Raw genomic sequence first — 72,089 nt, 5'->3', positions numbered from 1 at the left:
CCCTATTATAAATTTGGATGTAGACCTATTTGTATTTTGAGTGGCCAAGTTGAAGCGTACAAAAATTATTCGGCTTACCATCTTTTTTTTTAAGGTTGAGCTTGTTCAATCATATTGAAGCTAATGTTATGCTATCCTTTTCTTATTCAAAGAAAAGCGATGACTTTGTTTTAGCTATCGGCCCATATAAAAGAGATCAGCCACTTGATAATATTTTAAGTTCTATATAAAGACTATTAAAAATGTTTACACAATCAAGTCGCTTACAAGTACCCATTTATAATGGACATTAATTATTAGAAAAATAGGTAAACATAATTGAAGAAGATAATGGCTTTGAGGCATGAAGAGTTGACTTTCCTTAAAGAGATATTGCCCATATACATATTGGGGAAAATACAAGTAATTTCCTTCAGGATACAATAATGCCCGTGTTATACGTACTTGCGGATTTTTCTATATGCTACTTCAAGAATGTCCTTAAATTTATAGAATTTGAGAGATGACTTTCAGAATAGTCATGTCCTTTCACGAATAGATGTGCTTATTCAATTCAAGACCTCTAACAATTTACAAAATATTTAACAACCCCCCACTACTTTGTAATAGTTCATACAATATTATGCATACCTGAGTGTATCTCATAATAAATTTGAACTTTCCATTAGTGTAAATACTTTAAAGTTTTGACAAAGTTATCGGTATCTTTAAAGAGTTGAGCCACAACTGATGCAACCACTCTAAGCTATTTATATATGTAATGAAGCTACGAAAAGAGTAGCTAATAATTGAATATGAAATGAAAAGTTAGGCATGTGTGTCTGCGCCTATATAAAGATATCTTTTCAATTTGTCATGAAAATAATTTATGTTGATCTTGCAAGATTTATTAATTAGACGAAATGGCGTACAAATAAATTGTGTGGGAATAAGGCTAAAACCCTTAAATGAAACACAAGTAATGGGAACCCAACTTCAAGTTAGTATATGCTCTAACAAAATAAGTTCAACGGGTAATAACAAGTTACTTTATGTTGCTAAAGCACGAGTCTCCCTTTTTAGAGCTTTGATTCCAATATTATCTTCTTCAATTATATTTACCTATTTTTCTAACAATCTTAAAGAGATATTGCTCGTATATATATTGGGGAAAATACAAGCAATTCCCTTTAGGATACAACAAAGTCCCTGTTATACCTGCAGATTTTTCTATATGTTATTTCAAGAATGTCCTTAAATTTATAGAATTTGAGAGATGACTTTTCATAATAGTCATGTCGTTTTACGAAGATGTGTCTATTCAATTCAAGACTGCTTATATTTACAAACCGTCTAACATTAACTTGTGGCTTGATAAAAATATAATTAAGATATTATAATAGGTTATATTGCAGTGTAAAGAGTACTTACACTATAGTTATATATCTTAAATCCAAATCCTCCAACCCAAAATCTAAACACCATTGACCATCGATAAACATAGAAAGGGAAAATCATAAACTCTCATATATATATACTACTCATAACTCTATTCACTTTTATTTGTTCACAATAGATTTTGCGTTTCCTTTAAAAGTAATAAATAAAGTGCATATTTTATCACAATGCGATGAATTGATGTATAGTCTTAATGGACTTGGGAAATGATTTCGAGAATGAGTAGTTAATATTAAGGGTTAAACATGGGAAAAATAGTTTTTCTCTTGACATACGAAAGCAGACAAATAAAAGTGAAAATTTATTTTTAGTATAGTGGACAAGTAAAAGTGAACAGATGGAGTAATAATTAAGCACGATTAATAACTTTCGGCGTTTATTTGCATGATTGCTTCAAATGTTATTATAGACCTTGTAATGTATAGTAAAGTATCAAGAAGAAGCCACTAATTTAAGTTGAAGAATGAGTTGGGATACTTTAGAGTTTTTGGTGTTGTAAAGGCATGCCTACAAAGTATTTAATTGTAATTAAATATTGATTTGAGTCTAATTAGAGTGAACCCATCACATTATCTAAGATCATTTTGAGCTAAGCTTTACCTTCTATTAACTTACGAAAGAAATGTTTTTAAATCTCTAAAAGCAAAGTTTCCATGTTCTTGCTTGTTGATGATTATGTAAGTTTAAACCTTTTTTTAATGCTTGCTTTGGAATGTATAAAAATATGATCTTCAAGTTCTGAAGTGATGAGTGTATTGTTTTGGTGCGTTAAGCCATAATTATGTTCTATCCCAAGCTTGAAAATTTAATTTAAACCTTCATCAAATGGTAGCTATGATCGGGTTACGAGCAACTATATAAAGGGTTGCTAAATTTTCATAACAAGGCACAAGAGTTTCGTAGTTATAGCCGGGTTATGAATAACCATACAAAAGGTTACTAATCGGCACAGGTATGTGTAGAAAAAGTTACAGTGGACTGGAACTATAAAGATAAAGAAAGGAAAAAATGTACTTAATTATGAAATATTTAGTGAGTGTTTGCTTATAAACCGCGATATTATTTTATATGATGAGTTTTATGAATTATTTTCTTTCACCTTTATGTTATTAGATAATGCTTTCTCTAAAGTAAAAAATACGCTTTATGTCTATTTTTGAAAATATTCTCATAATATGTATATTTTTTAGGAGTAATTACGTGACATAACAAACATACAGTGGGTATTGACATTTAGTAGCTATAGTTTAACTTAATTACTTCTCATAGCAAACATTTGTATATTAATGACATTTAGTAACTATATATATATATATATATATATATATACACACAAAATAGAATACCCATCAAACTATTCACTTCCAACCCAACCTTCCCATCTCTCTCCACCTCTTCTCCCCACTGCTCCGCCGCCGGCCACCACCGATCGCCGGAGCTCCGGCAAAATGACGTGCCCCTTCACCACCGTCACTGTCAGCCCCTTCCCCTTTTCCCTTTCTTTCTCCGGCGGAAATTTTTCCGATGCCGGAGACGGAGAAAAAAAACCATCACAGCCAACCTCGCCAGATACGCCATCTCCGGCGAACCACAAAAAAAAATTGAAATCAGATCTGCACGGAAATACTTTGCTGCAATGTTAACAAACAAGATCCCTAGTTTTTGCTGCAATGTTAGATCTGCAATGTTAGATCTGCAAATTGAAATCAGATCTGCACGTAACCTCAGTTCATTTAGGTTGTAACAATGATTTCATAAGATTCATTTTGTGTCATTCATTTAGATTGTATTCATTTTTTTATAGTGTATTTATTAATTTTTTGTGTATCTATGTTTTTATGTATTCAGTTTTTACTCGTTGTATTCATCAATATAGCGAGCTCGTTTATGAATATAGATAATTATTTCATGAATACAGTGAAAAAATAGCTACAAATGAATACAGTTGAGTTTCACGAATATAGCAGAAAAAAATTGTATACAGCGGAAAAAAACGAATACAACAATTATTGGTGTATATGTATTCAATTTTTACTCGTTGTATTCATGAATACAACAAGTCAATTTATGAATACAGATAGTTATTTTATGAATACAGTTGGAAAAAAAAATATTGTATTCATGAATACAGCTAAAAAAAAAAAATTGAATACACATGTGGGAGCTAAGTTGATTTGCTACAGAACGTAAATATTGAAACAGTAGCTATGGAGCTTATTTAACCCCCAAATATTTGCTATTTATGTAAAATGCCCTATTTTTTAAAACATCCCATTTAAAGTTTCGTTCCAACTTTAATGAGGGGAATATTGATACTCATTGAGGACCGCTAGTGGTGTACTGACTTTTTAATTTGGTGACCTGACCTATTCCAGTACAGGCGTAGGTTTCATAGCAGCACAGGCTACAGGCTAGGTTGCCCCTTATTTCAGTATTACTTGGTGAGCTGCCCTCCTAAATGTGGAGTTTTCCTCTTTTTCATTAGGACGATAGTATTCACTTTTTTCATTTAATTAATTTGGAAGTAACCAAGGAACCCGTTGTCCTGTGAAATTCACTTAGTATTCTAGTAAAATTTATAAACATATCATAAGTTGGGTTATGATCAATCACATTACTTGGCATTTTCTCAGTATTTCTTTAGTTATTTAAAGATTGTTGATTTTGATTATTTAGTAGTCGTTTGAATAAAGCTTGAAGAATAAAAGATTAAGTTGTCCCTTTTACAAGTACGTAGAGTATGTGACATAATACTATATGTTAGAACAGTCAAGCTGGTTCGTCCAATCAAGTTAGGAAATCGGGTGTCGGCCACATCTTGATTAAAAATCTGAGCGGACAAAAGACATTGCATACGTTAACAAATTTTGCTTTTCCAACTCGTCAAAATAATTAATCATAACATTACATCATTCTAAGGCATAGCTCGAGCATAAATCATATGTTCAATAAGGTAGTCCTTTCGACAAGATGTTTAAATAAAAGCTTTTGATGTATTTAAAGAGTCATCAATGTATTCTACTAGATTGAGATTTCATTATCTCCATTTTTGTCACTACATATAAAAGCAACACAATGAGGATTATGGGGGATGTGCAATTAACAACCATAAAATAGAAGAAATGCGGAAGAAATGAAAGTTGGTGTTTGAGAATTGAGAGAAAGAATCAAAACCTTTTTCATTGATCTCAGAAAATAAAATAACAAAAGTTGATAAATGAAATCGGGCCCTCCTATTTATACCTACCCGAAACTAAAGACTAATTGGACCTAATCTGTCTTAAACTGAATCAGCCCAAAAACACATTGTGTACAATTGAAGAAATATACATTATATACAAAAATATACAAGTAAACAAGTTAACCTATACCACTATCTAACTTGTCAATTCTAACACCCCCTCAAGTTGGAGGGTGAAAGAACCCCTAACTTGCCAAGATGGAAATACTGAGCAGCACTAGGCAAACTCTTGGCGAGAACATCAGCAAGCTAGGTAGCAGTTGAAGTATGATGCAAAGTGACCAAACCATCAGTAAGCTTCCCATAAACAAAATGGCAATCCAACTCGATGTGCTTAGTACGCTCATGAAACACCAGATTCTTGGCAATGTGAATGACAGCTTGATTGTCACAAAAAAAAATGGAATAGAGGTGGACACTGGAAAACCAAAATCACCAAGAAGTCTGGTAAGCCAAACAATTTCAGCCACAACTTTACTTAAGGACATGTATTCAACTTCAGCTGAAGAAAGAGAAACCACGGGCTGCTTCTTGGACTTCCAACCAACCAAGCTACCACCAAGAAGGACACAAAAACTAGTTACAAACTTTCTACTGTCAAGGCAAGAAGCCCAATCGCTGTCACAAAACACCCCCAGGGACATATCAGGAGAGTTGTTGAGAAAAAGACCATAATCAGAAGTGTCCTTCAAGTACCTTAATAAGTGCAAAGCAGCTTTCATATGAGGAGCACAAGGTTGTTGCATAAATTGACTTAAGTGTTACACAGCAAATGACAGGTCAGGCCTAGTGTGAGCCAAAAAATTAAGCTTCCTAATTAGACTTTTGTATAATTCACGCGTAGGCAGTGAATCACCAACACCAACCTGAAGTTTGATATGCAACTCAAGTGGACAAAGGACAGGAGAATAAACATCACTATGGAATTGTTTGAGCATATCATGAACAAATTTTCTTTGATGCAGAAGAACACCAGTAGGAGTATACAAAACTTCAATACCAAGGAAATAGTTAAGCAACCCCAATTCCTTGATTTTAAACTGCTCATGAAGAAACTGTTTTAGAGCAGAAATCTCAGCAGAATCACTCCCAGTAAGGACTATATCATCTACATTGACAGCTAGGATGACTGAGGATTGAACAAAAAGTAATCATTGAAAGAATGTGTGTAGCCCCTAGTTTGCAAGGCTTGGAAGAGTTTAGCATACCACTGTCTGGATGTTTGTCTCAATCTATGAAGAGATTTCTGCAACTTGCAAACCAAAGGAGTAGAAGAAACATACAAGCCAGGAGGCAATTTCATAAATACCTCATCCAAGTCATGCAAAAAAAAATATTATTCACATCTAATTGGTAAAAAGGCCACTGTTGTTTAATGGAAACAACAATGAGAGTTTTAATAGTGGACAGTTTTACAATAGGTGAGTTTCATGAAATCTATGCCCTCAACTTGAGTGTCACCCCTAACCACCAATCTAGCCTTATATCTTTCAATTGAACCATCAACCTTATACTTGACTTTATAAACCCATTTACAACCTATATGCTTCTTACCACTAGGCAATTCAACAATATCCTAAGTGTCTTTGGCCTCTAAAGCCTCAAATTCTTTTCTCATGACATCTTGCCACTCAGGGATAAGTGCTGCTTGGGAATAAGAGCATGGTTCAAACATATATTGCTGACAAAGACTAGAAGGATCAAAATTGGAGCTAGGAAGGGCAGTGGAGGTGTTGCAAATGAAGTCTTGGAGGTAAGCAGGTTGTTTGTGGAGTCTAGAAGAAGTTCTGACATTGGTGGAAGGAGGAGCAGGTGGAGAGGTAGCAAGAGAATCTGCAGGTGAAGCAACATGTGGAGAAGGAGGAGGAGAATAATAAGAAGAGGGTACATGAGAATGAGGAACAACAGTGGGAGGAATAGGAAAAGAGGATAGAGGTGAACTCGGACAAAGAGAGGGTTATCAAAACAAGATGAGAAAGGGAAAGGACAAGGTAAGTGGGAACTAGTAGAGGAAGTCGGGAATGGGAATATATGCTCATGAAAGACAACATCCCTGGAAATGAAACAAGATTGAGTATCCATATTATACAACTTGAACCCCTTTTTTGGCAAAAAGGTAACCAACAAACACACAAAGGAGGCTTTGAGTTGGAACTTGTCTCTATGAACCTTAGGAATAGTAGAATAGCACAAGCAATCAAAAGATTTTAAATGAGCATAGGTAGGTGGAGTGGAATACAGAAGTTCATAAGGATTTTTATTGTGAAGTAAAGGAGAGGGAAATCTATTCACTAAGTAAGTAGCAGTCAGAATGCAATCACCCTAAAACCTAACTGGGAGATTAAACTGGAAAGCAGGGCCCTGGCAGTATCAAGAAAGTGTCTGTACTTCCTTTACACAACTCCATTTTGTTGTGGAATTTGTGGACAAGAAGTCTGAGAGGTAATGCTATGATCAGAAAAAAAAAAATTAGAACTAGATAGACTTGATCCTAGTTCTAATGCATTATCACTTCTTACAGTTTGGACTTTGGCATGGAATTAGGTATCAACCATGGAAACAAAAGCTTAGAGAAGAGAGAAAGAATTTCTCTTAGCATCTAACAAATGTGTCCAGGTTTCCCTAGTGAACTCATCAATAATTGTGAGAAAGAACTTGGATCCATCATAAGTAGAAGTATGGTATGGACCCCAAGTGTCAATGTGAATAAGTTGGAAAGGGGCAGTGCTCTTAATGGAACTCTCATGAAATGGCAGCCTAGATTTCTTAGTTAGTGGACAAATAGGACAATCTAACAACTGCTTTGAAGATAAATAGGTGCTAAGGTGAGGAAGGGGTTTCAATCTTTGAAAAAAGCATATGTCCAAGTTTGTAGTGCCAAGCAACATCATTCTTATTCAAACAAGTAGGAGTATGTACAGATGTAGGTACAATAATAGAAGCATCAGATGAAATTACAGGAATAAAAACATCAGGTGAAGGAAAAACAGGAGGAATAGGTGGAAAAGTAATAGAAGCATTACAATTAGAAGAAGAAGCATAATGCAAAACATCAGGGTATTGACAAAGCTTGTATAGCCAATTGTCTGCTCTACCAAGAACCACTGGCTTCTTCAAAGAAGGGTCCTGTAGAGTACAAACAGTGTTGATGAAACCTCTGACATATCTTTAGCAACAAGCTTAGAGACAAAAATGAGATTGTGTTGAAAACTAGGAATGTAAGGTACATTGTGCAGTATCAGATCAGAGAATAAAGTATAAGAACCAATATTAGTGACCCTGACTTTATATCCGGTGGGAAGTGTGGCAAGGTACGGGATAGGAAGGTTTGTAAATTGAAAAGTAAAGATATGTTAGAGGTCATGTGGTCAGAAACCCCAGAGTCTATGATTCCAATGGTATTAGCTATTCTAGTAAGCATACAAGTTCTGAGCCCAAGCGTATTATTAAACATCTTACCAGCAAAGTGAGCAGAGGCCATGAGACTAGTAGTAGATGAAGAGGCAGAAATGTTTGTTTGTTGTAACAACATCATTAGTTGAGAATGTTGATCCTTGGTGAGACCAGGAAGAGGAACATACTGACTAGCAACACCAGGAACATCAGCAGAAAACCGAGCAGAAGTAGAATCAAGCGCAACATGAGCAGCAAATTTCCTTGGAGTTGAACCAGGATCCTTGGAAAACTTGGAGTTAGGAGGAAACCCATGAAGCCTGTAACACTTGTCAATGCTATGTCTAGGCTTTTTGCAGTACTTACAGATAAGGGAGGATTTCTAAGCATCAAAAGCAACTCTGGACGAGTAATTCTGCCTAGAAGTACTAGGAGGTGCATTATTTGAAGTGGAAGCCCCAACATTGAAAGAAATAGATCTAGAAGAGAATTGAGAAGTACAAGATATTTGTCTCTACTTCTCATTAGCCAGGGGAATGCTATAGACAGTGCTAACAGTGGGAAGAGGCTTCATCATTAAGATATTACTTCTAACTTAGAGATAAGTATCATTAAGGCCCATTAAGAATTGATACACCTTTTGTTCATCCTCACACTTCTTGTCACCCTCACACTTGCAATGAGTTATAGAAAGGGAACTAATTTCATCCCAAAGTTTTTTAATTTTGTTAAAGTAATATGCAATGTCTAAGGGCCCTTGAGAGATGTGAGCTAGCTCTTTTTGAGTTCAAAAATCCTAGCACTATCTGCCATGCCATCCTTCTCTTCTAGTTCACCCTAGATATCCTTGGCTAACTCAAAATACTCTATACTACGAGTAATATCTTTGCTAAGGGAATTGGCTAACCAAGATACCACCACATCATTGCATCTTTGTCACTGTCTTGCCAATGGTGAAGTTTCAGGGGGTCTATCACATATGCCCTTAATGAAATCCAGCTTATTTTGAATAGACAAGGCTATAAGTATGTGTCTCCTCCAACTACCATAACCAGTGCAATCGAAAGGCACAGGAACTAGAGAGGGCCCCAAAGTATCAGATGGATGCATATATAGGGAATGACAAAGATATGTGTAATCGTCAAGTTGAAATGCAGTATGAGACACATGCATATTCGAATCAGGCAAAGTAGATTCACTTGTGGTTGAATTAGGCATAGCAGATTTAGGACCTGTTGTTATTGCACAAAAACGATCAAGTAAAAAATCAACCACGAATTTCACGAAAATATAGGAATAGTCCAGCAATCAACAGGAAATCAGTGAAAGCAGAGGAAATGGAACGAAATTACCAAATGATTGAAGTTCCCAGAACACAACAATGCCTTCGAGCACTTCGAGCCTCAAAATCGAGCACGAACAAGCAAACCCTAGCCTCAATTGAGCAAATTGTTAAATGCGAACACCAATTCTCATTGCAACACTTGATTGTAAGTCGAACAACGCCAAGAAAATGTGAAAATCAACAACATGATCCAAGGAAACTCTAGAAAGGGAGAAAATCGCAAAAAAAAAAAAAATGAAAAAACTGGTTGAGAACAACACCGATCTAAAAACTACACTTATATCTCACAAAATATACGCTCTGATACCATGTTAACAACCATAAAATCAAAGAAATACGGAAGAAATGAAAGTCAGTGTTTGAGAATTGAGAGAGAATCAAAACCATTTTCATTGATCTCAGAAAATAAAATGACAAAAGTTGATAAATGAAATTGGGCCTTCCTATTTATACCTACTTGGAACTAAAGACTCATTGGCCCTAATCTGACTTAAACTAAATCAGCCTAAAAACACAAATGTGTACAATTGAATAAATAAACATCATATACAAAAATATACAAGTAAACAAGTTAACCTATACCACTATTTAACTGGTCAATTCTAACAGGATCGTCACCCATGGCAAGCTAACTGGATCGACAAACAATTAATAGTGTCATGAGCTAACAATTTGCACACACATAGCAATATCTTTCAGCTTATACTTGTATCGCAAGCATATTTTCTACAATAATGTTTATACATCTTTATACGTTGTTATACAATATTTATACACCTATACACTATAAACAATGTATCTACTTTTTTTTATAAAAGTATATAGTAGTGTATCAAAATGTACTTTGTATAAAAGTATATAAAAATGTATAAACGTGTATAACAACAATCACACTAAATTTCTCACAAAAATTAGATTCAAAATTCAAATCTACGTCTTCAAGCTTGTTCAATAACAGTGGGTTACCTTTCAAATATGGTTGAAAATTTTACTTGTCATAGCTATCTCTAAGACTTATTTAAGAATAATAACTATCTTTTATTTTATTTATTTTTCCTAGCTAAAATATTTTCTTAAATTACACATCATAACTAGTGTCATGTATTTCACAAGTTCCTCTTTTAAATTGATTTTCTCTCACCTACCAAATCTATCTTCTCCCTCGCCCCTCTTTTTCTCCCTCTCTGTTCCCTCTCCCACCCCAGATCTCGTTTCCCCTTACCCCTCCTTCCCTCCTCCATCTCCACCACAACGCCGTCGTCAGCACCAAAAACAGCGGTACCCCTAGATCTCGTTTCCCCTTACTCCTCCCTCCCTCCTCTATCTCCACTACCAACTTCGCCGTCAGCACCAAAAATAGTGGATGAAGCAAGAAAAGGGTACAAACCTAGAATCAATTGAAGAAAAAGTAAGAAAAGTGTAAAAAAACAAAAAATAAGGATGATTGAAGAGGTCTCAATTAGGGGTTTTGCCCATCTGCATCTCTATTGTATACCTCTCTATACCCCCTTTACGTTTTCTTTTGTGCCTAGAGAAGGGGAAAAGAAGACATTAATTAGTCTTTATATTGCTTTCCCCGTCGACAACCTTTGCCTTGAAAAGTTTGTTGTGTTGTCAACTTTCAACTCTTAGTCCAATTTGATGCTCAATTCATGAATTCATTGTCAAATTCGTAGCTTTTAAAAGGATTTGAATGTATTCATCTTTTTTCGGTGTAAATACAGTGATATTTATATATTTCGCTTGTATTTTTATAGAGTGTATTTTTTTTTATATTTGCTTGTATTTCAAAGAAGAAAATGTGTATTTGAATAATCAAATACACCCGAATATAGTGTATTTTTTAAAGAATTTGAATGTATTCATCTTTTTTTTGTGTAAATATAATGGTATTTTGTATTTCGCTTATATTTTTGTGAATAGAGTGTATTTTTTTGTATTCGCTTTTATTTCTGTATTTTATCGGTGATCCGACTGCTGTTATTGTATTCTTCCTTTTTAAATACAGTGTATTTTTTATTTTCGCCGGAGTTATGACCATATTTGGCTGTATTCTTCATTTTCGTCATTTTTTTAGTGTAAATACATTCAAATACAGTCGAACACATTCAACTGATGTGACATCAGGCGGCGACTTTACTGATCTGAACTCGAATACATTTAAATACAGCCAAAACAAAAAGATTATCAGTATATAAATATAACTCCTTCGTGTATTTAAAGGATTTACTCCACTCTGTTTTTATGATACATGTATTTCGATGTATTTAAAACATGAAAATACAGCTGAAACTCCTTCGTGTATTTAAAGAATTTACTCCATTCTGTTTTTATGATACATGTATTTCGCTATATTTAAAAATATGAAAATACATCTGAAATCACATAAAAGGTAGCTACAGTTTGTAAATTGCAAACATATAGCTATATATTGTTAGGAGTTTATAAAAGGTAGCTATTTATATAAGTTTCCCAATATGATTTTCACTGTCCAAGTCTTACCAAATCATACTTTAACCATAGTTTGAGCTCCAAACACAATTAATCGAGTTTATCAACGAACAATCAAGAAACAACTAGGTTGAGAAAGAAAAATAGGGAAGCAACTTATCTTTCTACAGTACAGATCAATTCAGGTAAGAGCCGAAAAACATAGGGTAAAAATCTCTCTTGTTTTTGTGCATTATTTTGTTTTGAATTGCGTGGATTAATTATCCCAAGCCACTAAAGAAGTGGCGATAGGCCCCCAAAAAATTCGAGACCTCAATTCAAGTTCAATATTACATGCAAGTCAATTTTTTTGAAGCCAAGCCATGTGCTGTTTTGGAATAGCTTCTCGTTAAGTATTTCATCACTTTCCCTTGACTGGAATATGTGTGATCAAGTCAATCTATTAAAAAATAAATTAATTATAGTAATAAAATAACTACTTTGCATTTTAAGAGGTTATAAGAATAAACTTTAAATGAAATCTATAAATGTTAATCTACTAAATGGATTTATAGCACCTTTTAACTTTGACTTGAAGCAAACTATTCTATTAATTCAGCCGAAGAGGAAATCTCAAATAATAGTAGATAACAGCATCACCATTTGATGACCAAAGAAATGAATTATAATTTTCCAATTATAACTATGTTCTCTTTTACTTGTTCAATATATTAAAAACAAAATTACCCTTTTACTTATTCATTTTAACAATTAAGAAAATTAATTTTTTTTTTTCAATTTTACCCTTATCATTAAGTAATTACTTGTAATCTTACGGGAGTACTAGTATTTAATTTTAGATTTTCAAAGCATATTAAATAAAGATAATTTAGTATAATAAATATTTAATTAATGCTTTATTAAGGGGCATGGAAAATGCAAATTGAACAAGTAAAATGGAACGGGATGAGTAATAAACCTCTTAATTAAGGCAAGAGTTCAACTTAGAGCCTGTTTGGATGGGCTTAAAAAAAGCAGCTTATAAGCCAAAAAAAAAAAAGTTGGGGTAGGTCAACTTATTTTTTTGGCTTATAAGCTGTTTTAGATAAGCTAAGCCAAAGAGGCCCAATTATTTTTTGGGCTTATTTTAAGCACAAAATGGCTTCAAGTTGGTCAGCCAAACACTCAAAAAAACTGAAAACAGCTTATAAGCCAATCCAAACGGGCTCTTAGTCAAGGCTCCAAATTTTAAACAATGAATTCTAAATGAATCATAAAATCAAATGAAGTAGAAAATCCTAAATTAGGAAAGACTCTCATAGCTTGTTTGGCCAAGCTTCTAAAATTAGCTTATTTTGAAAAGTGTTTTTCTTAGAAGTGCTTCTAAAAAAAAAAAAAGTAATTTTAGCGAAAAACAGTTTGTGTTTGGCCAATTAATTTAAAAAACACTTTTGAGAAGTTAGTTTAGTTCAATGTCCTAATTTAGACAATATTTTAATCATTGTGCTTCTAATCTAGACTAAGAACAAAATCAAATAAAATGGAACATCCAGAAAGGAGAACTTTTCAATGACCAAATACAATGACTACCAATAGATACAAGCAAATTTAAACTCATTATCAAAATTCTTTTAAAGTTAATTAATTGTTATATTTAGGCAAGACTCTGTATATTAATTTAAGCATTTAAATCTGTGCGAGTCAACCTAAATGAATAAAATGGGACCTAGATGATCAGATGTACGTCATAATAATTCTGGTAAAACTCCAAATGAAATTAAAGCTACTAATTAATTAAGATAATACTCTCTTAATTACGGTACCTCCCTAATGGTCTAATTTCGACCAACACAATTGCATAGATAAAAATCTAAAACAAGATATTTTATTTTTATTTTAAAAAAAAAAAAAAAACATTAGAGTGTAATTGATAGTTTCGTGGATAAACCCGGATAAAACACTAGAGTCGATTTTCCTACATCATATTATTTGTTGGTCAAAATAAGCAATGTAATACAGTATTATATAAATTTTAATTTGAGCCAACAGTGCAAGAAATAACATAAACGAAAATAAAATAAGAAAATTGACGATTACTCAATGAAAGAATGCAACAAAAAATCTTCATTTAATTCTTGATCTACTTAAGTTATTGTTGTAATCTTGAGGCTAAGCCAAACAATAATGAGTAACAAAGTACTCAAAGTTAATTCAGCGTGTATAAATACATTGTCTTTGCCAAAGCTTTTTCAATACACTCAAGATATCTTTTTTTCTTCTTTCTTTCCTCCTCATTTTAAGCAATGGCCAGTAACCCTAAAATGCTAAGCAAGAAATTGCTTCTTTCTTTCCTCCTCATTTTCATGGTGTTGGCACCTCAACTGGCTAGGGCCACGATCACATGTGACACAGTATATGACGACCTAAAACCGTGCCTTCCTTATGTGTTGTTTGGTGGGATTTGTCCTACAGAATGTTGCAGCGGGCTTAAATCTCTTGTTGCTAGCTGTACCACCACCCCGGACCGCCAGGGGGCATGCTCGTGCATCAAGAAGCTTGCCTCGGCTGCAACCGATGATCAAGTCAGTCGTGCGGCTGGTATCCCTCACAAATGTAGTGTTAATGTTCCTTTTAAGATTAGTCGCGATGTTGACTGCTCAAAGGTGAATTGAAGAAAGGAGATTGATATATGAAAAAAAATGACTTAATTGGTGGTTATATATAAAGCATATTAGTTATATAAAAATGAAAAAGTAAGTGTTTTCTTGTTTATGTGTTATAAGTTTTTAATAATTTATCTGACGGGATCAACTCAAATTTATTATGTTGTGAAAAGAAAAGGGAACCCCTATAATTCTATCTATCATCTATGAGAACCTTTATAATTTTCAAACCCCATCTAAAGTAAAAATTATTAGTTCAATAAATTGTAACATGAAAATTATTGAACCGAATTACTCTTCGACATGAGGATGGCATCTGTTACAGGTAGAGCTGCTTATCGGGCAGATAATTACGCTTAACGGTTCGACTTATATCAATTATTGACTTTTAAATGTACTAATTCTCTAGCCAACCTAAAAGATATCGGTTGGTTTGGTATGGGGTTAGCAATTATCGGGCAGTTATCGGCCAATGTATCGGGTAAATCTGAGAGACAATGAAAATTAGAATCACAAGATGTAGTTCCTACAATGAAAATTAAAATCACAAGATGTAGTTCCTACAGAAAAGTTCTCTAAACTTCTGCGGAGCGAATTAGTTATCACCCAACTTATGCCGAATAACTTCATTTCTACAGAACTTATGTCAGACAAGGCAAAAGTTCTCTAAACTAATGCCTTGCGATTTTTTTTTTCCAACTCTATTGGGGATCGAACCCAGAATCTGGTTTCGTAGACCAATGCCTTGTCATAAATAAGGGTACTTTGGCCAATTTTCGTTAAATGAGAAGCAAGGGAAAAATATAAAGACCAATGCGTTTGAAGGGCAATCCACGCAAAAAAAAAAAAATGCATTACCAATGCATTAAAAGTAGGGCCTTCATCTGCTACCATTAAATCGAGGGGTAATTTCAGTAATAGAAATAATAGTGGGATATTTTTGGACCAAAAGATGGACGAAGGTAATTTTAGATCATTTACAAAACGATAAGAATAATTTTGACCCTTTTCTGAATAACATAAACTACATAAAATTGACTGCAAAAAGATGCACATCTATTTATCACATAACAATATTTATTTGCTTGTCTATCTAAAGAATGTTTATTTTATATTTGTTGTTAACTTCATTTTCAAATTAAAAAATAATTCTTATGTAATTATACTAGTAAAACTAATTAAGTATGACACATGGAATTATATTGTAATTAAGTTATGACAAAAAAACAAGTATATATAATTATTATATGTATAATTATTCAGGTATGTAATTATTACCCTAATAATTACACCAAATTCAATTACAAGGTACCATTTCAAACAAACTGTAAAGTAGTTACACTTGTAAGGAGAGAAGTTTCTCTTATTTACATAGTGTGTTTGGTATTACGGAAAATAAAAATAAGTGATTTTCTTACTTATTTTTTTTTGTGTTTAATACGCAAATTGAAAAATGTCATTTTAAGAGCATTTGCATATATTCAAAGCAAAAAACTGCTAGGGTAGGTGGGAGTGGGGGTAAGAATGGGCTAGACGGGATGGGTTGGGGATGAGTTGGTGTGTTTTTTATTAATCCACAAAATGTTTTTCTCAAACTTTTATGGAAATATTCTTTTTCTATTTTAAGGAAAACATTTTTCATAAAAAATATTTAGTACAACCAAATAAGACAAAATAAAAAAATATTTTTGTCTGTACCAAACACACCTATAATTTATACTTGAATGTAGGAGTCCTCCTAGATGTAGGGTAGTTAATTATCCAACCGATTCATCCCCACTAGTTCATTGGTTGATTAGTACTAGTTTGATGATTAGGAATGGAGGTTAGGTTTAGGTCTCTCTTTTGTAGGTATCTTCATATTTGAGCCACGTGCTGTGATACTGTGGCTACAAAATAATTTTTTGGCCACAAAATTTTGAATTTGTGGTTTGCGTTTTCATTTTAACTTCCTGGTTACACTATTAGTTACAATTTTGAATTCTCCTTGCCACATCAGCGCTTAGGGTGGTAATTATTTCGTTTTTTTTTTAAAGTTTAGGGAGATAATAGGACTACTGAAAAGGTAAGGTGTGTCGTAGCAATTTCGGCCAAAGTTCAAGAGGATGACAGTGCCTTATCCCTAAAAATAAATGAGACTTAAATTGTGGCTAGGTTGATGGTGATGACGATGGTTGATTGTGGTAATTGGCAGTAGCAATGGTTGTGGCTAAGGATGGTGGTTGTGTATGTGCTGACTGATAGTTGATAATCATGGGTGGCGGCGGTGGAAGTTAGCGGTTAAAGTGGATGGAATAGTGGTGAAATGACAGAAATCTTTGAATTGTTAACATCTTAATGATATTAAAAGTTTGTTATATATCTTAATCATTCTAATCTATTCAGACTCATTAAGTGATAGTATAACAACAGCAACAACGATCAAACACACATAATGATCGAGATCTGAATAATTAAGATTTTGACCTAAAAATAAAAACACTTAATAACTGAGATGATAGTGTATTGCATTAAATTATAAGATACACTATCATACAAATTTAATTTGAGCCACTGTAAAAGAAAGGAAAAGGTTACAAATAGTCAGCTGGCCTAAATTATTGACAACCGGATGGCCTAGGAAGCTTAAAAGACATCTTTTAGCTTTTTTAAATAATTTCATTTCGTAGCCTTTTTTCAACCAATTTCAGTATATGTATAAAACATGCATCATTGTTGTATAGAAAATGTATCATGTGTATAGAAATTGTATCATTGTTGTATAGAATATGTATCCTACAATATATGTTTAGAAAATGTACCATTGTTGTATAATTTGTGTTTAATAAATGTATAATCAATGTATACTTATTAATTATACACATATTATACATATTTTGGGACGTTTTTCAATGCTCCATATGAATTTTTTTCGTCGCATATTTGTTTCCTTTTTATGGCAAGTTTAGTCGCCACAAAATGTATACTTCTTATGGCGACTCCCTAGAGTCATCACAAAAGACCTTTAGCAACAGCAGTACATCAGGCAACTTTTTGATCTTTTTTCGCGACTTTAGTCGCCACAAAAAAATCTGATCTCTTATTGTAATTAGACTACTGAGTTTGCGCTTAGCAATAATTTGGACTGAAAGGCCTATTCGTGACATTAAGCCCAAACATGGGCCATTAAAAGTTGGAGAGACCATACAGAGTCCTTTTCCCTAAAAGAAATAACACGTATAAATGAAAAAGAAAGTCAATGAAGAAAATAAAAAAAATTGCGCAGATTGCCCTTCTTTTGGGGTGGTCTTTAAATGTTGCCTCTCATATTTGTGGTCTTTAAGTTTTGGCCTTCACTTGAAAAATGGCCTTATACCTGAGGTTCCGGGTTCGAACCCCCGCTCAGGCATAAATTAAAAAAAAATGCAAGACAAGGCTTAAGTCACGTGTATGCCAAACCCGACATACACTTGTTAAGGAATAACCAAAGTTATGCCAGACCCGGCATACTTATGCCTTATGAGCAGACTTTTAGTTAAGCCTTAACTAAAAGTCTGCCCATAAGGCATAACTTTTCCTTAAGACATAGACTTTTCCTTATAAGGCAAACTTTTAGCTAGTTAGGCCTTAAGGAAAAGTTCCGCCTTATGGGGCACACTTTTAGTTATGCCTTATGGGGTAGACTTTTAGTTAAGGCATAACTAAAAGTATGCTCCTAAGGCGGAACTTTTCCTTAAGGCATAAACTTTGCCTTATAAGGCGGAACATATAGTTATGTCGGGTCCGTCATAACTTTAGTTATTCCTTAAGAAGTGTATGTCGGGTCCGGCATACACGCGACCCAAGCCTTGCTTTGCGATTTTTTTTTTTAATTTATGCCTGAGCGGGGATTCGAACCCAGAATCTCATGATTTCTACGCAAAGCTCAGGATTGCAACTCTAAGGGCAAAAATTAAAGACCAACATTTTGAGGGGCAAAAACTAAAGACCATCCCAAAGGAAGGGCAATTTTGCGGATTGCCCAGGAAAGTACTCAAAGTTCAGCTTATATATAAATACATTCTCTTGCCAAAGCTCCTTCACTACATTCAAGATTTCTTTGATGACTCAACTAATAATCCCTACAATGGACACACACATATTATACATGTTTTGGGATGTTTTCAAACCTCCATATGAATTTTTTTCGTCGCATATTTGTTTCCTTTTTGTGGCAAATTTAGTCGCCAAAAAATGTATACTTCTTGTGGCAACTCCCTGTAGTCATCACAAAAAACCTTTAGCAACAGCAGTACATGCAGCGACCTTTACAAGTAACTTTTTGATCTTTTGTCGCGACTTTAGTTGGGCAATTCACAGAATTGCCCTTCTTTTGGGGTGATCTTTAAATTTTGGCCCTCAAATTGCTGGCCTTTAAGTTTTGCCCTTCGCATATAACCCATGGGTTCCGAGTTTGAACCCCCGCTCAGTCAAAAGTTTTTAAAAAAAATCACAAGGCAGAGTTTGAATTTCGCTCTGCCGGAGGGGCAGACTTTACCTTGAGGCATATATTTTATTTTATTTACTTTTCAAGGAAAACTTTTAGTTATGCCGTAAGGAAAAGTTCCGTCTTATGGGGCATACTTTTAGTTATGCCTTAACTAAAAGCGTGCCCCATAAGACATAACTAAAAGTATATCTCACAAGGCGGAACTTTTCCTTAAGGCATAACTAAAAGTTTGCCTTATAAGGCAAAGTCTATGCCTTAAGGAAAAGTTCTGTCTTATGGGGCATACTTTTAGTTATGTCTTAAGAAAAAGTTCCGTCTTATGGGGCATACTTTTAGTTATGCCTTAACTAAAAGCGTGCCCCATAAGACATAACTAAAAGTATGCCTCATAAGGCGAAACTTTTCCTTAAGTCATAACTAAAAGTTTGCCTTATAAGGCAAAGTCTATGCCTTAAGGAAAAGTTCTGTCTTATGGGGCGTACTTTTTGTTATGCCTTAACTAAAAGTCTGCCCCATCAGGCATAACTAAACTATGCCTTAAGAAAAAATTCGGTCTTATGAGACAGACTTTTAGTTATGCCGGATCCAGCATAACTTTAGTTTTTCCTTAAGGAATGTATGCCGGATCCGGCATACACGCCCCCCAACCTTGCCTTGCAAAATTATTTTTTTATTTTATGCCTGAGTGGGGGTTCGAACCCGGAACCTCAAGTATTCGCCCACCTTTTCAAGCGAAGGGCAAAACTTAAAGACCACAAATATTAAGGGTAAAATTTAAAGACCACAAATACGAGAGGCAAAATTTAAAGACCACCCCAAAAGAAGGGCAATCTACACAAAAAAATGACTTTAGTTGCCACAAAAAAAAAAAAAAAAAAATCTGATTTCTTGTAGTGGTTGGACTGTTGGGTTAGCGTTTGGCAATAATTTGGACCAAAAGCCCAATTCGTGACATTAAGCCCAAACATGGGCCATTAAAATTTGGAGAGACCATACAGAGTCTTTTTCCCTAAAAGAAATAGCACGTTCAAATGAAAAGAAAACAAGAAAATTTAAGAAAAGTCAATGAAGAAAATATTCAAAGTTCAGCTTATATATAAATACATTCTCTTGCCATAAAGCTCCTTCACTACAATGGACAGTGACTCTACAATGCCAATTAGCAAGAAATTACTTCTTTCTTTCCTCCTCATTTGCATGGTGGTGGCACCGCCACTGGCTAAGGCAGCAACGATCACATGCAACATGGTTTACGCTAACATGAAATCGTGCCTTGGTTACGTGTTGCTCGGTGGAAGTATAACGACAGAATGTTGCAGTGGGGTTAAATCTAGTATGGCTAGGGCAACGACAACAAAGAACAAGTCAACCGTACCGCTAGTATCCACAAGCAATGTGGTGCCCACGTTCCTTTCAAAATTAGAAAGGATGTTGACTGTTCAAAGGTGATTTGAAGAAAAGAGGTTGATATATGAAGAAAAAAAAAGGTGACTTATTAGGTCACTCCTTATATAAAAACCAAAATAATGTTTTCCTTGTTATGGTTTATGTTCAAATAAAGTATATTTGAGGGAATCACCTCAAATAAATTATGCTATGTAGTTTAATATTATCCTTATGAAGAATAAAAGGGAACTTCTATAGTCGTATCTATGAGAACTTTTACATTTTTTAAACTCCGTCTAAGATAAAAAAAAAAAACAAAGAAAAAATTGGTCCAATGTGTAACATGGCAACTAGTGAACCGAAGAATTCTTCGACGCATATCCTTATTAATCGTCGAATCATACACCATATGACTTTTCTCTTTAGTATAAATGATTATCTTGGCAAGTTCTGCAAAGTAGTGGTTAAGACGAATTATGTTATATGGGGCGAAGTGTCGGCCAGTCAAATACTCTCATGTTCAGCTAATGAAGATGGCAGAAATGAGGATGTGGCGGTGGATGTGTGGGCATATAAGGAGAGATAGAATTAGAAATGAAGATATCTGAGATAAAGTGGGAGTGACCTCAGTGGAGGACAAGATGAGGAAGCGAGGTTGAGATGGTTCGGGCATGTGAATAGAAAATGCACAGATGTCCCAGTGCGAAGGTGTAAGAGCTTGGCTATGGATGGCTTTAGGAGAGGTAGAAGTAGTCTGAAAAAATACTGGGGAGAGGTGATTAGACAGGACAAGTGCAATTGCTGCTTACCGAGGACATGACCTTAGATAGGAGATAGTGGAGGCCACAAATTAGGATAAAAGGTTAATAGATAGTAGAGCGCTGTCTCGCCTTTCCTTCCTTACTAGTGAGCGTAGTATTTCTTATCCATTGATTTCTCTTACTATCAACCGTCTATTGCCATTCGCTTAGCGTACTGTTTTGTATTTTCCTTTTTGACCTGCTTTGTTTTTGCTTTCTCCTGAATAAAGTATCTATCGAAAACAATCTCCCTACCTCCCAAGATAGGGGTAAGGTTTACCCAGTCGCCTGACTTAAACCTATTTTGGTAATCAAACCCAAAAGATTATGTTTGCTTTACATGAGAAAAACAAAAGCTTTTAGAGTGTGTCTTAAGCATGCAATAAGATTTCTACTGTCAATGAAAAGTTAAATTTTATGTCATTCTTTTCTAAACGGACTAATATGGTGCCACATAAAATTTGTATGGAGGGAGTATATTAGCGCTACCCGCAGTCCCTAAAAGTAGCATATTGCTTACCAATTGATGTCTCACTGGTTCTTTTATATATATATATATATATATATATATTACATAGGGGTAGGAAAAGGGGTAATGGGAGAGGGATTACAAGGTGGGATTCGAACCCTCACAAACCTTAAGCTCATTTGTTCTATGAATTCAAAAAGGTCATAATAGGAGAAAGACGATAATGAACCTCAAATAGATATGGGAAACACTGTTGAAATATATCATTAACCCACATGACCAGAGTTATGACCTTTTAAGGTTTCCAACATAAAAGCATAAATTTGGAGATGAACACCTCCACCCAGGCAGAGTCCCTATATGGACTTTCATTAATAGTACCTCAAAAAGAAAAAGTACAAGTAAAGAGGATAAAACCTTACCTACGAATCTAGTTGCAGCAATAAATCAGGCCAAGAATGCAAAATCAACATTGGGCAATGTACTCTAGCCAGTAGCTAGCGAAGGATTCGCTTCTCAATAGGACATTACATGAACCTCTATTACAATAGTTCGACCATGAAAACATCACTTCTCCTCAAAAAGGTCCACGAGCAGCATCTATACAAAGGTCAAGCACTTATACGCGCGTATCAAGCATTTGTGCCCGGATCACTGATCACACCTAGGAAATCATCCTTTATCGTACCAATACAGAACTGAAATAGTACATGGGAAACCAACATGTTAGAGAGATAACAAAGAATCGATGTGATGCAAGTAAATAAAAAATCTTCGAGATCTTATTTTTGCTTGAAACTATCTTCGGGGCCTGTGCTTGTATATCCTTGATAAAAAAGTTGCAGTCCCTTTCTTGATACACCCTTTTGGTCATTTCCCAATCACAAAGTGTTGCCACTTTATGTCCCAATTTTGTCCACCCACCCCAAACCTATGTTGCTCGGATATGGGTGAGGGTATTCGACACACGTGCTGACCTAGAAGTCGAATTCATCATCACATAAATCTTAGAATTTGGGGACGATCGACACTGCTTTTTTTGTTGAAAAGATAACTTCTATTTTTAAGCAACAATGCAATTAGCTCCATTTCTATATAATTAAGTTAAATGACTAATTATTATTATGTAACTATGACTTGATTATTTAATTTTTAAATAATCAAATATTCACGGTTTCTAGTTACTACTCGACTTAATTGGCGAGTGTGGGATATGGCTTGACTTTTTGAGGATCCGATACCAATGCGGAGGCAGTTTCAGAGGATCCGAGCAACATAGCCTCCACCAAAGGAGGAGGGAGAAGGAAGAAAGAGACTGACTACCATAATAGTAGACAAAAGTAACATTCCCTCGTATCTCAAATTCACCAAGATATTCCCTCTTCTCCACCCTTCCCCGCTTCAGGTCCTTCTCCTGTCACATTAGTTTTATCATAGCCACTTAATGTTCCTTAATAGAAAAACCCCCATTTGATCCCAAAGAAAGAAAACATGGATTCACTGACTAACAATATCTACTCGTTGAAATCAAAAGTGGGAAATCAGCTTTTGTCACCTAATGTGGGCAAACTTTGTACATAGTGAGTAAGACTGTTATCAAAATTTCAGGGCAACAGGTTTTTAGGATATTTCACAAAAATAAAAGGAGAGCTGTTGACATACAATTTCTGTGGCATCAACACGTGTTCCAATAATCTTCAATCTAACTTCACTTTCCTTCTGAATCTTAACCTGCAAAAGACGAACAAATCAAACTACTGAATTACATCTACAAGCTAAAAACAATTCAAAAGGACGAGGTAAAGTAAGCAAAACAAATAAACGTTACATACCGAGCCATCTGAAGTTGTATAATTTGGCACATCCCCTGACTGGAACTCCATGTCATCTGGTATCAACTGTTGGAAATCCAAGGTGGTCAAACACAAACAGATGTGAGAGAATGGCCTGTATAAGCTTCTACATGCATCAAATAGTGTGCATAGTAGCACAGTCTGGGAGTTCTTAAACTTCTCACTTGGATATTTTGGTCTAGGAACCAAAGAGTTCTGCAATTTTTTGTTCGGTGAACAGATTCAACTGACCTCATCAGGTTCAACCACATTATAAAACAGTGGAGTAACTTGCATATTAGTGAATTATTTTCTTTGTTCACAGCCTCAAGTCAGAGAAAAAGTGAGATCAGATGCACTGGAGAGAAACTCAATGGCTTGGAACATGGAATCACAGAACGCAAAGGCCTGATGGATTAGCAATGCTTTTCTTTAATTGCTTAGATATTCTTAGCAAGAGCATGAAATATTTTAACTTTGAACAAGGGAGCTTCGTCAAGATTTGATTTTTGAGTGGCACTTATGCATTATCTCTAATAAAAGGAGCTTACAGTCAAAGAGTTCAGTACAAGTAATCTGGTTGGCTTTAAAATTTTATCTGGTCGGTGGATTTACAAGATAATTCCAAGGTGCCATAACTTAAAAAGAGGCTCTTGATCAGACAGTGTCTGTCATGCCTGGCTGCATAAGTAGCTAGGGACCAAGGAGAGGTTATCGTTTTGGGGCCAGAATTCATAAGGAACCTTGAAGACTAGGACATAGATGAGCAACATTAGTTACTAATCACTTTAAGGAAATATCAGACTTTAAAACAACAAATCTAGCGGGCGGCATTTACAAAAATAATAGTGCCATAATTTCTACTGGAATTTTTTTTATTAGATCGTCTTCCTGAAAACCTGTCCACTATAACTAATTAGAGGGCAAGACATTAATCTTATCTTCTTTCGAGAATGAAAGAGGGCAAGACATTAATCTTTGGGACCTAAATTTCACAAGGAATCCTTAGGGCTAGAAGGTTATCTGTATCAGTAATGACTAAGCATCCTAATTTGAGGAAATACCAAGGACTTTTAGAACAATTAGACTAGTTGGTGCAGTGCCCGAACTTCTACCAAAAAACGGTTCGTCATCAGACCGTCTCTCGCATGCCTGCTTGTATTAATAGCGACAAGCCAAAGAACAGTAATCTTTTGGGACCCAAATTTTACGACCTATAAGATTAGGAGGTAGACGTGTGGCAAGAACTACTGGCTTTAAAAAAAATAGAGCTTGGACTTAACTCAATGCTAAACCTAGCTTATGAAGCCAAGATTGTCCAAGATCATAAAAAGAGACTATAGCCTTGTACCCTCAAACCAATGTAGGATTAAAACGCCCCTTGACAACCAAGGCTGGACATATGGACGTGACAAAGATTTAATCCTATCAATCTGCTCAGCATGAGGTGGGTGATATCTAAGATAGAGGGGCAAGTTATCCAAGAAGTAAATGCAAAAAGATAAAAAGGGTGAAACAATCTTTTCGCATAGTAGTTGTTCATATTGTTTACTTTTTATATGGCATATGGATTTCACCATCGTTCCAATAAACTGATTTTCTTATCTGGAAAAAAAGAAATACTAAAATAGAGACAGACTGGATTGAAATTAATTAGAAAGCTGGCATCCTCAATTTTGTCATCTACTATCCAATAGTATCATGCAACACTTGACTGCATAAGATCTACTTTCTTTTCTTTGTTGGTTCGTAAACTCAGTATGAAGTATGAATGTATTCTATGACTATAACTATCCCCACTAGAGGCTCACATTTCCCACTTTCTTTCTTTATAACTATGGCGTCCAGGCCAGCTTATGCACACCCCGACTATTTCATCAGGTACCTGCTATCTTCCACTAGTAGAGTTATCGGGTAACTCTTCCCACTAAAGCATAGGCAGATGAGAAGAAATCACTCAGTGTTTCTTGCAGATTTTTGGTCTCTACAGGGATTTGAACTCTGGTCTCAAAGGCCTGTATCCACTTCATTGACCGTTAGACCATACCCTTATCCTCTGTCAGGATTCCCACCACCACTACTGACTACACACATACTGCTCTTAAATAATCTAGGCATCACTGAAGTTCACTTAAGGTGACAAACTCAATATAGTTCAATTCTAAAAATGTCTAACATGAGTACCATGAACAATTTGATCCTAAGCATAACTCTTAAGAACTATTTATTATTAGGCAGATAAACTACCCACCTTTGAATTCTGGATTCCTCCTTCATTCTTTTATTGGAATTAACACATTAGAAAACAGAATAACTAGTTGGATTATCAGGGTTCTTATAGTAATGAACCTCGGATTTTGCATCACCAAAGGGGTTTCCAAAATCAAAGCAAAATAAACACAAAAAGAAAATGTAGAGACGTTTATCAAGATTGAACAAAAACAACTTTGAAGAATCAATAATTTAACTTTCTAAAAGAAGCTGATATTCATGCTTTTTGCAATAGAAAAACATTCAAAATGAATTGCAATTTTTTACCAGTACATTTCATTATCATATTAATTTCCCATGTTTCAAATTGACTCGTGCAAACATACATAGAGCTGGGTATGAGCTTGTAATATGCCACACTAAGAAAATATAAAGCAGGTATGCGAATGAACAACATTATGTTGGTCTAAATATTAAAATATGGAGATCAAACTCACATGATTTGAAACAAAAATCTGCACAGGCCCTGCTTCAGCAAAAAATCCCATCTGCAACATTCCACACAGGTGAAATATCTATAGATAGAGGGGGGAAAATAACTAACTTCAAACCCGTCAATCAATCAATCAACTACACCTCAATCCGGAGGAGTCTGCTATATATATGAATCTTCTATGTCCATTCTGGTAAATTAGGCCCACTGCATTCCTAACTGATAGTAATTAATTTATCTTGTAAACCAAATTAGGGGTTCTCTAACAAGATTAACATCAATGCAATGAAAATTCTTGCCTTGGGAAATGTCCCATATGCAATATTCCATGATCATAAAATATCCATTGGTCAATAAATCATTCAACGACCTCAGTCCCAAACTAGTTAGAGTCGGATAAATTATTGTCTGCATCCATCTCGCACTATTCCACCCCAATCCCCTTTTCTCTCTCTACATTAAACCCCTTATAAAGGATACCTCTTTCCATTTTTTTCTACTAAAAAATCCATCCTTACATAGTTAAAAAAAAAAAAAAAAAAGAAGACCCTCCTTTACCCCATAAAAATGACATTCATTTCTCTTTATTTGCAATGTCTTTTTTTAAACTAGAGATTTACATACATTAAATGCGTTTATATACATAAGAGGACTTGTTTTGAGGGTGAGAGTGTATTAAAGACACGAGCTCTTTAAGGTCTTCCAATGGCACCATAATTACATTCATTTCTCTGATTCAGCATTGACATAATTGTCTGCATCCATTTCGCAATATTCTCAAGCCAGCTTATTGGCTATAGATAAATCATGACCAACTTTAATGCAATTTTATTTTACCTTGCAAAAGTCCCATGTGCAATATTTCACAATGATAAAAGTATCTATAGGTCAACCTATCGTCTATCACTCATAAAATGTCTATATGCCTATCAATCAAATCGAAATCTCAATCCCAAACTAGTCGAAATCGACTATTTAATTCATCAACATAAGATCCGCTCTATTCGAGCCCATTTACTCCGAGCTATTTATTACTCCCTCTATTTCAATTTGTTTGTTTTACTTTCCTTTTTAGTCTGTTCCAAAAAGAATGTCTCTTTCCTAATTTGACAACTTTTTAATTCCAACACCCCACATGGAATGTTTAAGACCACAAGATTAAAGGGCTTTTGGTACATTATACTGTACATATCTTTAGTTTAACACCACAAAATTCAAAAGTCTTCGTGCCCAGTCAAACTAAGACACAAGGGCTTTAGTACATTATGCTGTACATATCTTTAGTTTAACACCACAAAATTCAAAAGTCTTCGTGCCCAGTCAAACTAAGACACAAAAATTGAAACGGGGGGAATATGAGTTACATGAATCATAACCAGTTTTAATGCAATGAAAAATTTCTTACCTTGTTAACCATGGTAACAACAGCTTCCAAAATCTCACCTTTGAAAGGTCGAAACACAACACATTGGTACTTCACTGGAAAAGTAACAAAACCTGTTCCATCACGAATTAAACCTTTTCCAACGCTTTCAATCCCAGTAATGGCCACTATGAAACCGTGTCGACCACTGAAGAACCACAAAATCTTAAACACATCAATACTAAACGAAATTTAACATTAAAGCAAGAAGGAAATTGAGAAATTCAATATACTAGAAGATACTGGAATAAAGAGAGATTAAAAATATTGAAACTCTACCATTGCGCCAATGCTCATCCTCCCACAATAAAAGCACATACTAGTCTTTACCACACAAAGAAGATAAACACCAAGAAATTAATACCCATTACTAGTCTAGTTTGAAACCTATAAAATAAAAGATGCCACAATTGACTACTCAATGTTACCAAACAAATTTCAGAAGTCTACCTTTCGGTGCACACATAAATTGGACGGACGGACGGAGTAATTCATTTGTCCAGATCAATTTTTAACATGAATATTGTTTAGAGCAATCTTAAACAACAATTAAATGAAATTTAACATTAAAGCAAGATAAAAAATGAGAAACTTGATGTGAATTAGGGTTAAAAGGAAACCTGCAAGTGCCTTCGACATCTTTCATGAGTTTGGAGACAAGTTTATCACGTAGGTCACGACCGAAGTGGCGTGGATGAAGTTGCATGTTTCTCTCCAATACTATGTGGAAAAACATGCTTTTGCTTTAGAATGTCTGGGAATATAGAAGCGGAAGGAAGTGTAGCGGCCGGGTTATGTTTGAACCCTGTCAAGAATTGGCACAAGTAGCGTATTTAAAGGGGCCATTTGCACTTTTGCGGGGCATTTAATTATTGGTGATAGTTTTAGTTTTAAAATTGGAGGGAGGTGATTCAAGTTTTAATTATTGAGTAGAGATGACTAAATTTGATTAGTGATTAAAGGACTTTGAGCTTGCCCAATAGTTTCATTTTTGATACTTTGGCCCTCTGTTTTATTTTTAATACTTTGTTCTCAAGTTTTATTTTTAACACTTTGACCCTAAACTTTACTTTTAACATTTTGCCCCAAAGTTTTATTTTTAACACTTTGACTCAACCACTATAAACCCTAAAATACAAAAATCGGGAAAAAATAAATCCTCTTCAGCGCCGTTTCCTCCATTTTTGTTCTTCTCATCTGTTCTTCGTGTTGTTTTCTTCTTCTTCTTCTTCTTCTTCTTGGTCTGCCCCTACTTTCTTCTTCTTCTTCTTCTTGTTCATCCACCATTGCTCAAGAAAAAAAAATCATCCGATTTTACAATTTTTTGATTGAATGTCATTGGTGTAGCACTGCATTACTTCATAAGTGTTTTCGGGTCCATTGGTAAGTTAGACAATATTGTTTCTTTCAATTGTTCATCTGGGTATAGTTGCCTTATTTGCTGATTTTCCCAGATTCGTAGTTACAGCAGTATAGTTGTTGCAACAAGTTCTAAAGCTGTTGTGTAAGAGCTTCTGAACTTTTTGCATCAGCTGTTGTAGTCCTAGTGTTTCTGCAAGAGTTGTTGATAAATTATGAAGTTGTTGCAACAGATTTACTAATCTATTACAACAATTATAAAAAATGTGAATAAATAATTTACAACAGTTGTTGTACATTATGCAATAACTGTGAAATATGTTGGAGAGCTCCCACTCTTTCCAACAACTGAGTTACTTGTTGCAACAAGTATGATACTTGCTGCATCAATTACAGCAGCTATTGGGCATATTTTACAGTTGTTGGATGAAACAGAGACTGAAGCTGTCTCCAACAAATAAGTGAGTTGTTGCAACTAGTAACCTACTTGTTGCAACAAGTATGTTATTTGTTTCAATAAGTCACTTAGTTGTTGCATTTTCTTATGAAACAGACAAAAACTGAAGTTGTCTCCAATAAGTAATTAAGTAGTTGGAACAGGTTACATACTTGTTACAACAAGTACGTTAGTTGTTCTAACAATTCATATAGTTGTTCCATTTTGTTATGAAACAGAGACAGAGACTGAAGTTATCTCCAACAAATAAGTGAGTTGTTGCAACTAGTAACCTACTTGTTGCAACAAGTCAGTTATTTGTTCCAACAAGTCACTTAGTTGTTGCATTTTGTTATCAAACAGACAAACTAAAGCTGTCTCCAACAAGTTACATACTTGTTGCAACAAGTACGCTAGTTGTTCCAACAAGTCTTATAGTTGTTCCATTTTGATATGAGACAGAGAAAAAACTGAAGCTGCCTCCAACAAATAAGCGAGCTGTTGCAACTAATAACCTACTTGTTGCAACAAGTCAGTTATTTGTTCTAAGAAGTCATTTAAAGTTGTGATTAAGTTAACTAATTTGAGTCCAAAATTACAGGAAAAAACCACTCAACTATGACCTTAATCATAAATTTAAGTGGCCTTTGGGCTTGGGGTGGTCAATGTTGTCACCTACAGTAATTTCAACACTTGACATTCAAGCATTGTAATTACTAGTTGTGACAGCTTTGAACATCCAAGCTCAAAGGCCGCTCAAATAAGTTAACTACTTTGGGTCCAAAATTTCAGAAAAAACCACTCAATAATTAACTTAATCATAAATTTAAGTGGCCTTTGACTTGCGCTGGTCATGACCGATTTTCTTAAAACAAAATATCTTCAGGCACCATTAATGGGGGACTCAATAATGATAGGTGTTGATTGCTATGGTGAATGGATTGAGGTGAACAATCGATATATTTGGTGATGGAAGGGTAGTCACATGTTTGAGACGATAGCGATGACTGTCCCAAGAGATGTTGAGTTTGATGATTTTGTGAACTTAATCATTAACTATTGTGAATTAACTTGTGAACCGAAAGACCTTGTCATCACTTACATGCATAGCTCTTTTGAAAACCAGAGGGTCTTGCCTTTTAAGATAACCGATCAAAGTCGTTTGCGTACTTATTTGAAAGATGTAGCTAGGCCCATTTTAAGGGTATACGTGGTTGGAAGCCCGGTCGAGAACCATAATTTAGCTCAAGACCAACAAGATGTATTAAATGATAAATTGGAAGGGGTGGATATGAATATTCCAGATAATAGAAGTGTGAAGCCCCATGGAAGTGGGGGTGAGCCGATCCCTATACCCAAACTTGCGAGTAATACACCGTGTGCTGCACAATCGTCACAGTCCAGCCATGTTCAAGATGATGAAATAGGTTTTTATAAAGGAATGTCATTCACTTCGCGAAGTGTGTATTGCTTTAGATGTGAACATCTGAAGTGCAAGTGGTGGCCAAGAGATATGAAGATTTTAAGTTCTAGAAAACAAGGAAGAAGGTGGACAAAGAGGGCTATGCGGAAAAATAGATGCTCCTTATGCAAAACAGTTGGCCACAAAAAAAAGCATGTCCAAGCCGAAATGCTCCATAGTTATAGATTGCATTGTGTTGTAATAATAGTTATCTCTTGGATCTTTATGACATTTTAATGTTATTCTTTCTTAACATGGTAATTTATATTCTTGGTGATTATGAACTTGGTTTATATGATATGCTATTCGTGTTCAAATCACTAATGTGCATATTCTTGTCAATAAATTGTTGTACAGTTTCCAACAAGTAATGAATTTGTTGCAACAGCTCTGTAACTTGGTGGGTTTTATCGAACAAGTAGCAGGACTTGTTGCAGCGACTAGTAAGTCGTTGAACATATTATAAAAAATCGGAGTTTTTAAGCAGATGCAACTAAGTTATATGTTGGGTTTTTTCTAACAAGTGGAGTGACTCAAGTTTTAATTATTGAGTAGAGGGAATCAGCCATATTTAGTGATAAACAATTGGAATAAACCATATTTAGTTATAAACAACGGAAATCAAACAAGTGGAGTGACTTGTTACAGAAATTGGGTAACTTGTTGGGTTTTATCGAACAAGTAACAGGATTTGTTACGGCAACTAGTAAGTCGTTGAACATATTACAAAAAATCGGAGTTTTTAAGCAGATGCAACTAAGTTATATGTTGGGTTTTTTCTAACAAGTGGAATGACTCAAGTTTTAATTATTGAGTAGAGGGAATCATCCACATGTAGTGATAAAAAATTGGAATCAACCATATTTAGTGATAAACAATGGAAATCAAACAAGTGGAGTGACTTGTTACAGAAAATGGGTAACTTGTTGTGTTTTATCCAACAAGAGTAAGGACTTGTTCGTCAACTTACTCAGTTTCTTGCAACAGATACTAAACTTGCTGCAACAGATACTACAGCTGTTGCAACAGATACTACTTGGTGCACCTATATTTAGTGATAAACAATGCATATCAGCCACATTTAGTGATAAAGAGTGGAAATCAAAGAAGTGGAGTGACTTGTTACAGAAAATGGGTAACTTGTTGTGGTTGATCCAACAAAAGTAAGGACTTGTTCAATAACCTACTCAGTTTGCTGCAACAGATACTACACTTGCTGTAACAGATACTAAACTTGCTCCAACAGATACTACATCTTTTGCAACAGATACTACTTGATTCACCCATTTAGTGATCTATCAGCCGTATTTAGTGATAAACAATGCATATCAGCCACATTTATTGATAAAGAGTGGAAATCAAACAAGTGGAGTGACTTGTTATAGAAAATGGGTAACTTGTTGTGTTTTATCCAACAAGATTAAGGACTTGTTCAACAACTTACTCAGTTTGCTGCAACAGATACTAGACTTGTTGCAACAGATACTAAACTTGCTCCAACAGATACTACATCTGTTGCAACAGATACTACTTGATTCACCCATATTTAGTGATCAATAAAGGGAATCAGCCATATTTAGTGTTAAACAATGGATGTCAGCCACATTTAGGGATAAACAGTGGAAATTAATCAAGTGGAGTGACTTGTTACAGAAAATAGGTAACTAGTTGTGTTTTATCCAACAAGAGTAAGGACTTATTCAACAACTTACTCAGTTTGCTGCAACAGATACTAGATTTTCTACAACAGATACTAAACTTGCTCCAACATATACTACATCTGTTGCAATAGTTACTACTTGATTCACCCATATTTAGTGATCAATAAAGGGAATCAGCCATATTGAGTGATAAACAATGGATATCAGCCACACTTAGTGATAAATAGTGAAAATCGATCATATTTATTGATCATTGTATATACTTAAGCAATTTCATGGTGTTTTGGGTCAGGATAAATGATCAACTAAGTCCAATACGCACTAAATAGAGTGATCATTGGAGTGAATTGATGTGAACTTCCTGATTCACCCACATTTAGTGATAAACAATGAAAATCAATCATACTTATTGATCAATATATATACTTAAGCAATTTCATGGTGTTTTGGGTCAGGATAGATGATCAACTAAGTCCAATACGCATTAAATGGAGTGATCAATGGAGTGAATTGATGTGAACTTCCTGATTCACCTACATTTAGTGATAAACAATGGAAATCAATCATACTTATTGATCAATATATATACTTAAGCAATTTTTAATAATTTATTGCAACTTCTTTCCACAACTGTATGATCTGTTGCAACAGATTAGTAACTTGTTTCAGCAAATTATTTACTTGTTGGAACGGATTCGTAACTTGTTAGAACAGATTAGTAATTTGTTGCAACTTCTTTCCACGACTGTATGATCTGTTACAACAGATTAGTAACTTGTTACAGCAGATTATTTACTTGTTGGAACGGATTAGTAACTTGTTGGAACAGATTAGTAATTTGTTGCAACTTCTTTCCAACTGTATGATCTGTTGCAATAGATTAGTAACTTGTTTCAGCAGATTAGTTACTTGTTGGAACGGATAACTAACTTGTTGAAACAGATTAGTAATTTGTTGCAACTTCTTTCACAAATGTATTATCTAATGCAACATATTAGTAACTTGTTTAAACAGATTAGTTACTTATTTGGAATGGATTAGTAACTTCTTCAACAACTGTATGACCTGTTGCAATCATTTAGGCAACTTTTCTAAACAGATTAGTAGATTAGTAATTTTTTGCAACTTTTTTAACAACTGTACTATCTGTTGCATTTGTTGCAACAACATTTATAAATAATAACAAGGACAAAAAAAAATTGTTCAAGTAGTAATTTGTTAAACAGCCAGCTCAGGGCTCCAAAACTTTATCTATCACACCCACTGCCCACCTCCACTGAGTTGTCGCACAATAGAGTCTCAGGCTTCATCATGTTAGTGCCGGCAAGCAAATGCTCAATAAAAGCAAGTGAATACAATCCGCATGCCATTGCAGTTTCATTGCGGGGGAGATTCTCCTTCAGCATAAATTTCCAAGCTTCGTTGAGCAGCTTTTCAGGCAAGCGTTCAAACAAGCCTCTGCTTCAGTAATTTCGGCCATAATTCAATGACTGGCTGGATGTGGATGAAGAACTCATCCCCTTGGATTTTTGGGACGTTGCAGTCATAAACATTTATCACCCCCTCCTCAATTATGAATTCGAGGGTGACAAACTGTCTGACATTTATGTTCATGATAGTAAGCACGCACCCTTTTGGCACCAACCCACTCGCAACCACCTTTGGCTGGTACAGTACCTCTACAGTAAGCGATAACATCATCATCCCATATAAAATCATCAAGCATTTGATTGAATGGAATAACTTCCGGCTGTGTGCTTTCATCCGACAACTCTGTGTATCACTTGAGCATGATATTGTAGAAGTTGAGATCCAAGATTATATCTATGGAAGCATAGTGCCCAGTGAAAGTGCTTTGTCTCACACGCATTAAGAGCATAATTTCATCAACATACTGCATTACAAGTATAAAGAATGTCAGTCACCTAAACAACTAAGTGCAGGACCAGCTTAGGAAAGACCAGCACAAAAGAGTGCAGGACCAGCTTAGGAAAATTAAGAAATTATTGAGATTCTTAGCCTGCTATAGGGTATCTAAAGTACTTAGGGGTCGTTTGGTTTAAGGTATAAGCTGGGTTATCCCAGCACTAATTTTTATACTATGTTTGGTATAAGGTATAAATTAGTGCTGCGATAAATTTATACCTTGTACCAAACATGGTATAAAAATTAGTGTTGGGATAACCCAGCTTATACCTTCTTAACCCACTTATACTGGGATTATTTTATACCATCTTTTAGACCAAACGACCCCTTAATATGCATAAGGTTATAATTGATCTATATTTCTTAAGGGGTTAACAGCTAAACCGATAAAGCATGGGCAAATCACATGCTGCACCGGTAAGCCATTAACTACAAAATTGCAAACCATTCTCCAACTCTTAATCCGATAACGCGATACCACTAAACTTATTTTGTTGTTGGATTATCAGTTATAGATCGATTTTGAACAGCCCTACTAGAACTAGCCGCAACCATAATTAAAAGTAGAGGGATAACTGGGAGCTCCTTTCTCATACTACTTGAGACATTGAGTCGATCCATTTTACACTAGAGCTCCATAAATGACTTGAGCAGATACAAGACAATTAGCTAATAGCAAGGGTACGAGCCTAACCTATAATGACAACTTAGCAAATTAGAATTTGCAAGAACTTGGCCATTTTCCAAAGATGTATATCAAGTAATGGAGTAAAAAATGTGTCAAGTCGAAGCAATATTTTAAAAGGTACAATAGTCAACACTTAAAACTCATGCTCATGGAAGATAGTCCCCAAATAACCCTAGTATAAGTAAGAAAATTCTACTGCTAATATCACAAACTGCTGCTAAAACACATTATGTCAACTCCTGGTCTCTAAGTAAACCTTAGTCACTCTCTCATAGTCCTCTTATACTAACATTCAGTGAAAACAACTTGGTGAAATAGCCAGTAACGGTCAATAGAACATACTTTTCTTTACTATACATCTCTTTTTTCTATCAGCAGTTTCTAAACTATCTTACAAACACCTCGACTATGCATGCTACCTCCCATGAGTACATATACCGAATTACTATGTCCCCCCAACTGCACAAAGAATCTAACATTCTTCTAATTATATCTATTTTCATCTCAAAGGAATCTTGAACACCAGACAGTCATCAAGAACCAGAGTTGCAAAGCATTAGACTCACAGAAATACTACCATCCAATTAGGGAAGTTGCTGCAACGGAGCAAATTTTTAGTATAAAAATCTACATATCTGCACCGCAATTTACAAACCGATTTACACGGTTTTAAGTCATAAATTGCACGAAATTAATTAAAAAAAGACAAATGAAAAAGAAAAAAGAAAAAAAGAGAGTATGTGGCGTTGAGGCCACTTCGAAACTACAGTTAGGTCCTCGAATTTTCAGCTCAGAAGAGAAGGCTTTTTTAACCAACCACTAGCTCCTCCCCGTTTTCTAAAACATACTCGTACGATGTACATCCCAGAAATTGTCTGAATCTTCAACTGCTCTTTGCCAGCTATAAGAATCCTGCATACAAGATAAACTTACTTAAAGGCTATAACAGAAGAAAAACCAAACATCAGTACAAGATGCATCAAGCATACCGATGCATTGACAAAGCTGATGTTTTAGCATAACTGATCTCAAAAACATAGCTTTTCAGATAACTTATCCCAAAATACAACCCCCATTACAGATATACAGGGGACACACAGATGTATATGAAAGATATACACAAATATACAGGAGATACATACAGATATGCACAGCACTTCAACTCGTCTTCTTTGATGCCTCAGCTCAAAAGCTGAAGACCCCCCCCCCCCCCCCCCAAAAAAAAAAAACCCCCCTCTCCCCCCACAAATACCCACATACATATGTCTTCACAGATACAATTTAAGCAATCATATTTGGCTTGTACCAATCAATACAAGCACTATGGTTAGTTCCATAATGTTTGGAAGTCGACTATTCAGCCCATAAGAAACAAGAAAATATGGGAGCATAAGATTATTGCAGGTAGTAAGATCTTCATCTGCATACTTATTTATCAAAATGAACATGATCGGCATCCTCAATTAAGCAAAAAAAAAAAAAAAAAAAAGATCCGCACCCTTGCCAAAAAAAAAAAGACGTTCAAAAAGATTGCCCCCAAGGCTATGGTCTAGTGGTTATAGCACAACACGTGGTGTGTGAGTTACACGCATGTCACGAGTCGCAAAAAAAAAGGGTATTTAAGTTGAGAGGGATAGAGGGGCTGGTCCATTATCCACCGAGTTTCAAACAGTGCGCCACTAGCTCTAGAAGATTTCTCAGTTATCAAAAACGAAGGGAAAAAAAGCTTACAGTTTGGGAATAACTTGAACAGCAGAAGAAAAATACACTAACATTAAACACAAACAATATCAAATGTTAAATAAGATAATTCAAAATTTTGCGAAAATTGGAGATCAACACACTGGTTCGCCATTACAAATAACTGGCAAACTGTGATGGTGCTATCGTCTACCAGATTTATTTATATCGTTCTTTCAACCGCTGGATGCTGCTAGTTCACGAGGCCGACCTCACATATTTTCAATAGAAAAGGAAAAAGACGTTCCCGAAGGAACAGTTTCTAGCACCAGTTATTAGTCTGGTGCATCATTTCTGACGAGACTACTGTGTCAGGTTTTTATGTTTTCTAAATGAGCAAAAAACTTAGTTGGTTTTCCTATTTAGACTTTGAAGGAATGTGATAGTATATCAAGAGAATATATGTCTAGATTCATCGATGTAAAGATTCATTGCACTTGAAAAAGAAAACCTTGCAGAATACTCCATATAATATTCGGATATGTAGTTAATTACAAAATAATTACTTACATCATTAGCAGAGAGAATGATTACCCAATATATCGTACATAACCTACATTCCTATACAAGAAGCCTCTATTGTACATCACTAGTTAATCAAGTCATTTGATACAAGTTCTCTTCTATTTATTCACACTTGCATTGTCATTTGCTTCTTGTTTTTCTTATCTAATTTTGTTTCTCTTAATAATTTGAGAAGTTGGATAGCACGGCAGAATGAAATTCGAGATTCAAGGGTACCATTTATTATCCATAATCTATTATTCCATATTCACTTTCAGTTAATATTTTCTAAACATGAGCACCATGATTTATTTCTTATGCTGCACTAAGAGAATCATGGTGCTGCGTACCAAGGGAGGGGTAAGGTGCAGTACACTCTACCCTCCCCAAACACCACTTGTGGGATTTCACTGAGTATTTAGGCTCATTGTTCCTGAGAATGGCCTCCTCATTAAGCCAAGTGGCGGCATAAGAATACGTCACTTGGCATTGCTCAAGACAAGGCTCCAAAGAATTAGGAATTAGAGAGGTCCAACAGTACATGTTTTTTCAGATACAATTCAAGCAATCATCTTTGGCTTGTACCAATCAATATTAGCAATATGGTTAATTCCTAAATGTTTTTTTAGCTCTATTCATAAGAAACAAGAAATATGTTGGAAGCAAAAATATGGGAGCATAAGATTTTGCAGGTAGTAAGATCTTCATCTGCATCGTTATTTATCAAAAAGAAGAACATAATCCGCATTCTAAATTGTGCCCACAAAAAAAAAAAAAAAAAAAAAACTCAATTTGCACCTTGCAAAAAGAAAAGACATTCAAATAGAAGTTTGCAATTGCCCCCAAGGTTCGGTCTAGTGGTAAGAGCAAAATGTGTGATGTGTGAGTTAGACGCATAACACGGGTTCATACTGTGGCACAGGAAAAAAAGATTGGTATTTAAGTTGAGAGGGATAGAGGGGAAAATCCATTATCCACCGAGTTTTGGTATTTAAGTTGAGAGGGATAGAGGGGCAGGTCCATTATCCACCGAGCTCAGAACCGTGCACCGCGGACTCTCGAAGATTTCTCGGTTATCAAAAAAGAAGAAAAATGAACTTAAAAGTTTGGGACGACTTGCACAACAGAGGCAAAATACACCAACATTAAACACGATGATATCAAATGTAAAATAAGATGATTCAAAATTATGCAATCTGGAGATCAACCCACTGGTTAGCCATTACAAATAACTGACAAACTGTAATGGTGCTACCACCTATCAAATTTATTCATTTCAGTGACTTCGTTGTTTCAACTGCTGGATGCTACTATTTCACAATGCTGAGAGAAAATGGACAAAAAGAACGGGCGGGAGAGGGGGGGAGGGGGGGTGCGGGTAGAAGAAAAACGAGACGGCCTTTGTTGACTGCATAAGTCAACTCACACAATACTAGATAACTGAAAATATTATAAACTTTTTTTTTTTGAGACTAATAACTGAAAATATTATAAACTACTTAAACAGATGATAGAACACTACAACAATTTCAGAAAAGGAGAACCATTATATCTCTCCGTAAAGTTGCACCCCATATTTGATGCCTATAGTGGTACACAATAAATATGAAGACCATTTAAGAGCCCCTTTGGATGGGCTTATGGCTTATGGCTTTTGACTTATAAGCCACAAGCTGTAAGTTAGAAATTCTAGCTTATGGCTTTTGGCTTACTTTTATTGTTTTGGCCTAAAAACAAGTGCTTAAAAGCTATTTTGGCTTATAAGCACCTAAAATAAGCCAATCCAAACAGGCTGTTAAACCAAAAATTGGGGCTAATTACAAAGACTTCCCAATGTTTTAGCTAGTAAGATGTTGCACCTTGGTAGTTTCATTATTTCTTCTTTTCTGTGAATAAAGTTTCAACTATTACACAAACCTTCGGTCTTTAGATGTTTCAAGACTCCCTAGTTACTCCTACATTGGTTGAGGGAATGTGTTGCGTCTTCTTATATGGTCTAGTCTCTTTTTTCCGATATGGCTTATATGGTCTTAGTCTCTTAAATAATCCTAACCATATAAGTTCTTTTGCGGTTGAGTTAGATTCACTATTCATTTTCCTTTCACACGTTAACAAAGCCAAACCCAGCCTATTCTTGATCTAGTATTGAGCCATGCGTTAAGTTGTTCACGATCCAGATGTCTAGCGCAGGCACGCAAGGGTACTAGATAACCCCATATTGGTTGAGAGAATTGTTGTCTCCTTATATGGTCTTGGATAATCCACACTTCATGAGCTAATCTAGCCAATGTTTAATTTTTTAGCATGGTGCCAGAGTCGAACCATCCCTATTCTTAGTTATCAAATGTTGACCACCATATTATGCTATCCACGCTCAAAATGTTCCGCCTTGGGCATGCAAAGGTAGGGATGGGTGGTAAGTGACCCACGAATTACTATCTACTTGTATGATCTTTGGCAAACCTCACCTCGTAAACTGACTTTTGACATTGAGTTAGGCCCAAAGTACATTTTCTTAACATGGTTGTTAGTATATCAAGAGATGTGTCTAAATTAGTAGAAGAACCCCCTTTTATACATGTTGGTTAATCAAATCAACAAGTTCTTCTATTTATTCACACTTGCATTGTTCGTTTGCTTATTGTTTCTCTTATCTAATTTTGTTTCTCTTAATATTTTGAGAAGAGGGATAGCATGGTTGAATTAAATTCAAGATTCAAGGTCCATTTATTATCCATATTTTATTTGTTTAAGTAACAATTTTGTTGAACTTCCTTTCCAGTTCATATTTTCTGCATATAAGCACCAGTATTTACTTCCTATGCTGCAATAGTGAAATCTTCTCTAACAAATCTTCAGTTTCCACTTAGCTCTCTCAAGTACTCCTTAGCCGTATTTTCCTAATGGCGAATTTTCCCTTCAGGAACAATCTTCTAATATAGACACTTGGGGCCATAAATTAGTGCTACAGAATCTGCATCAATAATGTTCAAAAATGCAGAGCAAGCTGCTGCTTAGTTTTATTCTAAATCACTGCTAATCTTCTTAACTATTCAATCACCCTTTAAAAGGGAAATATGAGTAAATTATAACCAAAAAGAATGGATCAGAAAGAGCTTATATACAACTGTCTAAACTGACTATAAGACAATAACTAAGCAACTCCCTGCATGACTAAAAGCATATACCAAGAAGAATAGACATGTTTGAGGTATTGAATAAGTGCACTGCAAATTTAGTCAACATAGGAAGAGTGAAATTAGAGGGGATTTCTGTACCTAAATGCAAGCAATTAGATATTTAGGCACGTTGTTCACCAGAGAATGGAATAATAAGACGTTACACATAGAATCAAAATCGAATGGTCGTAATGGAGAAGTACTACTGGTGTTATGTGATAGAATAATAAGTAGCAAAGTAAAATGTAAGACCTATAGAACAGTTATAAGACCAACAATGTTGTATGGGAATGAATGTTGGCCGTTAAAGACTTAAAGTACAACACATCCCAAGACTGAATGTCCCGGAGATGAGGATACTAAGATGGATGTGCGGTCAATGGTCATACAAGATAATGATCACATTCACGAGAACGTTTGAGAAGCACACATCGAGGATAACACCGTGGTTAGTGAAGGTGTTAAAAAAGATGAAATAGATCTAAAATCACATGGAAGGAAGTTTTCTCTAAGGACCTACAATCTCCAGGGATCTATGCAAACTTAGCAAGTCAAATCATTTCACGGGACTGGTGAAATGAAAAACTGAATGATCGAACACAAAAAAGAACAAGACCTATATAGGCAATACCCATTAGTCGAGAACTTTTTCTAGACATTTTAGCACTTTTACTATAGACTCTATACTTTCTAAGAGTGGTTTAGCCATTCAGATATATATACGTTTGGAAAATATGGAGAACTACTAATACCTACTACTGCCTCCATTTCAATTTGTTTGTCTGGTTTTGACTTGGCACAGAATTTAAGAAAATAAAGAACACTTATGAATGTTGCAGTCTTAAATTAAAGATTTGTCAAACGTACCAAAATGTCCTTTAATCTTGTGGTCTTAAACATGCCATGTGGAAAGTTGGAATTAAGGAGTTGCCAAACAAGGAAAGAGGCATTCTTTTTTAAACAGACTAAAAAGGAAAGTAAGACAAACAAATTGAAACAGAGTAGTACTTCTTATTTTGCACTTGCATAACATTGGCATGACATAAGTTTAAATAAAGTACCACAGTCACTGAGAATTCATATAGCCGACCCCCATTTATTTGGGACTAAGGCGCAATTGTTGTTGTATGGCTTCAACTAAGTATACATTGCTTTAAAGCATGGTCTCACGGGTGAATATGAGCTTTTGTTTCTGGCAGAATAGAGACAGCAACAAAGGGATAGGAGAAGTAGGAGAAACAGAAGTTTTGCTTATTTTGTTCAATTTTAGGGAAAGAATAAAACGATAAGGGAAGGAAAGCTTTAAAACATATTTAAACTTGGCAAATGATCAACTTACATATTAGGGACAAAATAACATCATTGCTTTTCCTGCTTCAAGGAATCTAAACGAAAGATAATTATTATTTATTTAAAAAATAAAAAAAAGTGCACTAAGCTCCCGCTATGCGCAGGGTCCGGTTAAAGGCCGGACAACAAAGGTCTATTGTACGCAGCCTTACCCTGCATTTTTGCAAGAGGTTTCCACAGCTCGAACCCGTGACCTCCTGGTCACATGGCAGCAACATTACCAGTTACACCAAGAGCACCAAAAAGTAATTGGGAAATAAATACAAGCAGAAACAGATAAAGGGAGAAAATGAAATACATAAACAAGTAGAAACCAGCAGCAAATAACATGGAAGCTGTTTCCATCAAATCATATTGTGTGGCCATTGTTTAACTTCATACCTTAAAAGGAAAAGAAGAAGAAATATTGAGTGTTCATATAACATTTCCTAAAAGAATCTTCTGCCTCAAAGAGCATCTTGGTAATTTAACAGTTAAGATCATCATTTTTATCAGAATAAACATTTATATAGTATCAACAAAATATTGTGTCAAATATAATCACAACTACCTTTATTCTACCCCACCGTTTTTCTTTGGAACACATTGAACTTGAGAAGAGGATAAAAATTAGCTGAACCACCTAGCACTATACTCTTTTCCCGAAGAAAGATATGGAATCAAGGAGAGAAAAGGTGGGAATTTCGGGAAAACGTGAGAAGGGAAATCAAACTAGAAGTGAACCATCTAGTGACCTCTTACTGGTCTTGATGGAGAAGTGCTTCTGTGCCATATTAAGGGGCCTACCTTGTTTGGTAATGTTTGAACCAATTTTGTATTTACGCCTGGTTATATGTTAAAAAAATATTTCAAAGGCATTAACAGTAGAATGATAAGCAAAATTCAAAATAACGTAAAATAGTATTATTAAGTGTTTGCTTGACTTTTAAGATTGTATCTTGTACATTGAACGAAATTATTCAGCCCTTGTGGGACAGACTAAACAAACAAAGTAAATCAAGCAGAATAGGAGAATTAAAGTAATGTACAAAATTTTCAACTTTTCGACTTTAAAGTGATTATATTTTGGGAGTAGGAAAATGACAAGACAAAGAAGACATTTCACTTCGATATCATGAAATCAACCGATGATGAAAATGAGACATTTCTAAGACAGGCTGCTCGTTCTATCACGGAAACAGCATAACTGTTGCATATATAATGGGAAATCAGACTGCATCAAGCTACTAACCTTAGGTGCTCTGCAAGCACATAGATACAAGCTATAGATTTTTGCCTCATAAAAACCGAGGCTTTCTATCTGCTGGCTTCAGTATCTGGAACGAGCACATTAAACTTTCATCAACACTCATCATTGCACCAGCATTGTCAAATTCACCACAGTAGTTTGGGGCCGAAAATATCGTCACTAGCTGCCTTTCAGCAAAAAATTCATAACCATCTTCAACAACCTAAGTTGAAAATATTCTGGTCAATACTGGAAAAACATAAAGGGAAGACAAAAAAGAAGCACAAAAAGGGGCTTTTTTCATTTTTGTCCCGCCGGCTGAAATTAATTACGGGCTCTAGCCAAAATATTATATGTATATTTTGCGTATACAATAGGTATATTTATACTTCAGTATACAAAACCTATGCATTTGCTGGCTATTATTCTTTTGAGCGGTCCAAAAATGTAACTATACCAAAAGAAATACCTGATGGGCACGACAAACAAGGTCCATATCATGTTGCATCAAGAATTCAGCGACCTTATCAGGACCAAAAGTATATGAAACTCCCCTATCATTCATTCCCCAACCTTTGACTTCACGGCTAGGATCTGACCAAAGTAAATCACACAGCAAACCAGAATCTGGAACATCAGTTGGACGAGGTAAATTTCTTATCTGATCTAAATTTGTTAGTTCTGGAGAAAGACCACCATGCATGCAGAGTATTTTCTCGTCTATGAGAGCAGCAACGGGAAGACAATTGAAACATTCGGTGAAGCATTTCCACAGCTTCACGTTAAATCGGCGCTTACATTCATCATAGAATCCGTAAATCCGATTAATAGAAGCACATTCATGATTTCCTCTCAAGAGAAAGAAGTTCTCAGGATATTTAATTTTGTATGCAAGTAGAAGGCATATTGTTTCCAAACTCTGTTTGCCACGGTCCACATAATCCCCTAAAAACAAATAATTAGCCTCAGGAGGAAATCCCCCGTATTCAAAAAGCCTCAAAAGATCACCATACTGGCCATGGATGTCACCTAAAATCCAGACCAAAAAAACAAAGAGAGTGGAAAGGAGACAGATTTATCAGTCCAATACTGTTTTAATACGAATGATCTCATTCACTGGCTTAGAAAGAAACGATAAAAAGAACCAAATACAAAACCATGAAATAAAATAAACTGACTTCATGCCATAAGATAATAATGACGATATGATATTATGGAGGAATCATAGTACATTCCAATGACTATATAAGGCAGATAAAATAAAGATATCAAGTACACCATTAAAGTTTCACTGTTTTCAAGATAGACAAGATAATTACAATTACAATGACAACGAAAGCATTTACTATCTCCTTAAAATTCCAAGAGCCATATTTCCGAAAATCTAACCAGTACAGCGATCTATAACCCACCATGCCGGTTATCTTTTCTTTTTTTATGAATACAATAACAACAACAACAACATACCCAGCGTAGTCCCACAATAATGGTAAATTTATTAACAGAAGAGCGCTACCAAGCTGGTCCAGAGACAAAGTACAAGAACCATACCGATTATCATACCATTACTTCAGCTTAAACAAAATTTCAGGCAGCTTAAAGAAGCTACATAAAACATCTCAGATAAACTAGACCAAGTAGAGATTTGTATTTCAGTAGAACATATTGAGAAGCTCTAATTTGCCTTAAAAGACAAATCATGGAATGAAAAGGGTCCAAATGGAGCAGAACAGATACTGAGGATTCATATAGCTGACCCAACTAATTTAGGATTGAAGCATAGTTATTGGGTGTGTTCGATATGGAGGGGAAAAAATTTCAATTTTCCCATGTTCGGTTGGTCAATATTTTTGAAAAAATATTCTCTAGGAAAAAAGTTCCTTAAAATTGGAAAATGACTTATCTATTGGAAGTAGGGAAAACAAGTTGCATTCCACATTGATTGTGTCCTCCTTGCCGTCCAACACACCTCATCTTTACCCCTACCCCCCACCCCCACCTCCCATAGTATTTGTCTAGGTTATATACAAATGCTTTTAGGATATTAATATACCGAACACAAGAAAATAAGTAAGAAACCTACTTATTTTCCAAGAAAACATTTTCCTTCATACCTAACCCATCCGTTGTTGTTGGATATATTAAAACAAACAACTTTACATGTTACTCTACCCGATACATGCTAATATAAGACAAGTGAGCAAGTTGTGCATAACCCAACTTTAAAAAGCTGCATAAAACATTTTATTATTTGATAAACTGGGGCAAGTAGACATCTGTGTTTAGTAAATAATATAAAGAACCCCTAATCTGCCTTTTATGAGTACCAGAATGGATCGTGTGCAAACAACGCGAAACAAATATTGAGAATTCATATAGCTGACCGCAAGTCCGCAACTAATTTCAGATTAATGCATATACAAATTAGACCAAACAAATTTACATGTTACTTAGCCAGAACTATCCAGTGAGTTTTCCTATGGTGAACAAAAGAATGAACAACAAATAACATGGGTGTTTCATATCATATCGAAACCTCTCTCCCCCTACGCGGTAGCGATTCAACTAAAGATTTTGATTCCAGTGAGGACAGTTATGATCATGGTAGCTGCTCCGGAGACACAAATCTTGATTGAACCTATATTTGCTCAATTGACACAGTCCGCTCATGGTATCGAAAATAAACCTAAAATTCCTAATAATAAACCAAATTCCCCTACACAAATAGTTACAAACATTTTTTAACAAGCCCTACCTGATAAAACCTCACCCACCCGCATCCCTTCCAAATAAGGGATCACATTAATTTCCCAATTTATACACAAAAGTTAAATAAATCCTTTACGCCTTAAAAACTTGACAAAGATCAGAAATCCCATATCAACAATATCCTCTTTGTGGTCAACAATACAAATAAATCATATAAATTCACAGGTCTTGCGCCATGCAAACTAAGCCTGGTATTTAAGTCGAGAATGGTAAAGGGGCCTGGAAGCAACAACAACAAAAAACAGAAAGTAATCACACAAGTAGGGTCTATGGAGGTTAGGATGTCCTCAGACCTTACCCCTACCTTTGTGTGGCACGGATTACAACAACATACCTAGTGTAATCAAACAAGTGAGGCCTATGGAGGGCAAGATGTACACAGACCTTATACCTACCTTTGTAGGACACGGATTTCTACAACAATATACCCAGTGTAATCACGCAAGTGGGGTCTGTGGAGGGCAAGATGTACGCAGACCTTACACCTAACTTTATGGGACACGGATTTCTACAACAACATACTCAGTGTAATCCCACGGAGCACAGATTTCTAGGTCAGAACAAAAAAAAAAAAAAAAAAAGGAACACAAAGAGATGGGTTAAAAAAGATTAGATTTTTACCACAGATCTTGATGGGGGCTTCAAGTTCAAGGAGATTAGGTTGTTGAAGGAAGATTTCCCTTGAAGCAGTACAAAGGGAACGGATCTCAGCTTCAGATAGCTGAACCTGCCTAACAGTTCTTGCATTCCTTAACTCCAATAACCTGTTAATTATATCATCAAGAATTGCAGGCTCTATTAACCCTTGATGATTATTACTATTCTGCTCATTTTGTGCCATCTCAACAAAAAACACCCACAATCCAAAAAACAAAATCAAGAAAACGGTTGATTTGATTTGATATTAATGAGGGTTATATGTATAGTTTTTTTTTTTTTTTTTTTTTTTTTTGTTGTTGAGAAAGGAAAAATCAAGAATGATGGATTTTTTATCTAAAATTATTAGGTTCTTGTTCTCGTGTGGTGGGTTCCTTGTTCCTTGATAATTGCAAATCTAACGTTGTTTTGGGGTTTGGGGCGTGTAAATGTGTCATGAATCATGTGGGGTGTGTACCCCTACTTGTGGTCATTTGCTCATTGGAGGACGGCGCCATTTTTCCCAAATAAAAGTACCTTTGCTTTTTTAGGTTTCAAAAAAAATTCATACCCCATAGCTGAAAATAATTTTAGTCTAACCGGTATAAGGTGTTAAGTAAAAAAGTCAAAAAAAAATGATATTTGAAATGTGATTTTGACCCTTATCTTTTAAAAAAAAGGGATAACTGTCATAATGGATGTAAGTATAGAATTTTCATAAAATAGAGGTGTAAGTGTTTGATTCTAAAATATATAAAATTTATCCATAATTGAATCTTAATAGTGGTGTGTTTAGTATAGTTAGTCCTTTTTAGAAAAATATAGGGAAAAGTGTTCAAAACACACTCAAACTATGGCCAAAATTATATATTATTTACACTTTCAAATGGACAAAATCACCCAAACTCAAATGAGTGTATGAACGCGCTCATAAAAAATTATAATCAGACGGGTCCTTTTCATTTCTTTTCTTTTCCAAAAGCTCTCACCTCCCACTCGATTTCTACCCAAATCAGATGTGTAATCACTCGAATCATACCATTTTATTCTGCAAATCACTTTGAATCACACTTAAACGAAGTTTAGCTTGCAACATTGCGGTGAATTTTGACCCGAAATCGTCGATTTATCTTCAAGGTTGTGTCAAACTGTTAGTCAACTAAAAAATATCAGGTTAGTCATGTTTTTTGTCACTATTGTACACGTAAAAAAAATCTATATTATATAGGATTTGTTACATTGTCGTCGGGATTTCTAGGGTTTGAAAAATTATGGTTTTTTTTTTTCTAGTTTAAATTGGGGTTAAGAGGTGTGTAATCTTATGTTGTGTAGTATTGCTGTTGTAGGTGTGTCAATTCATTTTCACCCCAAAATCTTATTTTATATTTGGCCTTCTATTGTCACCTGTCTGAATTTAATTGTTGTTATTTGATGTGTGTGTGGGGTACTGATTGTTGTTGGCCATATATTGTTTTTGTATGTGTGTGGTACTGATTGTTTGTACTATTATTAAATTGTAGTTTCATGTATGAGTGAGTTTATATTGGTAACATTGAGATGGTATCATGGTGGGGTTTCGGATGTTAGTAGTGGGGAACCACATTATGAAAGTGGACAAATAACAGAGTTTTTGGATGTTAGATGTGGATAGGATGTCCTTTTTTAAACTAAGGGACTATATTAAAGAACTAGGGTATACTACAAGTTGCTCAAGGACGGCGCCATTTTTTCCTTATAAAGTCCTTTTGCTTTTTTTAGGTTTCACAAAAATAAAATAAAAAATCATAAGCCCTACTACCCATTTTCTTTTTCTTTTTTAGGAAATTGTAACCCTAACCCCGCTAGGAATCAAACAAAAAGAATAAAAGCTAAAAGCTTTATATTTTCCTATATTATGGCCATTTTCACCCTCCAACAAGTTGGATATATTGTTTGGAGAAAGCCTGACGATGTTAATTTATGGGAATCTTAGTCGCTCGGTTGATTGGCTACCTAAATTCTCACTTTGTTGGTGAGGGTTTGATTCCCCCACCTTGTAACCCCCTTCCTAATTTCCCTTCCCCTACCACCAATGTTTTAAAAAAAAAAAACTATGTAAATTTATCATGATTACGTAATAAATATATGGTGAAAGTTAAGGCTAGGAGTGTTCACAAAAATCGATCCAGATCAAAAATCTAATCAAATTAGAAAAAATTGACATTTCTTTTATTTGATTTTGGTTTAGTAAACAATAAATGAAAAAAAATGAACTAAAAGGACCATATAAATATATTACCCCAATGCGCGTATTTAGACAATGTTTAATATGCCTGACAATGAGCCCGTTTGGATTGGCTTATAAGTTGCTTATAAGCTGTTTTCAGCTTTTTTGAGTGTTTGGCTGGCCAGCTTAAAGTCATTTTGTGCTTAAAATAATTGGGCCTATTTGACTTAGCTTATCTAAAGCAGCTTATAAGCTGAAAAAAGCTTATAAGCCAAAAAAAAAAAAAAATTAGACTACCCCAACTTATTTTTTTTTAGCTTATAAGCTGTTTGCAGCTTATAGGCATAAGCCCATCCAAACAGGCTCAATGTTTCATAAATAGTCCTGTTAGTATGCAAAAATACTCGTGACAACGCTCAACTACCTTCTACCCCAATCTGTGTCCTCCAGAACCTTTTATCTAAGGTCATGTTCTTGGTAAGCTTGAACTGCCCCATGTCCTATCTAATCACCTCTCCTTAATGCTTCTTTGGCCTACCTCTACCTTTCCTGAATCCGTCCATGTCCAACTTCACACACCTCTGTACTGGCATTTATATTCTTTATATATCTATGTTCCTTCCCTTTCAATTTCATTTTATTTTAGTTTATGACTTGTTGATTAAATTTTATTTTCTTCTAAAATTACATCAGTATAGTGTCTTTGTGATTATCGCGAGTCTATTATCCAAGAAAATTAGGAGATTGATGATGATGTCACACACCGTATTGGGGTAGAGTGGATGAAATGAAGGCTCACATGTGGAGTCTTGTGTGATAAGAGGGTGCCATTAAAACTTAAAGGCATGTTCTATAAGGTGATGGTTAGAGCAACTATGTTGCATGGGGAAGAGTGTTGGCCGGTCAAGAAATCTTACGTTCAGAAGATGATAATTGCGGAAATGAAGATATTGAGATGGATGTGTGTTCATTCTAGGAGAGATATGATTAGAAATAAGGATATCCAGGACAAAGTAGGAGTGATTTCAGCGGAGGACAAGATGTCGGAAGAGAGACTGAGATGGTTCAGACAGATAAAGAGGAGATGTACGGATGCTCCAGTGCGAAGGTGTGAGAGGTTGGCTATGGATGGTTTTAAAAGAGGTAGAGGTAGATCGAATAAGTATTAGGGAGAGGTGATTAGACAGAACATAACACAGTTTTAGCTTACTGAGGACAAGACCTCAGATAGGAGGTTGTAAAGGACACGCATTAAGGTAGAAGGTTAGCAGGTAGTAGAGCGCAATTTAGCTTTTTCTTCCATGCTAATGGTCATAGCATTACTCGTGTAGTTGATTGTACTTTGATTCCTGTTACTATCTGATGCTTTTTGTGCTTTTATTAATGTATTATTTTGTTGTAGCTACTGTTCATAATACTATGTCATGCTTTCTGTAGTATTTTGTCATGGCTTCTTCATTTCTGTTTCTTTCTTTTACGAACTACTTTGAACTATTTTCCTTGAGCCGGGGTCTATAGGAAACAACCTCTCTACCTTTAAAGTAGGGGTAAGGTCTGCATACACTTTTTGGTGGGATTTTACTGGTATGTTCTTGTTGTTGTAGAGGTCTTTATGATAATTGATTCTTCTAATTTTAGTGACTTTCTTGTTTGTGTAAGGTAGGGAGCTCCCGCCACGAGACAAAATATGAGCAACCCTTGAGGATTAATCGTCCATCAGACGTTTATGGAATGAAAACTTTATGCCAAGTTCTGTAAGTATGAGTTTCGGCTTAAAATGGAATCATTTTTTGGCCATGTAGTGACTAAAAACATAATTCGAGTGGATCCAAAGAAGATATAGGTGATTCATGATTGGCCTTAACCTACTACGCGTGTGGAGATCCGTAGTTTCCTGGAGCTGACACATTATTACAGACGGTTCGGAGGGATTCTCAGTTCTTGTAGCCTCATTGACTAGACAGACTTAGAAAAGGGTTCAACTTCTATGGACAAATGTGTATGAGGATAGCTTTTAGAAGCTCAAGTTTTTTTTGTCTAGAGCTCCGGTTTTGGCACTTTCTATTGGTACTAACGAGTATGTGGTGTATTATGATGTTTCATGTGTATGTCTTGGGTGTCTTGTTATGCTTAATGGAAAAATGATAGCCTATGCTTTAGAAAGATAAAGAATAACGAGAAGAATTATCCCTTTCACTATCTAGAGTTAGCAACGGTGTTGTTTGCCTTGAAGATTTGACGCCATTATTTGTATGGTGAGCCATGTGAGATCCACACCGACCACAGAAGTTTACAATACATCTTCAATCAGAGATAATTGAATCTGAGGCGACGAAGATGGCTCTAGCTGCTACAACACTATAACATCATCATTTTGTATCATCCGAGCAAGACAAATATGATAGTGAACGCCACGAGTCAGAAGTTTATGGGTAGCTTTATTAGATTGGCTGCAGAGAAGAGGTCTATAGCTATTGAGGTACAAACTTTGACTAATTAGAGGATTATGATTGATCGCACTATTCAAAGCAGTTGTTTAAAAGCCGATGTTATGGCACTGTAACGCCTCGTAAAATCCGTACTAAATCATATTCATGACTCAGGAGGTTAGAAGCCCAAGAAGGAGAGTGTTGGAATCGAAAATATGTTTCAGTTCAGAAAACCCAGTGTTACACTACAAGGGACGGACCGTAATGTGTGTTACGGATCGTCGTTCATATCGTAACGGGTGTGGCTTGAAAAATCACCGTCTCTTAACTTAGACGGTTCATCGTTACTGACCGTAACACGTGTTAAGGCCCGTAACAGATCTCCGTAACCCAACCTCAAAAAATCAGACCCTCACTGGAAATTTTACACACGTTACGGTCCAGTGTTACAGACCGTAACATGTGTTAAGGACCGTAACACGGTCCATAATAGTGCCGCGACTGAGATAATTAAAAGACGGGAATTCAGTTTTATTTCATAAGTCTCATTCCTCTCAAAACCTAGCACGAAAGTTCTCTCCTCTCAACTCCTCTAAGCATCAAGGTAAGCTCCTTAAGACCATCCTAAGTGAATTCCATCAATTTCCCATGAATTCTAAGTAGGAATTTCATGTTCTTAACATAGGGTTTTCAAGAAAACCCAATTAAAGGGATTCAAGACTAGGCTTTGGGATTCTTATTCGAAGTTCAGATTTTCATTACGAGTTTGGAGCGTTACCAGGTATGTAAAGTTTCTATCTACGTGTGGGAATATCATTGTTCTTCCCCACGCCATTCTTCCTTAAATTATGAAGTTATACGAAAACTAAGGTTTTGACCTTGATTATGATAAACCTAGGCACATGTCCCATGATTATAATATGTATGAAATTGTTAGTAATTCTTCATCGAAGTTCTTGATAATTCCTTATGGTTATTGAGAATCTCTCTTAATCTATGAAAAACCCATGTTTTGCATCCTATGGGTTCCTACATGCAAGTTATGACTATTATGATATTTTCAAGAAATATACTACATGTTTTATAAGTTTTCATGCAATTATATTATATAATTACTCTAATGCCATGATACAAGATACATACATGCTAAATACAAGTCATGCTTTTATGAAACCATGTTTACAAGTTATGTCACGAAAATCAAGGGCTTCTTAGCCAACTATATCATGTCATGTTTTTGGGAGTTGCACAAATTACCGAGAAGGCTGAGATAACCTGAAACTACGTAGCCACCGTAGGACAAGAATCGCTCCGCCCAGTTAGGACGATTCCTTAATTTTCCACTGAATGGATCCATCAGGCACGTTACACCTTATAACCTGGCAAGGTATGGGGGCTCTGCTGGTCCGGAGAGGTACCATACTCCACGTACCTACGTGGTGATATTATGTTGTCGGTTTATGAAATGCTCTCCCTACTTATATATATATATATATATATATATATATATATATATATATATATGTATGTATGTATTCATGCTCATGTTCATGTTCAGGTTTTCAGTTTCACTTCTTATCATGTTATTCCATTTCCCATGTTATTTCTTTCAGTTGCTTTACATACCAGTACATTCAATGTGCTGACGTCCCCTTTTTATTACCCGGGGGCCTGCATTTCACGATGTAGGTACTGATTTTCAGAACGACGCACTGATGTGCCGTGAAATTATGGCACATTTGATGTCTTTTTAGTAGGAGTTTTACTTGTTTTTAAGTGTTTTTATATCGTTTCTTATGTTATTTTGATGTTTTGTAGGGTTGGTTGACTAAGGAACGAAAATGAGGAAAATCGCTGAACACGGACAACTTTGTAGCCAAATGACGGTCTGTAACATGTGTTACGGACTGTAACGTGGATCGGAACATGAGAGGAAATTCCAGTAAAATGCTTATGGATGTCCAATGTTATGACTCAGATCGTTACGGGTCGTAACGTGGGGCGTAATGCATGATAAGAAGATATTCACTGAAGACTTGAGGCTGAGATCCGTTGGGTGATACAGACGGTAACCTGTGTTACGGTCCGTCGAAGGAAGCCGTAATGGGTGACCTAATATTGAGCTAACAAAGGACGGAACAAAGGACATACCGTAACACGCGTTAAGGTCCGTAACGTTGCCACGAAGGGTATTTTTGTCCAGGACTGTGATGCATTTTTTTTGGGTCCTATAAATAGTTTCTTTTAGGTTTTCCAGATTTTTATGACTCATTAGAGAGCATTAACTCTTGGCATTAAATTGTTGTGAGGTTGTTGGAGCATTAAAGGTCAAAACTCATCCTTAGTTCACATTTATTTCCATTGTAAGTTACGTTATGTCATCTTTTATGCTTTCTTTGTTGAACAAAAGTATGAGTAGCTAATTCTAATTCTAAGGTTGTGGACCCTATGATGGGTATTATGTGAATGAGTTTCTACTATTGATATATGTATAATGGTTGTTGGTGTTTATTCAATCTTTGTGTTTTAGTATTGGGTAATGATTGTAAGCATTAGCCTAAGCCATTTTTCTAACTTTTCTTGAAAAAGTGAGTTAGAATTGGTAAGATTGAATAACAATAACTCGGGGTGTTAACCCTCGTTTAATAGAATAAATCAGGGATAAGAACAAGTCTAATTGACATTATTGATCGTTCTTCGATATCAACTATTTTATACTTAGGAAAATCATAAAGAGGAAATATGGCCTAACTGTTAGGAAACATTAGGAAGTCTTTAAGAGATCAAGTGCAAATCCTTAGAACAACCTGTTGACACCCAATTTTGCCCCTCCTTTATTCCTATTTATTTCTTTGGGAATAAAAATAAAAAAAGGAAACGAGCCAAATATTTTATTTTCGCTACTATTTTCTATTCTTACTACTATTAATATTGTTACTCTTATTTTCACCATTACCAGCAGTACGCTATTTCATCATCATTTTATTTTCTACATATTAATTACTAATCACATGATGCATATTACACAAATTATATCACCTAGGAGCTAATTACTTATCACAATATGCCAAATTAATGGCCCAAACAACAAACAACTGAGCCCATTATCCCTAAACTTTCAAACCAGCCCAACCTTTTATCCCCTAAACCTAATGAAGCAATCAGTATTCAGTTCCCTTCAACCAAAAATAATCGCCGCCTCCATCCCTCCTCTCTTCTTCTCCTTCTCTCACCCCATTTTTAGCAAAACCTTTACCAACTTTCACCATGGCAGATCCTTGCCCATTCATTTTCTGGTCCATTTCGATTCGAAAGACTTTATTTCGAGGTCGAGTCTAGATTCGAGACTCCCGCACCCAGTTCACTGTACCCGAAGAAGGTCCGTGGATTCCCTTTCCTTTCTTCATTTTAGCATTTTCAGTTTTTTAGTGTTAGCTTGGCTTACTGTCCGTATGATGGAGCAATTTGTAGTGTAAAGTTTCAGTTTGTGGCTCAATGAAGTATGATTATATATTAGCATAATTAAATGGCTGTGTTTGTTTAGTAGTTAAGCATTTCCTTTCCTAGTTCGTACTTCGTGCCTTAATATGTATCATGAAAATATCAACTGCTTTCTGGTTTGAAGATTTAGGTGTTCTTTCTTGTTAGAAACTCTAACTACTTCTCCGTAAGATGATTTGGTAGGATTGTTTAAATCTTCTTGAGTTCACTGCAAAGTATTTGAGTTAATTATTTAGTTTGTGGCATTAAAGCTCAAGTTACTTCACTTATTGTTAAACTGTTAAATTGGGTCAATCCTTGAAGTTTGTTATATCCAAACAAGTAGTGCGAATTTGTTTTGAGTTAACAATAGATGTGCTAGAACTCTTGAACGGGCAGTAGTTCAAGTTTCTTGTTGCCCCCTGTATGATCCCCAGCCCATTTGTTTGGACAGTGCATTCTCCACTGCAGCTTTCTTTTAATAGCTGAGTTGTGATTTCTTATATAGATTCAGCAAATAGTTTATGAGCTTTCGCCTAACAATAACAACTAGTTTTATTTACCCTTAGAGTTTACTGAAGATTAGATCGTTGGTTTAATTCTGGACATAAAAAATGGAACCTTAGCATGTCTAAAGATTATTGAAATCTGTCTCTATGCTAAAATGCTACTTCTCTATTAACTGGTTGTGTGTGATCACTCTATGTTTTTTGTTAACAGAACCATGACGATAAGAAGATATCTCTGAAATGTTTATGTGATTCATTGATGAGTCTATTATGATCTTTAGTTTCAGATAATTGTGTCTTGAAAGGAGTAGAACTCCTAAAGATGCTAAAATTGGTGATATTATAAGATTAGCACTGCCGTATGCTAGTGGGTGTTCATAATATCAGTCCACTTTGGATAATAACGTTTAAAATATTTCTTAATTATTGCTCCCTGTTTTAGCTTAAGAAAGTATCAGTTCACAAAAAAAGAGTGTTTGAAACCTGGACTGAGTAACGGTATTCATTTCATAAAAGAAGGAACTTTTGGCTATTGTTTGTAGGGAACTATTGTTGGATACTCATTCTTTACCTTTTTACCTTTCTTTGCATGACATGGGGATTTTCAAATCCCAAAAATTATTGAGTTGATGTGTGGGCTGTTGCTGTATCCTTGAGGCCACTCCTGCTGCCAAACAATACATATGCTTAGCCCATTGAATTACCCATTTGTACAATCGGTTGGGCCTATCCCCTCCAAGTACATGTATAGCTTTGTTTGGCCCTTTTCCTACTTTGTGGGCGTCTAAATTCAAATGTGGGCCTGCTGTCCCTGACGTGTAAACTATTTATAACCCTGATTTGACTGTGTGGTGTGAAATCAGTACTTATATAGTTACATTAAATTCATCTTAAATGTGCGTTTTAGATTTCGATATCCTTTTGTAAATTACCTTGTTATTAATCCTTATTTTCCTCTCTTTACATGTACACATGGGAGAAAAATGGAGTCCTAATTCGGGACTCATCATCGGCCGCATTCGGTGTTGGGCCAAAGCCCAACGAAATCTTCATCTCGAGTCATCCTCAACCCGCAACATATAAAAGAAAATTCTTGGGCCACACCCATATAGCAAAAGAGCCGAATGCCACAAGCCTTTAAATGGGCTAGGCCCATCTACTTTCTCTACTCTATTCCTTTTTGTATATTTGACTTGTACGGATTGACTAACATTTATCTTATTTTGCTGATCTTAGCTTAGACAAATCCTAGCGGGGTTCATAGGAACTGTAGTTTTGGAAGATCAAGTAGGATCATCTAAAATCTAGAATGAAATTAATGTTAGTATTTATAAAATTTCTGGGCTAAATAAAATATTTTTCCAAAAGAACGTCAAAGGCCAAACAATAACCATACCCTCTAAATAGGTCATGTTGATTTAGAAATATTTTAGAATAATGAAGACTTGTATCATTTTAAACATTAAAGTCCCTCAGATGTCTGGCGATACCATCACATTTAATACTGTAAAACCTTAAATTCACTAATATTAATCTTATAGTGACTTTCTAAATGGGTAGTTGATATAATTTATTTTCCTCAAATATATTTATGCAACATTGTACAGTCCCGCGTTTTCTTCAGTTTGTTTATAACTAATTTTTTTTTTATACAAATTATTATTTTCTTCGCTATGCGCTAAATAAGCCCTCCCTAACCTATAGCAAAGGCATAGATTCGGGGGACAAGTTTAATTCATCAACAATTGGGCTTCTTTTCTTTGTCTTTGATGTCAAGCCCCTCCACCTAAAATTGAAATATATAAATAGAAAAATCATAAAGCAATATAGATATAGAAATAGGAAGAAACAGGCAAATTCAAGTTCTATTTTAAATAGCACTCTTACATGTCTATCTATAACTTTAACGATATTTACAAAGCTATTTTTTTTTCTATAATATTATACTTACACTTAGCCTAATTAAATTTTAGTCCGGTCGATTAACCATTATTAATGAAACTTTTAGTATGCCTAATACCTTCCCTCTAAGTTAGTTGAACCCTTACCTAGAATTTTGGTTTCATAGACTTTAAAATAAAATCAACTTTAGAAATAACTTTAAATAAACTTTAGGTGCCCTAATTCACCGTAAATAATTAGGTGACGACTCTTAACTTTAATTAATCCCGGAATTACCGGATGTTGTAAACTATTTTGACCCCGGTTAAAATAGGGTACAACACAACCATTAGAAGTATATCATATTGAAACCTGAAGCATAATATCTAATCAAAACGGGGAACGCAACCTTAGTCTCTCTCTCGCGTTAATTACAATTCAAGTCATAGTGCTAGTTTATATTACAAAACAATTATTCCAAACTATTCGGAATAGAATTAAAGCCTTTAAAGACCAGTATCACATACAATTAGTACCCCTTTCTATCCATATTCCCGGTGGGATTCAACCCTAACCTTGTTTGGATTACTATATTTGACAACGTCCGCTTTGCGCCACTAATAGGTGTAATTTGAGCGTATCATGCACATGCTTAGTAGGACATCAGACTTATCAGCTTTTGGGTGAGCCCCATCTCTTCCAGGGTTTAGACATTTATTATTTATTTATTTTCATGATAAGATGTTCATTTAAAGGTATGCCAGGGGGCTTGTCCCAGTGGGTATGTTCATGTTCAGACTTATGTTAGAGGTTTCATAGACTAGACAAGTCAGTTAGGTTATGTCAAACTTTCAGAGTCGATTAGCCATTTTGGCTCATTTATGATATTATCTGCATTCATGATTTAAACAAGTATTTGTATTTAATATTAGGACTTACTAAAGGCTCACTATGCATCCATGTCTTATTCCGCTTATGATACGTCTCATGATGATTCAGCATGCCATGTGGTTCGCTCAGTCACATGCAGCATGGCATCGAATGCCGTGTTACGCCCAGACCATGGGTTGGGGGTGTGATAGGCACAATCTTCATTGGTTACGTAGATTCGGAAAAGTCATACGAGGATCCCTACATGATTGAGCTTAGAAAGAAGGTTCTTATTGATAAAGAGCATGACTTTATGATCGATAATACTGAGATAATTTGATACAGTGGTCATTTGTGTGTACTAGATTTAAATGAGTTGAGGGATTTGTTGCTTGAAAGGCACACAGATCGAAATATTATATTCATTTGGGAACTACTGACGAGCGCAAAACACAGTATAGATTAAGCTCTTCGCTAGTCAAAGATAGTATAGTTTAAGATCGTCTCCACAGGGATTGGTGCAAATAATTACTCAAACGGAACCTTGCTCAGTATTATTCAGGAAATAAAAACTTGAGTTTGTTTGTGGTTATAAACCATGATTATCGACTACAACGTAATTAAAGAAAATTGACGATGAAAGCAAAGGTTACTATTAATATGAGGAGTAAGGGTAGTAGACAAGATAGATGCAAGATTTTAGCAATTAGCTTCGGTTCGTTTTATTATTCTCCAATAAATTTTATTGAGTCTCTCGAATTCACTAAGTAATTAGTTTACTCTAAAATTTAATAAACATCTTCCGATTATTTATATAGATTTTACAAATTAAACTAATGCAAGCCTTGAGAATGTTCAAAAATTATGGATAGAAATAGATTTTCAGACGACTTCTCACGAATATCGTCAGCTTATAACCCAAGATAAATTATTCAAGAGTCTCTTCTGATTACTCAATAAAATCATTCAGTCATGAGCTAATTAAATCAAATTTATATTAAGATAATTCATAAAACACTTTCTCTTCCGATTAAAGCATCCAAAAATATCTCAATAATCAATTAAAACTACTATCCATGAGTTCAAGACTGATGAAAAGCCTGTGAACATATGCAAGAAAACATTAAGGGTTTAGTCTCAAGGAAAACGTCTCTCGAATAGTTTCCTCTCTTGGTTCAACCAATTATTCAAGAAGCTCTTTCGATTATTTAGAAGAATCACTAATTAAAACCAAACAAAATAATGCAAAGATATTCACCAAACTAATCCTCTTTCGATTAAATAAAATAGTTAATAACTCTGCTATTCAATTCAAAACCCATGTTAACAAATTCAAGCAATAAAACATGAATTGAATCTAAAAACGTCAATCATCACATCATGTCTATCAAAACCCCATAAGAAGCTACTCCATAATAGAATAAAATAGCATAGAAGAAAAGAAGTGGAAAACATTACAACCGACGATTGATCCAAACTTCCGTATTGAATCGAATCGTGATGGAAAGTAACTACTTCGGCCGTCAAATTCTCTTCTACGCGCCTCCCATGCCTCCTAGGTCAAAAGTCCTCTCAAAAACGTGTTTTGGGTGTATTTACTACCGTCTAAAATTAACCTCAGACCAAAATATCCTTAAAAAGTTCGGACGAAATTTCCAGTTGTCAAAAAGCCTACCGCGACGCGGGCTGCTACGCCCTGCGCGTCGCGGCAGGGCATTATTTCAGAACCTTTGACTTCTCAGACGACACGAGGCGCGGCACTTTTGATGAAATTCTTAAATTCTGTTGACAACTTATGCCACATAGACAAATTTAAGGTAGCTTTCTATTTTTCTTGTGTCAACTTTTGCAGGTAATGGATGCCACCACGTAGACAAACTATTTCTTGCCTTCCATTTTGTCTTCAACGAAAGGCACTGTTAGCCTTAATCATTTTCCTTTTTTTTTTTTTTCAACTTCAATTATTTTCTTCACCCCATTTTGCTTCAAAATTCTTCGTCTTCGCATTACGTTATTTTTGGTCCTTGGTTGTGGTTAAATTTTAGACTTCTACTCAGACTTTAAAGTCCCAAGACATCGGTTTTAAATCCAAAAAAAAAATGGTCGTTAGCTCGAGAACAAGTCCTACACAAGAAAACACACGTAATAGGTATAAAATACTATTATAGATCAAACACGATTAAAGTACAGTAAATAAGAGGCAAAATATAGCTAAAAATCCGTGTTTATTGCCTATCATCAACTACAAAGATGTACTATGACCTTCGATAACTATATTGGTGAAAATGGATAAAAATGACATAGTTAGGCATATATCTCATTACTTAAACTATCAGCAAGTCAAGTGTGAGCATTAGAAACCCGTTGGTTTGGCATAGACCTTGATTATTCCTAAGAGAAGTTAGAACAAATCATTACGAATTTTTTGGTAAGCTTACCACATACTACGAGGAAGCATGATTCAGTTTGGGTGGTAGTTGATGGACTTACCAAGTATGTGCATTTCATACTGGTTATAGCTGCCTATTCAGCGGAGCAGTTGGCACACTATTTATTAAAGATATTATCCGCTTGTATGCTGTCACGTCCCAAATCATGGCCTGGGCGTAACACGACACTTGGTGCCTGATTGCATGTGACCGAGCGAACCACATGGCTTACTGAATCAACATGGGACATGAACTGATGCGGAATATAAGTTAAATGTCACGACCCAACCAGAGGGCCATGACGAGAGCCCGGAGCTACCCTACCGAGCACCACAAAACATACATGCATCTCATCATATAATCATATATGAGTGGGCCATCTTGCTAACTTATAAATGTCGTCAGCGGTAAAGGACACTAGCCCAAAAGATATACATAAACGTCATCAAGCTGAAACTAAGTATACAACAAAATAAGGACCGAGACGGTCATAGAACATCTAACTGTGCATAACTGTCTAGGAGCCTCTACTGGAGTACATAACATAATAAGGACGTGACATTATCCCGCCGTGCCCATCTGTACACAAAGGATCATACCAACTGGACTGCAACTCCACAACAAGTGAAGTGCTTCTGTACAACTGCTGAGAAGTTAGTCTATGAGTCTGAACCGTCTCCTTGTCTACCTGCGGGAATGAACACAACGTCCCCAAACAAAAGGACGTCAATACGAATAATGTACTGAGTATGTAAGGCATGAATAACAACATAATGAAAGTATGGAAGGAACATGAGATAGGAGAAGTAACCTGTACATCTGATTGACTCTTAAGGAGGATATCATGCATGCTTAGCTTTTTAAAAAAAAAAATATTTTCATACATATATCATATAAGTGTTAGTGCTGCGAACGTGCAGCCCGATCCATAAATGTTAGTGTTGCGGAACGTGCAGCCCAATCCATAAATGTTAGTGCTGCGGAACGTGCAGCCCGATCCATATATCATATCATTCCGCGTCCGGGGCATCCCGCATCCGGGGTATCATCATGACCTGCCCACTGTAGTGGTGTGCACAATAGGTGTTATTCCCGGCCGACTATAGCACTGCTCGGTGTGAGAAAATACATACATATATATAAAACATGCATGAGAGCCCAAATAAACGTTATAACTCTATCGGAGTGACGTAAGGTCGATAACCTCCGATTATCATTACAGAACTATCATCATGAACATATCTCATCTTGGAGGAACAATAATCATAAGATGAGATCAACATCAATAATAAGATTAACAACCATAATAATCAGGAGATAAGAATCAACAATATCATAAGAACATCAAGAACATATGCTTCTAATATCTCTAAGACAGGAATAATTATGGACATCTTTTGTGTAAGCTCAAAACAATGAAATCATGCCTTAAGAAAGAAAGGGTTAGCCTTAACATACCTTGTCGTCTCCTTTAACTACTTAACGCTTATCCTTCCGAATTTGCAAATCTACATTCAAGATAATTCGCACCAAGGTTAATTCAGCGAAATGCTTATGAGGTCAAACTAAGCTATTAAGTAAGCTAACGAAATTTGAGCAGCATTTCCCCTATATTATCTACTTCCTCCAAATTCCAAAACAACTCCCAAACATCACTAACAATATCAACAATAACATAATCAAGATATTACATGACAAACATATACAAATCCGTCCGAAACTTCCTTCTAAAATCAATCTATAAGCCAACAACATCAACATATCAAACTACAACCTTTATATTATGTTTTTCCTTCACTTTAAACCATTAAAATCCTCCAAAAGCAACTCACTTCAACATATACAACAATCACATATAATCAACATTCCTATTACCTCAATATGGTATTTCATACAAGACTTGTTTCACCTTTTGTCCAATTTGACGTATTACATGATAATCTAGCGAATATAACTTCGGATTAACTCAATTCCATAGTTATAGAGGAAAGATCTTATCTTATTAACTTTCAATTGGTCCTTGATGGCTTCAAACCCAATATCCCTCCATATTTCACCTTGCTTCACAATAATCACGATAATACGATGTTGTCACGAGCTTCCCAAGCCTAGATTACATAACCTCCTTATGATTTTCTTGGTTTTAATAATTTGGAATGTTAGGAGAGTGATCCCTGAAGTTTCTAGACCTTTTTGGGTGTAAGAATGAGTTAAAAATGAGTGTGGATTAGTATTTATAGAGTAGAAGGTCGGTTTCCACCCACTTAATAATTTCCCTTCGCGTTCGCGAAGCCTTGGCTCGCATTTGCGAAGAAGCTTCTGACGGCCAATTTTGAAACGTCCATAACTTTCTACTCCGATGTGATATTGATGAACGGTTTGTTGCATTGGAAAGAATACTTGTTGAGCTTCAGTTTACATAGGTTATGAATTCCATAACTCCTCGTATTATAGGAGATATACCTCTCTAAAGTTGACCCAAAATTTCTGTACAAAATTCTGCCAAATTTTCCCAAAAGATTTGACAAACTTATTTTCTTCGATTTGCTTGATCTCGGAACCTTTAGACACTTCTTAACACTTGTTAAGAGTATTCCTTAACCATAAAAGGGTTCCATGACCTCTCCGAGCTTATGTTAGTTTACTCGCAACGCAAACGACGTGAAATATTTTGAGGTGTAACATTAAACATGCACGACTTGTGAAAACATAGAGCTCAATAATCATAAGTCTGAAAATACTATTATATCATTAATGCGTAAATATAGTAATGTAGCCAATGAGGCTAACTCAACTGAACATTTGACATGACATAACTGACTAGTCTATGAAATCTCTGACATGAGTATGACTGCTAAGTTGTTTACCGAGACAAGGCCCCCAGCATACCTTGACTACATAATTAAAGTAAAGACAACACCTCGAATGGAATGGGGCTCACCAACAGCTAATATGTGAATAGTCCTACCGAGCAGATTCACCGTCCTATAAATCAATACTTGCATCGTGAAATACAGGCCTCAGGCAATAAAAGGAGACGTCAATACATTTGAATTGTACTGGTATGTAAAGCAACTGAATAAACAAGCATAACACATGAGATAATAAGAATTGAAACTGAAACTGAGATTGTAAGCTGAACATGAACATGAGCATCATCTAACATAAATATACAAATAACATGAGTAAAACATTTTAAGTGTGAGAGCCTTAGTATAACCGACATGTAACCACCACGTGAGCACGTGGCGTTTGATCTCTGCCCGATCAGCTAATTCATCTCATAACTTGTCCGGGTACGAGACATAAACATGACATGAATGGATCCAATAAACCGCAATGGGTAACATGAAGGAATCGTCCTAACTGGGAGGAGAGATCCTTATCCTATGCTGGCATACATAGTTGTAAGTATTAAACCTTCTTGGTAATTTGTGTAACTCCCAAAAACATGAACATGGATATAATTGGCTTAAAAGCCCATGAATCGCATAAACATGATTGTAAACGTGATTTCGTAAGTGTAATATAACATGAATATAGATATATAGCATAACTTGTATGGAAACATGGGAGCATGTGGAATTTCATGAAAATAGCATAATGACTCATAACTTGCATTTAAGAACCCATGGAATGCGGAACATGGGTGTTCATGGATTACGGTCGGATCCCAATAATTGAAATGGAATATCAAGAATACAATAACGAAATAGTAATACAAACATGGTATGACATGATACTTGTAACATAGGGTCATCACGTATTAGAATAGAAACCCTAGATTTATGGAACTTCGTATTTTCATGGATGAACGTGGCGTGGCGTAGAATAATGATGTTCCCACATGTAGATAAAAATCCTACATATATTAATCGCTCCAAAACTTGCAATAACGGCTTGAACTTGGAGAAGAATCCCAAAATCTTGAACCTTGAGCCTTGAGATGAGTTTTCTTGAAAACCCTAGGTTGGAAACAATGAATTTCTATTTAGAATTCATGGATATATGTTAGAATTCACTTGGAATGATTGGAATAGGCTTACCTTGGTGTATATGAGAGTATGAAAAATAGGATTAAAAATTGAACCCGCGTATTTATACTATTCACTGAGTCGGAATTGTACGGACACCATGTACGACCCTGATGGGTATAAATTATTCATGTAATTTCAATATAAAAATATAATATTTTAAAAATAAAACACGAATAATTTATATCATATTCTTGCACCTTTCTAACAAATCTTGCAAGAAAATAATACTTGAAAAAAGAGAAGAAGCAAGAACTAAAAGCTAAGAAAGGAGGATGCATCCGTGACCACTTCACCAAAGACTACACAAAGTCAAGAGAAACAAAGTTATGACAAATTCTCACCAAAATTTCATGATAAATTGCCATGCCAATTTCTCAAGATTGCATGATAATTTGCCATGCCAATTTCTCATCAAGGAAATATTATTATATTAAATTTCTCTTGCAATGTCTCTCCAAGACTTCTAGAAATTTTTCTATAAATAGGCATATGTTTTGTAGAAGAAAAGGGAACCCATCTTTCATCCTATTTGCATCCAATAGTGAAGAGGACACAAGAACTAGTCTTGGTGTCTCTCTTGGATCTTTCTTGTAGTAAATATATTTTCTTAGTCTTTATTTCTATTTAGTTTTTCTACTCCATAATGGAGTAAGTTTCCTTGGTTGGGATACTAGATGAAGCTATTATAATAAACATCTTTATTTTATTATCTTCTTATGTTGGAATTTTCTCTTTATCATCTTTATACACCAAGGTATTTGATATTAATTATATCTATTATTGGATATAATTATATCTCTTTACAAATTTTTTTATCTTGTTATTTTATTTCTTATTCAGGAGAAGAGAACGATTTAAACAAGTTTCTTGATTTAAACGATCTTTATCTTATTTCTTTTAGTCATAATTCTCGCGGAGGGACTAACTCAAATAAGTTTATTGATTTAAATGATCTTTATCTTATTTTTTTAGTCCTAATTCTCACGGAGGGATTGAATCAAATAAATTCATTGATTTAGCAAAAGCTAATAGAAAGAGGCTTTTGTTCACTTGGTGCACTCAACTAAGATAATTCTTGTTTGAAGCCATTACTTTAATTGGTTAACTACACTAATTGAAAGAGGTGTTATTAATTAATTATTGTTTAATGTCACTAATTACTTGTCAATAAATTAATAGTATAAGCGAGAGTGGTGCTATTAACGTATTGTAGTTATGTGGAGTGATTGTATTAGAAATAAGCAATCATTCTTTAAACAGAGAAATAAATAATAAACTTTTGATTTTATTATAATAATTTTATCTTGCCGATTCAAAATATCCCAACCTCTATCTTTTATCATAAAAATCCAAAAATATTTCTTATTTTATTATTATAATTTTCAAGACTTTTGAGCAACTCTCTTTTCATCAATTTGATCCTCTCAAATAGTAACAAAAATAATACAAATCCGTAGCCTAGGTGATTCCAATTTCTGTGGGACGATATCTTAAACATTACTATAATTTGACAGAGTACGAGCAGAAAATATCTATGCACATTGGTCTCGTAAGGCCCGTACAGTGTGGTTGTACTTGTATGGCAAAAATGAAAAACTTAGGATTTTTCCTCCTGTGAGGTACGTGATTAATGTACGGCCCGTACAATAATGTACATACATTGTGGCCGTACCAGGAATGGAAAATTCCAGGAACTTCGATTTCTTCCCTCGTGAGGTACGTCATCCAAGTACGGCCCGTACATGAATGTCATGTACGATTCGTACAAATGATGTAAAACGTCAAGCACTGATCCTGAAGGAAATATTTAATGGTGTTACATATGGATCACTAATTTTTATCATCTTACACTAGGATTCTCAGTTTATAGCTCAATTTTTAGAGTATTTTCAGAAGAAATTGGGTACAGGGGTCGAGCTCATTACAATATCTCAATCGCAAATTGATAGAATGTCTAAGTGGACTATTCAAATTCTAAAGGATATTCTGCAAGCATATGTCATTGACTTTAGAGAGTATTAGGATGACCATTTGCCCTTGGCTGAGTTTCCTTAGCTAACAAGTAACACATTCATGTAATTTATTTTGAACTTTAACCTGTTGATCCGGGGGGTGATTTAGAGCTGACCAAGAGTTTGTTTTGACCTTGATGCATCATAAAATAATGAGACTAGATCTTCTAGACTAATTTGGACATGTTATTCATCTTTTGAAATATATTGACACCGTTAGAGTTCGTTGTAGTTGATTGGGGAGATTCAAATGAAGTAAAGTTGTCGTATTTAAGGCAGGTGATACTTTAACTCTTTTTTTTTTTTTTCATTAGAAGCATGATCCATATGTTACTTATGTGTTAACTATCTAGTCCATGTGCATGGAAAACGTGAAGTATGTTTGTCAGTTTTAAAGTATAAAGCATAGACGATGAGTCCTAACATGGGTATCTATGTAATTTCGATACTTTCAGCAGTTATAGACTCTTCGTGATACTTTTTAGCTGTTTAGCATGCATTCACACACAGTCTGAGCATGATGATGTCGTAAGGCCAGATAGTAAATTGAACCAATACCAGGTGAGAAATGTGATTGATGCATCCCTCCAAGCGATTTAGACAGGAACAACGTATCGAAGATGGGTAACACATGTGGTTGATGCACCACTTCAGGCAGAAGATGGGTAACACATGTGGTTGATGCACCACTTCAGGCAGGTCAGACAGGCAACATTTGTCCTATAGCCAACGTATCGAAGATGGGTAACACATGTGGTTGATGCACCACTTCAGGCAGGTCAGACAGGCAACATTTGTCCTATAGCAGTCCATTAACATTTCTATAAGCTTTGCAGTAGTCAGTAGCATCACGATCATCCTATGTTATTATGTTTATGATATACACTATCAACAAATTTTCGAAAGTTTTGTCCCAAGAGTGAGCTGAGAGAGCAGGTCTATGAACTTGCTGGCTCTTTCAACTCACATTTGTTATTTTGGCGTGGGGCCTGTTGAGGGTGGTCCAGTGGTCGAACTGTGATGCTCATTCTATTCCATATTCATCAAGGTGAGGTGAGCCACCACTAGTCTATGAAATTCCTTTTCAACCATTATCATTTATTAATTTGTATCATCTTTACTTTCGAATTGTGTCTCGTGCCTTATACTCAGATATTAGTAGCTCCATCTTCTTAATCACTAAAAAAGACTAGAAAATAATTATAAGTTCTTTGAATTTACTACTTTCATAATTTCTTTAAGTTCGTTCTCCCTAGATCTATCACACTAGAAGTAACATTGGATTTTTCTATTTCTCTTTTTGAGGTATGAATGTCATGCAACCAAAAGAACAATCCTTTTGGATAGCAGAGTATTGAAATTTGGGACATTTTCTATCCATACGGCTAATGGCTTGTCCGTGGATTTCTATTTTATAAAACAACTGAGAGGACGTTTCACAAGAAAATGCCAAAATCCACACTGCAAAAAGAGAGATGGAATTTTTTTTTTGCATGACTTAAAAGCGTACTTGACCTGAATGTTTACATTGGGAAAATTGTCTTCTTGTGCCCTGTTGTCGTTGAGCCTCGAGTTTATCAACATGATATTTTTTTCCACAGGGTCAAGAAACATAGTGATAGACCAATTAGAATTCATCAGGTAACCATAGTACATGTTTGAATCGAGAATATAGTAAATTTCGTTCCGTTTCATATATATGACGATGTTTAAATTGAAACAAAGTTAGAATAAAAGGAAGAAAGACTTTTGTCACATACCAAAAAATAGCGTTACAGTTTGTAGGTTTCATTCAGGGGCGGAATTAGCGTGCACATTACGCTATTACAGGTTCGGCCAACTCGAATAACTTTAATCCTAACCCAATATCTGTCTTATGAAATCAATTTAATATGTTCAAATTATTAATATAGAACACAAAATCATAAAATAATTAAAATTCCTAATTCATAAACTTCAAATTCCGATTCTGCATCTAATTGCATTGAATATGTCCTGATATTTCTAAAGTTATAACAGTATGTCATTAAAGTTAAAATGAGAGTTTAACTCCTGGTGAATTATTTTGTTCAAAATTTTCCTCTATATATTTCAAGTTCAGAAGCTAAAATTATAAATTTTCAACTTCATGTAGAAATAGAATATTTTAACTTCCTTAATCATACAGAAGGAAACTGGAGATGATCATGTCTCCTTTGACTAATTTTCTAAGTTAACATAGTGGCCTTAAAATACCTTCTGCTTTATCATCAACTTTGGGATATCAGTCTTCCGCAGAATCTTAAACTTAAAGCAAAAAATATTCTTTTTATTACCAAGAAATTCTTCAAGGCCAGCAGGTGCACAACGCACAGGCCATTTTAGGCTATGTTTTGAAAAATAACCACTAATACAGAGTTTCAAATTTCACAGATGAAATTCCATGACTACATTCTGGAGTTTCAATTGTGAAATTTAAAATTTCATGACAATGATTACTTTTTAATTACGAAAGTAAAGGGCTGCTAAATGAAATTTGTGGGCTAAAATACCCTCCCCAATTTTGCTGTAAAAATTGAACTCTCCCCCTCAACTTTGAAAACTAGACACTCTTCCCCCTTGACCAAGCATGAAGTTTAAGAATGTAAAAAACTTTTGAATCTGGTGGTCTAAAACTAAATGTGTGTGTAAAATATCAAAAATATTTTCTGAATTTTGAGCTCTTAAACGACATGCTATATCATTTCTATAAGAGAGTGTGTCATTAAGGCTGAAGTGGAAAGTATGATTAAAAACTTATTATATACAGAATAATGCATTTTACACAGATTAAAAAAAGGAAGCGAAACACATAAGTTGAGGTAGAGAGAGTATTTCATAAGAATCATATAGTCTTTTATATAATATGAGAATTTGATAAAAAGCATATAAGAAAGAATAAAAAAGAACGCTGAATTATTTACAACTCGTTTGGGTAAAAGTTGGTTGAAGTTTGAATTTGAAAACAAGTATTTGAAACTTAGAACGTACTGGATGTCGAAATTGTGTTTGAATATGAATTTCATCTGAAACGAAAATGTGTTTTGTGAGAAAAAAATCATTATTTTACTTTATATATATATATATATATATATATATAGTATTTCGAAGCTGTTTGGACATGATTTGAAATCATGAGATGAAATCGCATGTTCAAACGCTACTTAGTAATTTTGGGGCCTCAAAATATTTGAAGCCTAATAAAGTGTTTTACCTTTTTTTTTTTTCATATCTAGACTCGAACCCCTAGATCTCTAATTAAGAGAGGGTTAAACAAGTGTTTTACTTACTTTAGGCTTAACCAGTTTTGACGGGAGCTAAAACTGACTCTTATGAGTTTTATCCGAAATCGTAAGATGCGGTTAATGATGCTATTCTTTTACCATCAAACTAAAGCGCTGGACACAGAAAGGCAAAAGACCTTGTTCGGTTGATATGCAGGATGGGATAGATAAGAATATTCCATGACTTAGCTATTCCATCTTTATATGGAATGGCTAATCCCACTATATCCTTTAATTCACTAATCAAACGTGAAATGAGATAATCTCACACTTTATTTTATGAATTATTATTCCATCCCGTATGCCAAACCAACAATTATATTATTCCCGTGAGAACTAATCAGGGTTGTACAAATTGACATAAACAAATAGGAAAAATCTATTTGGCAAAACCACTTTTGGGCAATCAAAAATGGGGTTATATTAGTCATTTCATAGGGAATCTTGGCTTTTTATTATTTTATTGTCATGTGCTTTTACATCACTGCCCTTCCTGATAATATGAGACTCTCTCTCACCTAGGCTAATCATGGTTTATGTTCCCAATGTATATTTCCTATTATTTTAATGTGGTTGTTCTTTTGTTATTATTATTTTTACATTAGCTGTATTGTGTATACATACGGTAGGCCTAGGGTGTATTTTTTTTTTTTTTTTTGGTATCTGAAACCTATTGTGTATGCATATGGTGGGCCTAAGGTGTATTTCCTTTTTTCTTCCTTTTCTTCTTGTTTTGGTATTTGAAACTGATGGTGTATGCATACGGTGGGCCTAGGATTTCCTTTTTTCTTGTTTTGGTAGCTGAAAGTTTTGTTATTTTTCTTGCAAATAAAGTGTTATATATTGGCTATATATACATACGGTTTTTACCCTTTTTAGTTATCTTTTTCTTCTTTCCTTTTTGTTTTGGTATCTGAAAGTGTTTTTATTTTTTTTTATAAATAAGGTATTATATATTGGCTATATACATAAGGTATTTGGCCTAGAGTGTATTTTTTCTTATTTTTCGAAAAAAAAATTCTTCTTTTTATTTTTGTTGTGGCAAATATATACGGTATTTGGTTCCCCTTGGACGTTATATATTGAAGAGTGGAATAATTTGAGTGAATGATTAATTTATGTTATTTAACTTTGTTTTATTTTTGTTCGTGTTGTTTAAATTTGTATTATTTTTTGTTGAACTCAATATTGCCATTTCTTGTGAATGCAGTGTCAAATCATTATTTATTAATAACATAACGAATCAAGTCAATATTAGTGTTGAAGCAACTATGAACTAAAATTATTTATGACCTTATTATGAAACGCTGCCAATTGATTATGAAAATGCGGCAAACCAAGATTTTGCATTGAAGTTCCTATTAAATATTGAAAAGTCATTTATTTTACCATTTTACTCCTTAATATTTAACAATGTGTAATTGTATAATATGTTTAAATTATTCGTAATTGTCTATAAATGTTTTAATTAGGCTAGTTAATCAATTAGAAGAGAATTATTGCAAAATTGGTTTTTAATCATTTAACTATTTACATTATGACCACAACAGAAGTAGCCAATTCATGGCTAAAGCAATTGGGGTCAATTTTGCAAAATTAGCCTTTTATGGCCTTAATTGAAATGACCAAGTTCATTTGGCTAAAATTAATTAAGGTCATTAATGTAATTGAATTTTAATTGACTAATTAAGATAAAAGATGGCCCTAATTGCAACAATCAATTAAGATTTAAAACGAATTAAGGCCATATTTGAAAAGTAGGCCCATTTACAGGATTAGCCACAACAACATACCCAGTGAACGCAGACCTTACCCCTATTTCGGAAGATAGGAAGGTTGTTTCCGAAATATCCTCGGCTTAAGAGAAAACATGACGATAAAAGGTCAGATAAGCACAAGCAGTTGAAAGCAAAATGAAAGTGAAACTAACTAAAGCGAAAAAGTCATGATAATGCAGTATGAGAATAAGAAACAGTAGCTACCACAAATAAATAAGATAATCGAAGTACAAGAAATGACACATAGTAGCAAGAATCAAAGGACAATAGACTATACATCAAAACTGTGATAACTTGTACGAAGGGATACATGGGACTACCTACTAGTCTTCTACCATAATCTGAGTCCACCATAACCTCCTATCTAAGGTAATGTCCTCGGTTAGCTGGAACTGCGCCATGTCCTGTCTAAGCACCTCTCCCCAATATTTATTCGGCCTATCTCTACCTCTTCTAAAATCGTCCATAGCTAAGCAGTCGCACCTCCGCACTAGGGCATCTGTGTCTCTCCTCCTCACATGCCCAAACCATCTCAGCCTTGCTGCCCGCATCTTGTCCTTCACTGATGCCACTCCCACCTTATCCCGAATATCTTCATTCCTAATCCTATCTCGCCTGGTGTGCCCA

General features: G+C 35.1%; 2 protein-coding genes across 3 annotated transcripts; both read right to left on the bottom strand.

Moving 5' to 3' along the window:
• Window positions 1-21,869: 21,869 nt before the first annotated feature.
• Window positions 21,870-28,410, bottom strand: LOC132605841 (DNA-directed RNA polymerase II subunit RPB7). Its single transcript, XM_060319098.1, has 6 exons — window positions 28,212-28,410; window positions 27,574-27,739; window positions 26,173-26,223; window positions 23,465-23,530; window positions 23,295-23,363; window positions 21,870-22,330 (listed from the first exon to the last, which is right to left on the bottom strand). Exons 1-6 carry the CDS (start codon window positions 28,325-28,327, stop codon window positions 22,265-22,267), a joined length of 534 nt encoding a protein of 177 aa, XP_060175081.1. The 5' UTR covers window positions 28,328-28,410; the 3' UTR covers window positions 21,870-22,264.
• Window positions 28,411-35,685: 7,275 nt separating this feature from the next.
• LOC132605840 (serine/threonine-protein phosphatase PP1 isozyme 1) lies at window positions 35,686-47,089 on the bottom strand. 2 transcript variants are annotated; one of them, XM_060319097.1, is made up of 4 exons: window positions 46,515-47,089; window positions 43,594-44,069; window positions 43,128-43,347; window positions 35,686-36,035 (listed from the first exon to the last, which is right to left on the bottom strand). In XM_060319097.1, exons 1-3 carry the CDS (start codon window positions 46,732-46,734, stop codon window positions 43,174-43,176), a joined length of 870 nt encoding a protein of 289 aa, XP_060175080.1. In that variant the 5' UTR covers window positions 46,735-47,089; the 3' UTR covers window positions 35,686-36,035; window positions 43,128-43,173. The 2 variants fall into 2 exon arrangements, with proteins under 2 accessions (XP_060175080.1, XP_060175079.1); XM_060319096.1 differs by having other exon boundaries at window positions 43,594-44,153; window positions 46,515-47,086.
• Between the last annotated feature and the right edge of the window lie 25,000 nt (window positions 47,090-72,089).

The sequence above is a fragment of the Lycium barbarum genome, chromosome 8 (genome assembly GCF_019175385.1).
Source record: "Lycium barbarum isolate Lr01 chromosome 8, ASM1917538v2, whole genome shotgun sequence".
NCBI classification, from domain to species: domain Eukaryota; kingdom Viridiplantae; phylum Streptophyta; class Magnoliopsida; order Solanales; family Solanaceae; genus Lycium; species Lycium barbarum.
Note: the sequence above shows the minus strand (reverse complement) of the source record. Positions and strands in the feature narration are given on the sequence as shown.

Bases quoted from the DNA above. Each gene is read 5' to 3' on its own strand.
- LOC132605841 (XM_060319098.1), bottom strand. From the start codon at position 28,327: ATGTTTTTCCACATAGTATTGGAGAGAAACATGCAACTTCATCCACGC. The intron at 27,740-28,211 runs GTTTCCTTTTAA...GTGGTTCTTCAG, and splicing joins GATGTCGAAGGCACTTGCAG to TGGTCGACACGGTTTCATAG. The intron at 26,224-27,573 runs GTAAGAAATTTT...GGAATGTTGCAG, and splicing joins TTGTTACCATGGTTAACAAG to ATGGGATTTTTTGCTGAAGC.
- LOC132605840 (XM_060319096.1), bottom strand. From the start codon at position 46,734: ATGGCACAAAATGAGCAGAATAGTAATAATCATCAAGGGTTAATAGAG. The intron at 44,154-46,514 runs GTAAAAATCTAA...TCTGGATTTTAG, and splicing joins AGCCCCCATCAAGATCTGTG to GTGACATCCATGGCCAGTAT. The intron at 43,348-43,593 runs GTATTTCTTTTG...TTTTCAACTTAG, and splicing joins TTGTTTGTCGTGCCCATCAG to GTTGTTGAAGATGGTTATGA.